This window comes from Lissotriton vulgaris, chromosome 8, assembly GCF_964263255.1.
Source record: "Lissotriton vulgaris chromosome 8, aLisVul1.2, whole genome shotgun sequence".
Lineage (NCBI taxonomy): Eukaryota > Metazoa > Chordata > Amphibia > Caudata > Salamandridae > Lissotriton > Lissotriton vulgaris.
The window spans coordinates 803,287,739-803,359,827 of record NC_141696.1 but is presented as its reverse complement, the minus strand read 5'-3'; positions in this window follow the sequence as shown (position 1 = coordinate 803,359,827).

Below are 72,089 nucleotides of genomic sequence, written 5' to 3'. Positions count from 1 at the left end.
GTCTTGATTTCACCATGGCAGGGGACATACCAGTGCACCCGGCATCATCGTAGGCTGCACACCTGCTCAGCCTTTGAGGTGCAATTAACTGTGTGATCCAGGAGGCGACAGCACGTGGCGGTAGACCTGCGCTGTCTGCTGGCTCTGGCCTACACTGCTGTCCAGCAGGGCACACAAATCCTGAGCAGTCCGGACCGCTGGGACGGGACATCATCACAGGCTGCACACCTGCTCAGCACTTAAGGTGCCCCTACCTCAGTGCACCGAAAGTCACTGTCCCATGGAGGTGTGCCTGTGCCAGCTGCAGTGTATCCGGTGCCACTAAGTCTGTGCCCGCAAGTCATGGACCCTGTATGATTGGGTATTATGGTGCAGAGGCCATCATGTCATCTCCGGACTGAGGGAATGTGATGTTCCAGGGCCCTGGGCCCTCATGCCTACATTAACCCCACATGGATACACTCAGAGAGAGGTTATAAATGGCGTATAACAAGTGCACCCAGCCTTTTTTATTGTGACTCGTGTGCTGGATGGGCGTGTTGTGGGTGTATATCAGCCATGAGGGAGTTGCTGTGGCATGCTGACAACTAGACCTGTGATCAGCAGAATACTACAGGGTAGACCTGGGACATAAAGCATTGCCGCCCTCCCCTGTGAGCATAAGCAGAGTGGGCTGGCCTGGCGTATGCCAGGTCAGCGTAAGGGTTTGAACAATGACTCCGGGTCTCTGAGTGTGGTTTTGTACGGGGCTGGACAAGGAAGTAACTAATGTGTGTGTCCCTGTTGTATCTGCACCACCCGGACCACGTTCAGCAATTTGTCACCCTGTGACCCAAGTCCAATGACATGAGCCACATGGACGTAAGAGGAATTCACTGACCCTACATTTATCCATACTTCCACACTTGAAAGACCATAGACATGACACATCTGTGTGATTAGGAATGTTTAATGCACATTCAGTGATGTGTTGCATCTGGTGCAGTACAGGGACGTGGAAACCCAACATGACAATGTTGGCCCGTAGAGCGCCAGCCAGAGTCCTTCAGATAATGACAAGTCCAAAGGAAGGAGAAGAGTTCAGTCCGCAGTCTGATTGCTGTGTCATTGGCAATCAAACAGAATATGGCAGTCCATGTCGAGGTCCAAGGTGAGTGTCGCAGAGTGCATCAGGGGACAATGGAAGGTGATGATGCAGAGGGCAGAACCAAGCGGAAACAGGCCATATGGCGTCAATGAATGCTACAGTTTTCTTCGTACCAGTAAGGCGGTTTCATCCGCATCTTCAGCCTCTGCTGTTTCATGTGCCTCTCATGTGGGTGGTGGTGTTCTGTCTCCTGCACTGTGTGGCACTGACACTTCAGGGGGTGGAGATGTGGATGTAGTGGTAGCATCAGCATGCATCAGCTCCAGGCCTTGTGGCAGCAATGCCATGAGGACGGTTTTGAGGTCATTGAGGAACCCAGCTACCACTCGCTGGTGTGCAGCTGTGGCAGCCGCTTTTTACGCATTCCCAAGCTTCATGGTCTCCATTTACCTCTGCATGTTTCCCAACTCCTGTGTGAGATTACTAGAGACACTCTGACTGGACAGTTTTTTGATCTTTTGAGTCAGGGCTCCAGCGATGTCAGCCATGGTCCATTGGACAGCATGGAGCAGACTGTGGAAATCAGTTAGGGACCGTGAGGGTTCACTGATGGGATTTAGACACCCACGTATGGCATCTAGTTTGGCTGACATGCAGTAGAAGCCCACCAGCACCTGTTCGCCCATCTGCTCCTTGCACCCCAACACACAACGTTGGAAGGCCATGTTTTCTTTGTGGGGGTCCTAAGAAGCAGCCGTACTGGTGGGTGCTGCCTGCTGTGTGGTCTGTGCAGGGGCTTAGGGTCTCCTCGTAGCTGCTGAGCTGCCCAGCTCCTGAAAGTGGGCTGCATAGGCTCTCCATGATCTGTTGGAGGGCGTCAGAGTCGAACCTGTGGTGGTCCTCATCTTCACCAGGAGGTGTTGATTCTCCCTCTGCAATGTGAAGGAGAGATGCAGTTTAACAATGTACCCACGTGTATGTTGTCACATTGTACGTTTTCATACAGACTGCATGACTGTGTACATTGTGGCTGTTCAGGAGGAGCTGCCTATTTGATGGGGACAGTGGACATTTCAACAACAGACGTGTGTGTGTTTGTACTTGTATATTATCAACTGGCCAGAGGCCAGTGTCTACACCCAAGCGGCACCACTTGTGTCCTGTGCTCTTTTGTAGGTGTTTTGCATTGTTGTCAGTGTTGGTGTGCTCTGCATGTTATGTGTGTGTGCTGCATTTTGGGGGAGTCGCCCCTGCAGTTCTGATTTTGCTACCCTTTATCCCTTTCATGCGGTGTGCCTTTGACTTCTGTGCCTGTACAGCGCTGAGATGTTGCGTACTTTGATACTTTGGCCTCTTGGTGGGAGTTAGTGGTCTGGGGCATGGTTTGTCAGCAGATGTGCTTTATTTAATTGTGCATGTGTGCCATTGTACCCTTCTCCCCCTGTCACCCCAGTCCTGGGTCATTACTCACCCTGGTGCTGTTATGTCCGGTCATGTTGAGCAGTGTCCGCTCCCCCAAATCCTGCCACCTTCTCCCCACTGATGACTGTGGACACCATTTCCTCCATATTGTCCAGCTCCTCCTGTGGCGCAGGACTCCCACCTCCAGTCTGCATTGCTGCATTCTGGTTGTTGGCGAGTTTCAGCTTGATTTTGTGCTTGACATCATTCCAGTGCCTCTGCACCTTTTCCATTGTCCTCTTCAGCACTCCGACTGCATTCACCTTCTCCACGATGGACTGCCATACTCCATTTTTGGTTGTCAATGACACAGTAGAAGTAACAAACAGTTGTTGATGGTGTTCTAACACCTCCGTTATCAGGATCCTGTTTTCCTGCAGACTGAAGTGCTTCTTCCTACTCTTCTTCTCCTTAGCCTTCCCTGACCCCGAGGTCCCAGGCTGGTCCTCCGGGGGTTTGTGGGGTTGTTTGGCATTTGTTTGTCTGTTTTTTTCTACTTTTATGGTGATTTATCCTGTTAGACGCGTGTGAATTGCAGACCTCGCTGCTTTCCGCTGATTTTTTGTATTGCGATTGGCCTCATCGCAGCTTTTTTTGCGTACGTGTTTTGCATTTTTGCTGTGTGGGGTTGATTTTAATGTGGTCATTTGATGCGTTATGTCGAGACTATCGCATGGTACCTCCATGTTGTGAATACTTGGTTAACATGGAGTAATTTTCCCGCGATAGACTGTGATGTTGAAGGTTGCGTTAAGTTACTTTTCCGATGGTTATCACATGTTCTTGAGAATATCCCAAAGAATAACACAAGAAAAATCCCAAGCTAATTTAAACATATTGGGCCTGATTCACAAAGGCAACCTGAGACAAAAGTCTGACTTTATGACTTTTGGTATTCACAGAGGTAATTTACAAGTCGTTTCTTTACATCCGGAGTCTGGCTGTAATCTTTGACTCGGGCCGTACTCTTCGGCTTGGGTCGTAATCTCCGCACCCTTGGCAGAATCTCTGTCCCGGGCCGAATGAAGTGTAATCAATGGCCCGGAATGCAATTTTTACAAGGAGGAGCATTAGGAACATGAAATAAATGGTAGAAGAGGGCATGATAATCAGTTTGGGTAAGGAAAAGTGTGTGGCCAGACACTACATTAATTCCCAGAGAAGTTTGCTCCTTTGCATCATGGTACATGCAGTTCACAATTTGCGCTCCCCTCATTGTTGACTGTAGTGTTAGACCATCTGCTGATTACACTTCATACAGCCGGAGATTCCGTCCGGGTGAAAAGATTATGGCCCAATCTGGAGATTCCACCCCGACTGCAGACTTAAAGATACAACTTGAACATGACCTCTTTGAATACCAAAATTCATACAAATTTGACTTTTGTCTCAGATTGCCTTTGTGAATCAGGTCCAAAGAGTACATTTTAATAAATCAAATGATACCAGAATGACAAAAATCAGTAGAACCAGAGATATAATATGTTAATGTTTTTAGTGAAATTAGGGCTTAAAAGCACAAAGCTCTACTTGCGGTCATCGGGCTGCACAAGACCTGGGAAAGCCTCAAGTTCAGGCCGTCTCAAGTTCAGACCAAGGGCGATGGAGTGTGGGTCGGATAAAGGGACCAGTTTAGTACCACTGAAATGTTACCTTCTAAATCTGACACAGAGAGTTATGTCCCATTGGAGGAAGCCACAAGGAGGAGACTGAGAATCGCAGACTCATTGTTTTAGTGCGAAGAGCCACTTAGCTGTTGTGGAAGTCATTGTTGTGTATTTGTGTTGGCGGCATTGCAGGCTGTCATTGCTGTAGTCGGAAGTAAGGGTCTTGCATTGCGTGTCTTTGCTGTAGTTTCTGTCAACGCAAACAGCAGGTCTCACCTGGCCCTTCCGTTGACGTCCATCGTGGGCATCAGAGTCTGGCACAAATGGGCCCGTTTGTGGTCGCAGTGAGCCAAAACCGGAAGGTTTTCTCCTTTTCTTCTGGTGGAGTACAGTCTGATGCCAGACAGCATCCAGGACCTGGGGAGCACATCTTGGGGATTAGAAACATACTCCAGAAGAGGCCAGCAGCAGGCCTCAGGCAGGTCTAGTTGCAAGTCCAGGCAGATCCAACTGCAGCAGGTCAGCTAGGCAGTTTCATAGAGGGCTCTGAAGCCTGATGTGTCCCAGTAGCTCATACAAGACATCAGCCAATTGACTCTTGAAGTCACTCAGTAGCCAGGGAGAAAGGCAAGCAGGTACAATGTTCCTTCTCGGATAGCAAGGCAGTCCTTCAAATAGCAGGACATCCCCATGGAAACAAGGCAGTCCTTATTCTGTAATTACACAGGTCAAGGAGTGTTCAAATGAGTGGCTGTGGAATTCCAATATTTATGACTGGTGCCAGCCTTTGTGTGGGGACACTCCCTGACTTACCCCACAACTGGTTCAGTAAAGAACTTCATGTTTCCCTGTCAAGGCTCCAAACTGGGGGTGACAAAATGCAAGGCAGGCCTGGTGTTAGGTTCCCTGGTGTTTGCAGGAGGCACAGCCTTTTGAAGTGCAAGAGGGCCTGGGTATAGCCCCTCTCCATTCATCCTGCCAGGATGGCCCATCCTGTCCACTACTAAGTACCCTTATTCTACTGGCTGGAAGTAATACACAAACCCCAGCAGAAGAGTCATTCACAGTCATGTGACCCAGGACACTAGCAGATGGTGCAAATGGTTGGGAGAAGAGAATGCCAACTTTATAAAAGTCGCATTTTCATAATTGTAAATTACAATCCAACTTCACCATCAATTATAAATATTTGAGTTGAAATAGCATATCTGCACCTGTTCCCAATCCATAGCACTTATTAAATGTATTAGGTATGTATAAGGTAACAAAATGTTAGCCCCGGGTAGTCTGCGCTTAACAAAACCCATTTAATAATAATAATAATAATAGGCCTTACAACAGTGAAAAACCACTTTGGGAGTTTTAGACTGCCGGTGCATATAAAACTTAGTACATATATCCTGCTTTTTTAAATACAGTGCACCCTTTCCTATGAGCTTTCAGGACCTACCTTAGGGGTCACTCTAAGTACTACAAATTGAGGTTTAGGCTTGTCAAATAGGTTTTCTTTGCTAGGTTGAAATTGCAGCCTAAACCTGCACTACAGGCTGCAGTGCAGGCCTGAAAGTTGTGGGTTGCACAACGAATGCTGCAGGCCCACTAGTAGCTTGTAATGTAATTATCATTTAATAGGGACTTATAAATAAGTGAAATGTTTAGGACAGTATTACCATGCTTAAAGGAGAGAATAAAATACCTTTAGCAGTGGGTAGCAGTGATAAAGGGCACAGAGCCCCAAAGCAAACAAAATGAGTTCAGAAAAACAGGAAAGGGTGAATGATAAGACAGAGAACATTTTCCCAGAGGCAACCCTACCTATTTTCACCTGTTGTTCTAGTGGTTTGGCTCTGCCAAAATCCAACATGGCAGAATTCTTAGCACACCCCTGAGGTGTGGTTAGGGAAATAAGGATCAGCCCCTGCACATCTAGTTTCAGGACAGGGTTTTCCCCCACCAGGATTAGTGCCACCCTGGCTACTTGGACAAATGCAGGGTAGGTCTATGTATGAGTTACATCTGTCATGCATCTCCCAGCGAATTCCCATTTTCCTTTCCTGAAAGCTATTCACACCTTCCAGCAGGATGCCTCGTGACAGTTGGGGATCATCTCAGAAAGGGCTACAAGTGGCTTTAGGGAGGAAATGCCAACTTTCAAACAATTACATTTCCAGAATAAAAAAATTCAAATCCAACTTCATCTACAGTTGGATTTTACATTCTTATTCATTTGGGTACTTAAATTATGGTTCTAGCTATGCCCATACTGTACCTAAGAATTATAAGGTGTTATAATGTAACCCAGCACTTTTCTATGCTTGTCTATGGGAAAGCCAGCCTTGCTGCAGTGAAAAATTACTTTAGAGATTTTAGACTGCCAGGACATGCAAACCTTAAAAAATGCGCATATACTACTGTTTAAATACTATGCACCCTGGCCTATGAACATTTAGGGTCTATCTTTGGGGTGAATTAAAACCCTTAAGAAGAAAGGTTTATGCGTGGCAAAGGTTTTATTTGCCAGTTTACATGTTGCAGTTTTAGAACTACATGCTCAGGTCGCAGGGGCAGGACTAAGAATATGTTTTGTGTTACTCTTTAGTAGTGGTACAATAAGTGCTGCAGTCCACTAATGGCATTTAACTTACAAGCCCTGGGTACACAGAGTTCCATATAATAGGGACTTACAGGTAAGGTATGTAAGCCAATCCAGGATTAGCCAGTTCTACATGTTTTTGGGGGTGAGAGCACTAGGTGCTGGACAACAGTTCCCTAGTGTTCAAAAAGTCCATACACCAACTCCATCAATCCAAAAACTGGGGGCTGTACATGCAAAACAATTACCTTTCCTTAAAAAATAATATATTTAATCAGTTGTGTGTTTTTTTGATGAATGCATGTTTCTGTATTTGTGTATTCTTTTCAAGTTCAAATCATCAAAGCTACTTATGCAGGGTCACCATCTTCCAGTAATGACTCAGTAGGGGGCCTCGGATTCCAAAAATCAGTGGGGATCCTCGGATTGCATTAGTGATTACGTGAGAGTTCACAAAAGTTAGAAACACTGAGTCTCTCTTCTAGATCATTAACCATAATATTGTCGATGAAACTAACCCCTTAATTTTGGTAATTTCTGAATGAAACACTTTCAGTTTTACAGCTTTGTTTCCATCAAGTTGGCCTTAAGGTTTACAACAACCTTGTCATAATAATGTATGGGGCTATTCATTAAGGTAATTAATACCTGTGAGGAATTTACATTAGTAAATTTACTCTTATACTTTTGAGTCACTTTAATACTTTTGAATATAAACAAAACACAAGTGTTATGTTACTCAAAAGTGTACACTTACAGATCTCTGTCCCCTGAATGAGGGGGTGGAGTCTAACTTACAAGTGTAAGTTAGTACTAAAACACAGTCGTAAATCCAACACCACAGTTGGACAACACCTGTTAATGCAAAACACTCCCATGGAAAATAATGGAGACAGAGATTGAAATGTAAACCCTGTAGGAAATAATGTTAATTTAAATAAATTTATTTCAAATAGAAAACATATTCATAAATGTATTTAATGGTAAAAGTATTTGTAAAATAGTACATAATGTAAATTTACTTATCTATCTACATGCTATTAATTTAAAATTGGTTGAATTTACATTAGGCAAAGGTAGGATTGAAAGATTGTTTTGTCGTTTTCTCACATTTTAAACTAGACCTATGAAGAATCAACAGAATCAACAGAAATATTTCCTTCAGTCCTGCATCTCATATTTGATCTATGCGCAGATATGCAGGCCCTTGGCATATGGTGCATGGTATCCAGAGCTTGATAGTGGCACTGACTTGTTAGTCAATGAGAGTTTTCGCCAATAGACAAGCTACATAAACTCAGAAGCCAAAAATCACTCCTCCGCTTTTTGGCTAGATTTGCACTATAGAAATGTCATATACATACATACATGTTCAAGGCCTCATGAAGAGCAATGCAATGCTCAAATGTGGCCCACATTCAGGCAGTTCTAATGCTGACTTTCTTTTATAGCAATAAACAAAACAAAGGCCAGACTTAGTCAGCGGGAAGCGTTGCTTATAATGAAATATGATACTGCATCAACCGGGTTGAATGAAGTATCTGAAATTCTAAGAATCAACTAATATGATGCAATGTTTCCGCATTCACGAAGGTTGTCCAGAACCTTGCATTGTCCATCTTCATTCGAATTTATCGATAAAGCACCGCGCACGGAATTGAAATACTATCGCTTTAAGCAACCCTCTGCCTGGCTGCCTCGCGCGGTCACGTGGTTCCTGGCTGATTCCGGGTAAATAATGAGGTAGGACTAATGCCCCGTATGCTTCCTGCATGCAGCAGTCTAAGAAACGATCGGCTTCCCGTCCCGTAGGTAAGACCCCTGATATCGACCGCCAGTCGCCCTCGCGCAGCGCTGCGTTTGCCCATCACCCCAACACGCTTACCGTTCGTTCCGTCTTTCAGATTTATCTACTGATTGAAGTATACGGAGTGAACTTCCAAAATTTCAGCGGACATGTAACATGAGCCACCGCTAACCGGTAAGCCTCCATTGTCCGAAGTGTTTTACAGCACTCCCGCCCACACTGTGACTTGAGTGATTACAGCCTATTCTTTCCCATTTCAGGGAGACCCTGCGCCACTGTAATAAGGTGAGTGCTTTTTGGCATACGACCAGTTAGGTGCTGCAAGTGCCTCTCTACCCTAAAAGCACTTTGTGATTCATTCATCTCTGTCTATTTGTTTAGTGTCATTGTGTACCTGTCGAATGTCCTGCAGAAGCACGCATGACCATTAAGTGACTTTATAAGGTATGGCATTGGTAGCAACTGGTGTTTTACAGGCTTTTAGTTTGATATTGAGCTGGTTGGCTAATTCTTGGTTTACAATTCTTCTTTTTTGTAGAAAAAGATTGGTCCTGATGAGAACCCCAGAATTGGGGGTTTGAAACGCGTCGACCTTTTGACCTTCAATAGGATTGACTGAACTCTTTTGTCATATGACTAAAATTCTTTACAATAAGGCTTTGTCTTTCTTAAAAAGAATTAATATTCCATATATTCAATTGAAAACATCTCCTAAACACAAATAGAGATTATCATTTATTGTACATTTCAATTGCTTTTTTTGACAAAAGGGGTTTTATTATTTGTGTGTATAGTTGGATGGATGCAGAATGAATGCTTGAGAGGATGTGTGTAAATTGTAAAACTGTAAATATGTAAAAGTATTTTTTGTGTTGTTATGTCTAATGTTTGAAAAGTTTATACATGCACAATTAATTTGTGAAATCATTTACTAAAGTAAAGTTTAACTAAAGAAAATAATAAAAACTCTGACTTATGACGTAATTTGGACCGTTATGTTTTGTTCATAAGGTGACCATAATCATCCCTTGTCAAGGGTATCCAGTATTGGCCTTTGTTTTGTTTATTGGTATCTTTGGCTTAGCCTTGCTGGAAGCAGCCAGAACCCTGTGTTGTTTCTTCCCGACTTTCTTTTATAGAACACAGTACCAAAATGGCCTGATGATAAGAAGTGATTGTATACGGGAAGAGCCTGTAAAGAATTCTGAAATTACAACAAACGATTGCCATGTGGTGATAGAATACAGACTTCTTTGCATATTTTGATCTGTCTCAAAAATATCAGCTTTATATATTTACTCTTGCATCCCACACTATGGCTTTTGAAGTGAAACGATTAAGTATCTGCTGCAACAGAAATTATACCACTGTTATATTTATATAACTGTTGATGTACGCTTACTTTAATTTGGCATTCATTCAACGGATTTTCCCTCTGCTTTCCTTCCTAAATTTAGATGTGTGAAGCAAAGTCTGAGAACAAGTGTCTTTTTCCAAGAAAATCATTTTGAGGCTTCAATTTCTTGCTATTCCAAAAGCAAGTTTGAGTTTCTTAACTATGCTAGATGAGCATACTTCACATATTAAAATCGCTCACAGTCGCAGACTCTTAGGACACCGGGACTCTATCGTAACTGGAGCTGTTTCCTGAATCTATCTTGCTGGACCTTTGGGGCATTACCTGGCAATAGTGAGGCAGAGAAGGAGCGGGACTGCGAGTCCCATCAGGCACAGCGGCGCTACATCAGCCGCACCTGGGGATTCTTCCCGCCCCCGCCCCCAGTCCTTATCGCGACTCGTGGCCCCCGCTCCGTGGGAGCCGCTCGCAGTCGCAGACTCTAAGGACACCGGGACTCTATCGTAACTGGAGCTGTTTCCTGAATCTATCTTGCTGGACCTTTGGGGCATTACCTGGCAGTAGTGAGGCGGAGAAGGAGCGGGACTGCGAGTCCCATCAGGCGCAGCAGCGCAACATCGGCCGCACCTGGGGATTCTTCCCGCCCCCACCCCCAGTCCTCATCACGACTCGCGCCCCCCGCTCCGCGGGAGCCGCTCGCAGTTGCAGACTCCAAGGACACCGGGACTCTATCTTAACTGGAGCTGTTTCCTGAATCTATCTTGCTGGACCTTTGGGGCATTACCTGGCAGTAGTGAGGCGGAGAAGGAGCGGGACTGCGAGTCCCATCAGGCGCAGCGGCTGAACCTGGGGATTCTTCCCGCCCCTCACCTGTTGCTATTTAACCACGCCCAACCCGCGGGACGCAGGACGCACGCGTACAGCGCCGGGCGAAGCCCGTTTGAGCCCGGGGGAGACCGGACCGGGCCACCCCTCTGGGCATGTGACTAGTTTCACTGGAATTATCATATCCTGTGCTGCATCGTCTTAGACTGGGTGAAACTTGGATATATTAAACTAAGCACCATGTCAACAAGGGAGACGAGGAGTAAAGCTACGACATCATCTACCATGGTGGCAGGTACTTTGGATAACTTTCTTATTAGAGCGAATACTGTGGTAAACAACGAACTGACAGCCTTAGAAAGACAGCTTGCGGATGGGACAGAAAGTAATAGGCGATCCTCTGTGGGATTAGTTGCTAGATCCCCGGAAACAATTGACGCTTCCCATCTATCTCTTTTGGATAGTATCTACCAAACTATCGAGTCAGTCTTACAACAGCTAAAGACTTTCTCAAATTCACATCAGGACTCCCTTCAGATTATACTAGAAGTCGATCCCCTCCCAACATCTGACCCAGTTTTGACACAGGGTGAGGGGGGTGATCCAAACTCATCCCACTCACTGGGCCTACGGGAGGGTGCTGTACCAAAAAGAATAAGAGCTAGACAGTCTAAGGGTACAAAAAGGGCCAAACTGGATCACGCCACTAGTATTACCAACAATATGCCGGATATAAAGGAATCTTCGTCTCCATCAACTGCAACTGCCAATGAAACTGTGAGTCCAACACTGACTTCCCAATCGCAGGTCCCAGTGCAGGCTGGCCCGGTTATTTTTGGTGAAGGGTTATTTGGAGAGAAGCAAGAGACTATTCATTTTATCACAAAAGTTTTGAAGAAACTTATAGACCCCATATTGGTTAGGCTTGACCGTATTGATACCAGGTTACAAGCAATAGAAATAGTGTCTGGGGGTAGAGATGATCGGTTAAGAACTTTGGGTGGTATTCAAGGTGCTACCTTGAAGAAGGCAGGGAGTTCCCTTCTCCTTAATTCATCGAATACCCCAAACACAAACCAGACCAATCCTCCCATTATAGCAAGTGTACCCATAGCTAACCCATCAAATCCCACCCCCCCCAGGGCAAACATCTCTTGTGCCCCTAGTACGGAAATCAAAGTCACCTGTAATAATGACCTCAAAGAGGCTAGAAAATACTTCCACCAACATTACAAGTTGCCCTGCTCAGAACGTTACCAGTCCAAAACATTTTAAATAAAGTTAACCTGCCTCCAGAGGCTACACCTCATACTGTAATTTTGACCGGTGTTCCTGAGCTTGCTAATTCTGTACCAGAATCTTTCGATTCCTTGAAAAACAAAGTCACCAGCTGGTTAAATATTCATAGGCCCTTACGACCAAACATGAGAGCAGAAATTTTTATGGTTAGGAGGGTACCCTGGGTGGGATATACCACAAAGAAAATGGAGAGTGACTGCGTCTTGGTAACTTTAAGGGACTCGCAGATTGTTTCCCATATTTGTAATTGGTTAGGAGACCCGGGAAACACAAGCATCCAATTGGTACCCCTGTCCTTTTTTTATCCGCCAAGAACACATAGTTTGTATCCCGGGGTGAATGATGGCTGGACAAGGGTGGGATATGCCTTTGATGGTACAAGGTACAGGCCTAAGCATCACGATATACCAATATCGGGCAACTATTTACATGCTAATAGGTACAGTTGCCTTGACCAAGTTAATTGACTCCAGCAGGATGAATGCACTGGGAGATTAGAAGGAGTGGTACCCTACACAACCCAGAGGACAGTAGCAGATATTTTTGATATTGGAAATTGTGCCGCCAACCATTTATGCTCTGGTCGGCCAAGTACTATCAGTATAGAATCCCCTATGCAATACCCCACTATTGCTCCCGGCCCACTTGTACTAAAAATTCTTTCCTGGAATATAGCGGGCCTATGTAATAAACTGGCATGCCCTGATTGGGGGTCATTCATAGATATGAATGACATCTGTTTATTCCAGGAAACATGGGCAAGGGAGCACCAGCATCGCTTAGGATTCGCCTCATTTACAGTAGTTGCTAAATGGGCGGGAAAAGGTCGCCCGTCAGGGGGCTTAACAATTTGGGTAGCAACCCATCTGGGTTGCAGTGTCAAAATCATTGATACAGCTTCAGACGATGTTCAATGTGTAAACCTAGAGTGGCAAAATGGCTTCAGACTGACAGTGGTTACTATTTACTCTAGACCTGTGACTGTCACCACTGAGTCTAAAACCATTGCAGAACTATCCTCTCTTTTAACCAATATTCCTGAGGGTGACACGTTTGTGGTTGGCAGAGATTTTAACTCACAATTTGAACCACTTGACGGTTTGCTAGATGCGGTAAACCAGGAAGAGGATGAAGTGTGGAAAACCCCCAAGTGGCAGGCCCTCCGGTAAGAGCATGGACCCCACTAGCAATACAAATTACTTCATTGACGCTGTCCCATTCGACCAGGGCATGTAATGGCCGCACAAAGTCTGATAACCCCCCTGCCCCCACCTTCTCTCAGTCAGGGAGGAAGGCTCGCCTTGATTATATATTTGTGGAGTGTAGGGCTTGGAATAGAATAGTAGACTTTGGGGTCACACACAGGGTAGAGAGTGATCATAATCCTCTAATCTTAGACTTTAAAATCCCGATCATTCTTAAGTGCAACCTATGACTGCAACCTGATATCCCCAATAGGGTTCCCCTAACTAATATTAGACGTAGGGTAAAATGGGATAAATTGGCCAAAAATCCCAATGCGCTAACTAAACTGTATACCCAGGTAATCCCAATACTGGAAGATGTTGCCGCTCTTACTGAACAGCATCCTGCGATTGATTGCTATGACGGGTTGGGAAAACTGCATAATGCACTAGTAACTACTCTGTCAGAAACCCTTAATCATCCGGGTGCATGCCGAAAAGGGCTGGTAAGGAAGCCATCATGGTATAACAAGGCATGCAGACGGGCGAAAAGCAACCTACTCCTGGTACTAAAACAAAATAATGATAGGGACCTTATAAAAAAGAGGAGGCAAGTGTACCGGAATCTCATTCGCCACGCTAAGATCGAATGGGAGAATGAGAATTGGGTAAAATTAACACTGGCACTTGCGGTTAAAGACGCACGAAAGTTCTGGCAAATCGTGAGCACTGGCTCAGCTGAGCCAGAGTTAGCAGTAGCACCAAATATTGCAGCTGAGGTCTGGGAAGATCACTTTGCTAAATTGTATGAGAGGGAGATCTCCACACCTGATGTAGCAAGTACAATTGTCTCTGTTCCTTCGGAGATAAGTTTTACCCTAGAAGAGGTACGTGCAGGTATAGCTAAGCTTCCAGCAGGAAAAGCCCCAGGACTGGATATGGTCCCGGGGGACCTCTATAAACAGGAACCTGAGATCTGGGCACCATCAGGTACATGCATCAATATTGCATTTTGCGAATCCTTAATTGCGAAAAATAAGGAATCGCAATTAAGGAATTGCAAAATGCAATGCATCACAAAATTGCTAAATAAATTCGAATTTCTTAATATTCCTTAATTGCGATTCACATTTTGCGAATCGCAATTAAGGAAAACCTTCCCATTGATTCCTATGGGCCAAAAGGCCCATAGGAATCAATGGGAAGGCATTAACATTTTGCGATTTTCATTTTGCGAATCGCAATTTGTTAATGCATTTCAAGGGTGCTGAGGGGGGTCCAAAGGACCCCCCCTGCACCCTTGAAATGTTTTTGTAAGTGCAAGTTTCACACACACACATGTCCAAAGGACATGTGTGTGTGTAACATGACACTTCCAAAATTGCATTTTTGAGCATTTTTGAAAGATTTCGCAAATTAACACGAGGTTCAACCTCGTGTTAATTTGCTCCCCCTATTTGCGAATTCGCAATTTTTTAAACATTCATGCATTGCATTTAAGGAATCGCAAAAATGTGATTCCTTAAATGCAATCGCATTTTCTGAAACCGCAAAAAATAGCGATTTCTTGTACTTTTGGATTGATGCATCCCAAATAGTGATTTTGGAATCGCAAACGGACGAATTTTGCAATTTGCACCGTTTGCGACTCCAAAATCGCTTGATGCATGTGGCTGCATATTTTTTAAAAAATGTTAATGCAATTCTTTGGGGAATGTCAATCCCAAATACTTGGCTGGGAGCTGAGCTGGTCCCTATCTTCAAGAAGGGGTCGCCTTTGCTACCAGCCAACTATAGGCCAATCAGCCTAATAGACGTTTCTCAGAAACTGTTTGCAAGGCTGATTTTGGATCGGCTCCTGGACTGGGTTGAGGAATCGGAAATTTTAAGTGATTACCAAGCAGGCTTTAGAAGGAACGTATCCACTATTGACCAAATTTTCAGACTAAACATGCTCTTCTGGAAAACGGTCAAAGTGGAGGGCGGTTCGCTTTATACGGTGTTTGTAGACCTCCGTGCGGCCTTCGACTTGGTCCCACGAGGGAAACTTTGGAGTGTATTAGGGGATTTAGGCATTCCAATCCCTCTTTTGAACATCCTAATACGTCTCCACTCGCAGAATTTCGCAAGGGTCAGGTGTGGGAGACAAGGCAATCGTCATCTAGTTTCTCCATTGGCAGGGGGGTAAGGCAGGGTTGCGTTTTGGCCCCGACCCTGTTCTGCCTCTACGTCAACGGAGTAATTGCCCACCTGAACATGGTCCCCAACAGAGACGCCCCAAAGCTCGCTGGTTCAGGGATCTCTGCGATTATGTTCGCGGACCATACCCTGTTGTTGGCAAAGACTCTGATGGGCATACAGCGAGTTTTGGATGGCTTTGTCTCATTTTGTCAAGACCAGGGACTAGAAATAAACACATCCAAAACGAAATTTATGATTTTTAATCCACCGAAAACATCCCACCCAAACCCTGCTATAGGTGGTGATCATTTGGAAAGAGTGCAAACCTTTGAATATTTGGGACTAACTCTCAATGAAAATATGACTTGGCTACAACATCAGATTAAAACCCAGTTAAAGCTCTCGCAAAAAGTAGGGGGGATTCTTAAACTCCTAAAACAATCTACGATAAAACCAATTTCAGCTCCACTAGAGATCTATAAAATGCAGGCACCGGGTGCAGTGATCTATGGAGGGGAATTGTGGGGTCACAGTTGTCCACCAGAAATCACCACTACGGAAAATAGATTTCTTAGGCAGTTGGCATTGTTGCCCATTAGTACGCCCTTACTTCCCCTTAGGTTGGATATGGGATTGAGATCACTTAAGGAGGAATTGGGACTTAAGCCTCTAACTTTCTGGAGGCGTCTTTGGGTTACCCCTGAACTTGCCAGTTATAGGCACGAGCTTGCAGAATTGTTAAAATCCCCAAATGTCTGGAACTTTTCCTGGCTAAAATACATCAGGCAGGAATTTGACAGGCTAGGTTGCACCTTGCTATGGACTAATCCCAAACAAGCGTGTGGGGGTATATCCCGGAGGCTGTATCATGATCATAATTTGTCTGCCAGTTTAACTAAAGCCCAAATTGGGACATTGACGAGTAAATTCCTGATAACAAAAGATTACTACAAATTAGAGCCTGTTTTAGATGATATCAGCCCTAATAGCCTTAGGAAGTTGTACCTTCAGTGGAGGTATGACTCGCTACCAATAAGAGACCTCACCAGCCATTGGCACGTCAATGCTCCCAGAAACTGCCCAGCGTGCACTGCGGATATAGAGAATGACTTACATATAGTTTTTTTCTGCCCTTCCTATCAGATCCCAAGGAAGAAGTGGATTATCCCCATTTGCAAAAACCTGGGGATTAGGTAGTGCTCTCATTCCCATAGAATATTAAAAACTGATCTATCCCCATTAATTGTTTTTGCTGTCTCGAAATTACTGGTTGCCATGTGGAATATTAGAAGAAAGTACATTGTAAAATGAGATCAAATGTATTCCTGTATCATGCCCAGGCGTTTTGGGGGTTTTGTGGACCAGAGGCTTATGGGCTGTTTACCTTTTTTTACATTAAGATACTTACAATGAATGAATTTTACGACACCCTGTATTTTAAACAATTGTAACGCTGTGTATTGAAATTTTATTGTGTATTCTTTTATGACATTTTTTTGTCGAAATAAAGACGAAATGAATGAATGAATGAATACATGTAAACAACACAACACTTATAATTAAGACAAAGTACAATACTCTAGAAGAAGGTTATTTGCAAACAAATGTACTTTCTTTCCGTAGTGAAGCACTTTTCAGATTTAATAAACAGCCTTACATCAGGACTGTTTATCCGCTGTGAGGTTTTCCAAATAAAGAAACAGTATGTCATAGACGTTACTATCGAATTTTTGTCACCAAACATTCAAAATTCTATTTAAGAGGAATTGCAAAATCATCAGAAACTTTTTGCAATGTAGTCAGTGTAAAAGAAGACAGCCCATCTTCCAATGAATCCAAGCGAGGGAATCACATTGGTCCAGAAACTAAACCCAACCCTGGAAGAATGAAGAATACTTAGTGTGATGTTTTAGGTGTGGCTATCTTGGAGAGATGCTGATACAATGGTGTGTGATTCAGAGACCGAGGAAAACCTGGGTCTATTAGAGGCACAGCTCATGGGCCGAAGGCCTTACGAAAATTAAGAGCATGTATCTTAGTCTTAATGCTGTATTAACAAAACACATTTATTATCAGCTTTTAAATCATCATCATAATCATATACCCAAAGATATATCATTGAACAATTAAACATTGCGAGTGCATATATGATTGAAAATATTCTTATTTCATATTTCCAAGTCAGGTCTTTGTAGCACCATATTGTAAATGAATTCAAAGCATTTCCATACATAAAATTGCTAAACAGAGTCCCAATGCATTTCGGGTTGCAATATCAACCCTTCGTCAGGGGGATAATAATGTGTAAATCATGATGCAAGTTGTCTTTGAAATGTCGGCGTCCTGTTGTGCAGATCCTGCGGGATCTAAAAGACAGCAAACAAGAGGAAACTGTATCCAGTACTAAGGTATGTATTACCATGTTCAAATCACGCAGAACTTAGGAGTGCCACTGAGAAAACATCCCATGGAGAGAAAATTTAACTAGTGACGTGTGCACCCTTCAAGACACAAACCAATCGTGCAACTTTAAAAAGAACCCGAGGTGCTCTCTAAGAGTACAGTGTGAGAAATTAAAAATTAAATGAACAGGAATTAGAGCTCCTAATTGTGGTACAGGGTAGTGATGGTAAAAAGAGTCCAATGTTGAAAAATAGCCTCAAGCATATAGCCCATGAAGTGCAAGTGTTTCTAAAAGCAACATACTTATGCTGTCACTTATTAGTAATCAGAGTCGTCTTAGGCCACATATGAAATCTGGACTCGAGTGTCGGTCAGAGCCTGTCGGGAGAGTAACTTAGAATGAGTAGCCCGGAGATTTGGAAAGAACAACAAACACCATACATGTGAGAGGAGTATCTCGCTTACCGCCTGAGTCGGCAGAAGACCAGACCGCTTTACGCAGCTTTCTGTTACAGAAAAAAGATAAGTATGACATGTAGGTCTCAGACAAAACATACATTTTTAAATATGGCATATGGTATCACGTGCTATTGTGTATGTATTTAATGCGTCTGTTCATCTATCACTTAAAAAAGACTGTTTTGTGACCAAGTAAAATAAAGAGCTGACAACCTTAGTAAGATGTGGTGAACAACATGGCTGGATCCTTCTGTTTTGATTGGAACATCTATAACAAACAAAATAAGTTTGTTCATGTTCACCAACTCGGCTGCAGGCTTCATTATTTCAACATATGTACACTGGATATAAAGGTGTAACAGCATAAAGGAAACATACCTTCAACAAGCTTTCAAATACCTTTTGTTTAGTAATTCCTGCTTAGATTATTTGTATATGACACTATCTAAACTGTGTGTGGTGTATATGTGGGTGTGTGTGTGTGTGTGTGTGGGGGGGGGGAATGGGTGTGCGCATGTGTGCGCATGTTCATCAGAAAGGCAAACTTCTTTGTCTCATTGTAATTAACTCGAGAGGGCTGCTATTATCCTCACTAATGGAAAGAAAGTGGACCCACGCGATGGGAGGAGGAAGACATTATCCAATATAGAATCAAGTTTCTTCTTCTGCATAATGAATTATTATATCACCAAGAGCTGAAACTTTTAGGGGATTTCCACAGAGGGATTTCTCCATCACTAGTGCTCCAATTTGTATTCAGAAGAACGTAAGATGAGAAATGATCCTTGTTCGAGGAAGGCACACTGTATTGCTTAATTTGGTGTCCTCTGTGAGCACCTTTCTTCTTGGCATAGTTTGGCAAACTCATTTCATGCTTGTACCAGGGGATGTACTTTTGCCACACCCCATACATAAATGTAATTTGGGAAAAATATCCATAGAATATGCTTTGGCTAGTTTACTAATATTAAATCCAGCTAATCGGTAATATACTAGTTTAGTACACTAAGAGACAGGTATGGGGCAATGTCATGAATAGGTACGCTTAGTGGCAGCTCCTCTGCTAAGGTGGAGGAGCATAGCCCCACTGCTCTGCAGCAGTAAAATAAGGAAAATGTAAAATGATAATAACGTAATGTTATTATCATTTTATTTTGTCCTGCTGCTGTAGCAGCTTGTGTGAGGGGGCGGGTGGTGCTGCAGAACAGGGATGGAGTGGTAGAACACTCTTAAGTGGACAATGACTGTTTAGCCTGCCTTCTCGGGCTGCTCAAAACAGTCATAAGCACTTTCCCTGTTCTTCATGCAGGCTGCATTACAGCCTTCGTGGGAACATGACCACACCTCCAGCCCCTGGCTGGCACCCCGTCACAGGGCTCGGACCAATCTGTAATATGCGGGAAATGGACCATTTAAATTAAGTGCCGGAAAAAAAAACAAATTTTGTCGTACGCGCTGCATCACATTTGGCGATGCAGCGCGTGCAACGAAATTCGTTTTACTTTTTTGGTACTTACCTTAAATCGTCTGTTTCCTGCATTTTACAGCCCCCCACCCTGCCCCTCCCCCACCCCACGTCACCACCCGGTGGCACGCCCGTCACGGGCCGTGCCTGTGTACCGCGTACAATTCTGTAAAAACCAGCCAGGCAATGTTGGGTTCATTGCATTTGGCAAGACTAATTAACATCTTCTTCTGCATAAACTTCCACCTTCAAGAAATGTGCTATATCCAGATACCTATAGGGAGAAGCTTGGAAATACCTGCAGATTTTATGTTTGCATGGTGAGATATGTTGAAATATTTTGTTTATTATGTTCTGGCTTGACAGCACAATATACACCATCAATTATGTGAGCATCACCAGAGATGGACTTGAAATAAGCCCACCTGTTGGGACACAAAAGCACACTCCACACAGCTGTGGTTGTTTTGTTTATTTATCCAGCTGCCTAAGGTTGAACTTTCTGGAGCCCACACATGGCATTTCAATACTTTTACAGTATCTTAGATAACTAGATATTGTATGGTGTTTTCTCTGGCAGCAGCACAGATGGTAGTGGAGCAGTCATTAATCTACATGGATGTTGAGGTCTGCTTTGACAATGCAACTGTCACGTAACCTTTTAACCTATACCAATATAGTTTTACAGTTCTTTGCTTCCACACAAATACATAACCATTCTGAAGGTATTTTCTAGTAATGATTCACATTACTGTACAACATTAGTTTAAAGCCAGAATTACTGGCATTAACAATGCTCGTAGTATCTAATGGTTCTGCTTAAAATTTTTATTTATTTAAAACTATGGGGCTGATTACGGGTCTGGCGGCCTTCCGAAGGCCAGAGTCATGGTGGGGCAGCATTGGCAGTCCACCATGTTGCCCATTACGATGTACACGGTTGCATCAGCAGTGAACCGCCGGCTGTGCCAGGGAACAGTCGTTCCCTGGCGGTGGCGTAGCTGTGCCACAACGCAATATGCTGAGCGGGGACTGGTGCAGTCCAGCTCAGCAAATTACCAGCTCCTGCACTGCAAGCCATTTCATGGGTTGGTCCGGTCATGAAAAGTCTGGCATTGCAGGAACATAGGGCCCACTGGTCTACCCTGCCTTGGGGATACATTCAGGCGGGCACAACATGTGCCCCCCTGTCTGTATTCCCACAAAGTTCCAGCACAGCATGGACATCCACGTCCATGCCATGATGGAACTTTTTTGCCATTCCCATTGGGGTGCCTGTTTTGCAGGCACTGCCATGGGAAGGGTAAAGGACGGCCTGCAGTATTACGAGTTGAATGGTCCTCGCGTGGGTTTTTGCGCAGCTGTCCCAGCAGAGAGCCGGCGCAACTGCATCAAACTAGTAAACGGGCCCTATGTTCTGTTTCATGGTTTTTCATTTCTGGTGAGCCAGAGACAGCCTTCCCTTTATATATCATAAGCTAGATGCAAAATTAGTTTAGATGCCACTGAAAAGATTTCCTATATGCGTAATTTGGACATTTTAGATCGTACATCTAGTTTCAGATATTAACCAAAGAAGCACGCTCTTTTTCAGTTACTGACATTTATATGTGGCATTATGCACGTCTATTGCCAACTTCTGGACAAAGTGCATTTCAGGATTATTTTGAACGCTTATAAAAGTATTCAGTTTTGACAAGTTTTTTTCTGAGGTACAAAAAAAATGAAATTTTGGGAATTTTCAACAATCCCAAAAGTCTAAAAACTATACAAGAAAACCCCCCACAAATTCCTATATTTTAATAAAATGAATATTAAAACGTGTAAGGAGAAACAGAAAATTAAAGTGACGAAACTAACACATTGAAACTTTAAAGTCTAGAAATAAGTCTTCAAACAGAAAAGCATGACCATAAACAACATTAAGATACATAAAATCGAGCAGTAGGTATTGTGTATTTTTGTATTTTTTGTTGCTCATTCTATGTAGTTTGGGAATTTCTCGTTTTGTATTTACCTTTACTACTGCTGTACCCAATTTCTACAGATTTTTTACGAACACGTTAAAGCTATTTTTGACTTCTATCTAATAGCGCAGCAGTGCAATAATTATTTTCGGTCCAAAAACATGCCAACTTCCTACATGACATGTACAGCTTCCTTGGCAAATACTGAGTTTTAAATTCATCATGTCATTTTCTTTTAAATTTGAACAGCCTGGTTTTATGCAGGAAAGTGTTTAGAAAAGAAAATCGGAGTAAAATCAAATGCCAAAGCAGGAAAATAAATCCAGAGTCAAGCTAACCAGTAAAGTTGAGCAAACTGCTCGGGTCATTAATATAATTTGTTTTGGCACAGCTACATATCCTAGTGCTAGTCAGAGTAGTTCGCCGGGCACATCAATTTGTTTTCAGCTATTGTAAAATTGAAGATCCTGGCTTGCTTCCAAAGCACCCTTTCAATTTGCATATCTGTGTTATCATTTCAGGTTCTCAGAACATACTGTGGACTATCACACCATCTGTACCAAGATCCTCACATCCAAACACAAATTAAAAATGAAACTGTAAAATTTGCAAGGAAACAATGCAGACCTTTTATCTCATTCTCCCTCTGTTCATTTTCAAAAGAGAAACTTGCTTGTAGCCAAGCATAGCAAAAAAGGCTTTTATTAATTGGGCTGGCATCACGCATGAATACACAAAATTGTTTATTTTTCCCTATAAAGGGGTTGCCTGACATAAAAGGGTCTTTGAAGATGACATTCAGATTTTGACATTTGCATGATTTTGTATGAATAGCACAGGTAGAAGGCTCCTCTGTCAAACCAGATGGGTCACACGCACAAATAATGCATTTTAGAGAATTATTAAACAGTAGTATTAAAATAAAAATATATTGATGTAAAATCGGATATTTTACACGTATTACATTTTTTTTCCTTTTCCATACATCACAGAACTTCGTTTATTTTGGTCTTTAACACATTTCAGGAGATGGCTTCTTAATATTTGAACTTCCACATATTTACTGAACTCGCTTTCACATTGTGCAAGTACTATTATGAAGTGTGGACAGCTTAGATTTTATGAAGTGTACCTTATGCTTCAAGTGACTTTGAAAATAAATGTTCCCAGTGTCCCAACTGCATACTTCATTGTGCTATCTTTATGAGAACAAGCACATAAACTAAAGGTGTTACTTCATCTTTCTTGTACATTTCCCTTTTAGAACTAAATATTATAATTACAGCACCCCTTATACAATGAAAGCAAACATGTAAATGCTACTTAATTTCTTCCACTGACAGAAGACTTCAGAAAAATATTAAAGGTGTTTTACATGAAATTTGAGTAAAGATTGAAACTATTATTTTATTTTACTTTGTTTTATTGTAGTATATTTAACTTTGTTTAATTATAATTTATAATTTGTTGTATTTTTGTCTAGCTCGCACATACATCAGACAGAACGAGTTAGACAGTGAAACCTTTGTTCACATTAATAAGGAAAAAATAAATAGTGAACTAAGGATAAAAGAAAGTAGCAAGTATTATGCAATCAAACATCATATAAAGCATATATGGCAATACGCTTAACTAGAGTAGGGTCCTGTGTCATGGCACAGTCATTTACAGAAAAGTTATTCACACTTGTAAAATGGGATTATGTATAATGCCTGATTCTAAGTAGTATCGTTTTCCAAAGAGAAATCTAGGTATCAGTTTCATTCCGTTTTCTTTCATTTATTTGATTTCTGGATTACAGAAGTCACATGCTGTACATCCCTCTGTAACACTAGCATAACACACTACAAAACTTTTTGTGACTTCAGAAAAGAAAGAAACCAAGACATCTGTAAGACAATTTAGGCCACATCACTTAAAGTGAGAATGGTAAGTGCTAATTTAGGCCTATGGGCTGGATCGTAAAACATTTTTACTAGTGCTAATTCACATCATTGTTGGTAAACAAGGCTGTAAATGATCAAAAGCATTTGATGACAGTATTAATTTGTGGAGGTGGTAATGTGTGGCAAAATAGTTGTGCAATTTTTTTGTGTTGCATTTTGTTTTGGTAGTAGAATGTTGTGTGATTTGTTGTGCTGTTGTTGTTCAGTGCTGCACAACTGTAGTGTTACTGCCGTGTTGTACTGTCGTTGTTGAGGTGTGTCCTGTTTTACCAGTTCCAGTTTGTTGTGCCTTGTTATGTTTCCATTGTGTTGCAATTTTACTTTGTATCATGGCATTGTGCTGTGTTTTGCTATGATCTTTAATTACTTTATGGATGTCAACAAATGTGCTTCATTTGCTGCCAAAAGCAACCCATTTCTCTAAAGTCCAGTGACAGCTTTTTACCACTATGTATTGTGTTAAAATATCACAACTCCAGCTCTTCATCTATTTAGGACACTGGTCAGCCTGGTCAGCCCAAAACAGTGGCACAACAATAGGCCGTATCACAGAAAGGTAGCACTGTGTGCTATATCATATATAGCCACTTTAGCCAGCACCGTGAGTGCTAATTTTAGACTTAGAGGCAGATTTATGAGGCTGTTGCGCCTCTTTGCGCCGCAATTGCGTCACTTTTTTTGACGCAACTGCGGCGCAAACAATGCGCCCTATTTACAACGTGACGCATCTAGGAGATGCATCACGTTGTAAAGCACTGCGCCATAAGGAGGCGTTCCTGCGCAGGGGGGGCGTTCCTGCGCAGGAACGCCTCCTGAAAGTGGCTGAATGAAATCTATGAGATTTCACTCAGTCACTTTCAGGGCAATGCTGCGTCAAAACCCTGCGCCTGCTTGAAGCAGGCGTAGGTCTTGACGCAGCATTGTGCAGATGGTGTACCCCCGAGCCTTGCTGGAGCTGCGTCGCGCTTGCGACGCAACTCCAGCAATGCGCCACATTTCCGGCACAGATGCGTCACGCATCTGTGCTGTTTTTGCACCATTGTGCGCCGCATTATAAATGCGGCGCACCATGGGTGGCGGAGCTGTGGCGCACTGTGGCGCACGTTAACTGGCGCATCCCTGGGGATGCGCCAGTTAACATAAATCTGCCCCTTAGTGTCTGTCACAGTTTTGGTTGACTGGTGTCTTAAGTAGCTGCTGAACCGCAGCGGTGCTATTTTACCCCATTTGACAATAGTAAATGGTTGCTTGCCATGAACACTTTGAAGTAATCTGCTGCTTTTAACATATCTAAAGCAATCAAAAGAACATAACAGAATCACATGATGCATAAAGCAAAAAATATATCATGGAAAAATAACAGCGCACATCACAAAAGTCAAAACAGAATGCAACACAACACACACTAAATAGAGCAAAATCACATTGCGATAATACTGCACAAAAACAGAGTAGCACAAAAAACAACGGAACACTTTATAACCACAACAAAATGCAGCACAGCAAACATGTAGAAACGTTTTTGTCACACATCATTCAACAATCATGCTTTCAAAATATGGTGGTAAAGGAGTTTGAACCAAGCCCGGCCCTAGCTTTCCACCAAGGACAGGAAATAGCAAAAGTTTGAATTATTTTGCTGTGTGGCCCCATATCTTAAATTACCTCTCTCAGTGCTCACATGTTGTGATATTGTAGGATGAGGACAAATGTTGTAATCATTTAAAGTCTGCGACTTCTGCAAGCATTTGAGCTTGTTGACAAAATTCTCTTTGACCATTTACCAACCTGGAAATGGCTGGAAATTCATTTTTGTACTAGACTAACTCTCATTCCAGGTTAAATATGTGTATGGACCAGCCACAAACTTAAGAAGGGCGTTTCTCAAAGTCAAAGTTTCTCATGTTCTCCCCATGGAAAAAAAAAAGAATGCACGTTTGCATAGGGGCTGCATTTCCCCTAGGTGAAGTTGTGCCCGTTGAATAATTTAACAAACCAGAAATTGCGGATATTTCCAGCTTTATGGCAGCGAAGTGTTAAAAGAAATCCCATACACAGTGATAAAACTTTACTTAAGTGTAACTTCGTGGGTCCTCAAGGACAGTTCTAAATCCAAGTCACAGACTTTGTAACACACCTAAGTCACATCTAAAAGATCCCTTTTCAACTTCTACAAAAAGTGTGTAATGCAACCCCAGTTGCCTCCATTTTCGGCGGCAAGAGGGCCAAAAAAAAAAACACGATAGGGAAAATATTTTAAGTGAGAGAAATACGATTAGCCTAAGTAAAGTAATTAGAACTCTTATTATAAGTGACCCAGCTGGGGATTCGTAATCTGGCTGTATGCTGGTAGCCTGGAAATGGGTATTTATTGGGACTAATAAATGACATATCATAAATACGTACGATTTCGGATTGGTAGCACCAAAATGTACATTTCCTGGAGTTTACAAGCCCTTTTTTCCTCAATAAATTTCTGTTGAAATGTAACAATGACCATGGGAAAAGTCGAATAAAGTGTTTGTGCAGGAGTTGCAGTTACATGGACACTCGCAATGAGTGCTACATTTTTTAACCCTAACTTGTATATTTTAGACAATGAGGTAGGTAAAATCTGTCTGTTAGCCAGAATGTATGCCTGTTATGAGAACACTCAAAAATAGTCTAAATTACAACTATACATAATCATAGTGTGGTCCAGTAATGTAACTGTCTTCCTAAATTGGAACCTTCGAGCCTGAAATCATTCATAAATATGATGTTGTAACCCCTGATAAATGGACAATAAGGGGCCGATTATGATCGCGGACGGACTTGCGTCCGTCCGCGATCATTGAGGAGGAGGGGACGTCCGCATGGGCTGCGGAGTCCCCTCCTGTGCGATTAGGATGTGACCGCCACCCTGGCGGTCACATCCTCTATTTTTAACATTGCCGCGGGTGCAGCTTCAAGCTGCACCCGCGGCAATGTTAAAAATGCACGCATTGCATTTGCATGCAGAAAGAGGCAGGCACCGCGCGGTGCCTGCCGCTTTCTGCATGCAAATGCAGGGGGGTACCATAGGTACCCCCCATGTGCACCCCCCACCCCCCCTTCACCTAGGGGGCCCGCAACGGGCCCCCTAGGTGAAGATCCGTATGCTTTTCCACGGCGGAAAACACGCCGCGGAAAAGCACTTTTAAAATCCCATCCTGATATGGCGGACGGTGTCTGAGAGACACCGTCACCATATCAGAGTTTTTCCGCCGCGGTTGTAAGCCAGCCGCGGCGGAAAAGCTGCGGACGGAAACCAGGACCCACCAGCCATCCTAATGTGGCGGTGGGTCCTTGGTCAGTCCGCTGCGGTTTTTCCGCATCCTCGGGGCCGGCGGTGGCTTCCGCCGGCCCCGAGGATGCGGAAAAACCGCAATCCTAATGACCCCCTTAGTCCTGACTAACACATTTCAATTTATATTTGTTTTAGTACAAAATGTATTATATGCTTTAAGACATTATGAAATAATTAAACTTCACTAGAGAACAGAAAAGATAATACAATTAATTACATGTACCTATCTAGTTTATACAGTTAGCTCAAAGGTGGAAAAAGCAAATGGCTATTTTAAAGTATAAGTATAAGAAGCACTCTGGACTGTATGATAAGACCTGGAACAACATGGATTACAAGTCAAAGTGTAGGGTAATACCATCTAGGAGATGTTGATCACAAACTAAAAAAGTGAGCTTCTCTCATTTGTATGAGGATGCAAATTGGGCAGGATGTTTATGCCAAGTGTGTACTTTCCGCCTCACTTGTCAACATAGAAGTAGTTTGTGCCAGTGGGTAGTGGGAGTAACAGGTTGATTCTGATCCACAGTGTGGGAGAACTGTTGCAACAGAGCCTGCTCATCCTGGTGCTTAATAAGCTGCTGCCTCCATGTTCTTTGTTGCTAATGTGATCACAAATACTAGGGTGAAAGATCCATAGACCCACATTCAATATTAACTTGCCAAATTGATGACAAGTGTAAGCTGAAGAAGGAAGCAACATAGATATGCTTGTTTCTGGCATGCACATCGCACAGCTGCCAAAGATGAGAATATTTATTAAATGAAAATAGCTTTGTAAAATGTATAAAAGGTAAAATGACTGAAGGGTGGTCAGAGATAAGTAGTAGAAAAGGCTTCATCGACTTAAGATGTATGGAGGGAGAGCCAGATAGCTAGGTAGCTATCTAGAAAGATAGATAGATAGATAGATAGATAGATAGATAGATAGATAGATAGATAGATAGATAGATAGATAGATAGATAGATAGATAGATAGATAGATAGATAGATAGATAGATAGATAGATAGATAGATAGATTGATTTAGAAAGGTAAATCTATGACAGAGGTCTTCAAACTTTTGGGTGCCGAGACCCCCCTGTCAACATTTTCAGTCGTAAGGACCCCCTTCTGACAAACATTTCTAAACCTGTAGGCAGGGCTTCTGGAATTACGAGGCAGGTGAGGACCAAATTACACGAAAAGCTTGACTAAATTGTGTGGGAGGAAAATGTAAATAATGTTATGTGATGCCACGTTATTTTGATATAGAATTGCTTAATTATTTTGACATTTTTTGCACACAATAACACAAAGGAAAGATTTCACCCCATCAGTGCAAGTTTATAACCACAATACAGCAATTAACATCAGAAAGATGTCTAGTCAACCTTCCACTCCGCAGGATTACGTGCTGCCACATTAGAAGCTCAACTTGCCCTGGCCGGGAGCAGCAGGGGTCCCTTAAAACCCTGGCGGTCTTGTGCAGAGTTAAGCAATTTACCCCTGCTGCTTTCATCTCACCCCCTCCCTTCCATCCCTCTCTCCTCTCCCAACCCTGTAATCCTCTCTCACATTGCCGGCATTTTCTTTCACCCCTTTTTACAACTTCTGAACTCTCCCCATTCAATTTCTCACTTCACCCTTAATCACCTCTTGCCATTCTGTCTTTTCACTGCCCTCATCTCTAACAGTTTTTCGCATTTATCTCATGGCCTCTCTGGCCCCGTCACCTCCCGTGCCCAACTGCACTTCTCATTCACCTCAAGTCTCTCTATTCAAATTGTTGTCTATTTGTATCTTGCACCTCTCCAGTCCCCCTATTCATCTTTCACATGTCTACTTTGTTCTTTCACACCTTCTTGAACAAATGTCCCTCTCCCCTGTTACCTCAACACCAGTGCTTAATTAGAGCAGGTGGTTTCCGGTGCTTCGCACTGGCACCTAATTGTGCACACTGGCACTATGACTGTCTGCCACATGGTGGCTCTGTCTGAGTAATTTAGAGATGAGCAGAACAGCTGTTTATTAATTCAGTATACATTAAAAACGATAAACTCCTGACATCCATGCCATTCTTATAGCTTTGGGGGCTTGAAATAGTCACACTTGTACAGTGTTATGGTTGGTAGTTGCATAGGCTTTGTCATTGGCCGCACAGGCAAGGCAATGGGTGGGTGGTTAAAGTTGGAGTGGCACCAACAATGCACCTCATCTCTCTGTAGCACCTTTCTGACAAACATTTTTTTATAGTGCTACGCATAGTTTACTCACACTCAGTTCTGTGATCTGCATAGTACATATTCTTTGTAGCAGGCACATTAACCTTCTGCACTCTGTGGATGAGAAGAGTGCCCATGTGAGTGCACGGTGAGCGATGCAACAGTATGAGAGTAGGGAAAGAGGAGTGACTGCAGGGTGAGTGAGGTGGCCATATGAATTTGGGTGTGGATATAAGTGCAGAGTGGGATGAATGAATGCATGGTTAATGATGGGCTTGTTTGAGCGAGTTGCTAATTGAGCAGTGAGGGGGCAGGTGAATGAGGTGTCACATGAGTGCAGGATGAGTGCAGATGAGTAGTGTGACTGCAGGTTGAGGTACAGGGTGAACAACGCAAGTGCATTGGGATTGCAGAGTGATCACTGTGAGCGCAGGGTGAGAGGGTGAATGATGTGAGTGCATGGTGATCAGTGCGAGTGCATTGTGATCGCTGTGAGTGCAGGGTGAGCATGAAAGTGAAGTGCGAGAATGAGAAGTGAGTTCTCTGATTGCAGGGTGCATTTCCAGACACTTGAAGTAACTCAACATATTATTGACGGCGGCGTAGGGTTTAAGATATAAGTTAAACTATTGCTATTATGATATTAATCAGGGATCGAGGGTGGAAGAAATAAATAATATGCTGATCTTGCAACACACTTCCAGTCCTATGGTTAGGGTTGCCTGCTCATTATTTTGATGTCCCAGACGGTACAAAAATAAGCAGTCACCTAAAGCTGTATATTTCAGCACTCATATGTGCATACTGGGAACAGCAAATGTAAGTTGAAAGCACTTTTAATTGTGTTCTAGGGCTGCCTCAATGATCCATGACTGATAATTAAAGGGAACAAAGACAGAAAAGTCACATTACGAATGTATTTATTTATGCGTTTTTATATAGCGCGGACTTTACCCGAAGGTGTCAGAGCGCTTCATAATAGGAACAGTAATGATACATGAGGAGAAAATTACAAGTGAACAAATTACAAAAGCAAACGTTAAGTTACATGAGGCAAAAGTGATAATAGTGAGCAACCAAAATACAAGAGGTAGCAAACGGTACATTACAGGAGGAAAACGTGATATGTGTGCAGGTTTCAAAAGCGTATAAAGTACAAGTAGAGGTATAATACTGCAATAATTGGCAGACACTACAGCACAAGAACAGACATTATGTAGGCAATGGTGGCACTTGTGCAAGTATTTAAAGCAAACAAAATGTGAGAGGTAGCAAACAGTGTGTTACAAGAGAAATGTCTGGTATTTGTTTCTTCTGGCAACCTTACTTTATATTTCTTTTCATGAAATGCATTCTCACACTATTGCAGTAAATGTAAAATACAAATGTGAGGAAAAGGCTGAGTTGGAGCCCAGGGGGTACTGGAACTATAAAAAAAACTAAGCCTCAGTAACCAGTTTTCAAAAGGTATTTAAATATGCAAATGGTCTTTAACGACCTGTGAAAAACTCAGGGGTGCCGGGCTGTGCTGGAGATTCGACGGCAGACACAGCCCAGCGCAGCTCACAGCAGCTCGAGCTGAGACACACTACGGGGGAGAAGGGGGGCTGAATCACTGTTGCCAGATGGGCCCGGGCAGAAGTGTGATCGGGAATGCGCGATCCCCTCTCCATCACTCCACGGCCCCCCTGGGGATCGCGCCCCACACTTTGAAGACCCCTGATCTATGAGTTTAACTGTCAACACATGTAAATTTATGTCTATACTTAGGGGTATACATTTTCCTAAATGCAATTCCGGAAATCTCTTGGGGATTTACTCCCAGAATTTGTCTCTACCCTCTTCACAAGGAGCTGGAGACACAGCACATTCAAAAAGCAACCTTAAAGTACTACTGGTGACCTTATGGGAGGGTTTTAGTTGTACACTTGTCAAAAGCAGTTGTACATGGTGTTGGTGAAGATCTCAGCTAGTGCCATGTAGATCTAGAAATTAAAAAAATATAAGAAACAGGCCTCACCTGAAACTCACACAAATCTGACAATACTCATTAGTGTAAGCACATAAATATAGGCACAGCCAGCACTCTTTCTTCTTCCCTGAATACTGTGATTTTGTGTGGACCCTGAGAACAGCTGCTTCCATCATGGTGCAGACCATACCACTCAATAGAAAGAACTTCAATATGGAGGATCCAGAAAATGTGGTCAACTATTTAGATCACCACATTACTCAGCTACACAGACTGCCTGCACACACCATTACAGGAGCAGAGAGGCAATTATGTGGCATGAGTGCAATTACAGGATATATGCTTTGAGGGTAGAGGTGGGAGTAAATTTAAATGGAAGGCCAAGTGGAGAGAATGTGGGTTAAGTATCGATTTGCACAATTTTAGGCGACAATGGCCGAACATTTCGGGATCTTCTTCTAATCTATTTTTTAAATTATTTTGACATTTAGTTTGCAATTTCTGAACATTGTACATAAATATTTTTGTACTGATTTTATACTGTCGCTGAGCACTCTGCAAATTTAATACATTATTGTTTCTACGAAGACATAATTTTAGTTTTGGGTGCCTGCCGTTACTATGCTATTTCTGATTTATGTTACACCATAACTTTATTTTTTTAATCCTTGAGAACCCTTTTTTTCCCACTTTCTTCATCTTCCTTTAGTCTATCCCTCATCTAACTTTTCAGGAGAAAGCCACAAGTTCTGGGACTCACTGACACAACCAGTAAGATGCTGTTTTAAATTCACCCATTAATTAAATTACTCAAAATCTGATTCTTCCACGATTCATCTAGTTAGTATCAAACATACATAGACATGGTTTTTCAAGATGCAAAATTACCAAATGATATTGGATTCAAAGCACATTCTCTGTAAAAACCCTAAGCAAGTTAATACAATTAACAACATACAATTAAACATGTTGATATAACTTAATTACAAGTCACCATACAGATATATACGTACCTAATAAGCAACATAATCAATGTTATTGGGGCCGATTCACAGAACTAATTTGATAAAAAACCCTAAACTTACTACTTCTGGTATTCACAGAAGGCACTTACGATTTTTGGTATTCACAAAAAACACTTGTGACTCCTAACATTATGTCCGCGGTTGGGCCGGAATCTCCACACCAGGACCATACTCTTCGCATCCGTACAATACTCTCCGCACCTGGACTGTACTCTACGGCTAGGGCCTTACTCTCCGGCTTGGGCCAGATAGAGTCTAATCAATGGGCTGGAATGCAATTTTTACAAAAGGGTTCATTAGAAATGTGTGATAAATGGTAGAGGGGTCATGAAAAATAGTTTGGGCACGGTAAAGGCTATGGCCAGACACTACATTATAACCCGGAAAGGTTTGCTCCTTTTCATCATGATACAGGCAGTGTACAATTTGCGCTCCGCTCAGTGTTGACGGCTGTGTGAACTCTACATTCAACAATAAGGGGTGCGCCCTGAGTGTTGACTGTGGTGTTGACACTACAGTCAACACTGAGGAAAGAGCAAATTGTACCATGATACAAAGGAGCAAACTTTTCTGTGTTATGATTTAGTGTCTGGCCATACCCTTTTCCCTGCCCAGACTATTTTTTATGACCTACTCTACCATTTATCACACAGTCCTAATGTTCCTTTTTGTAAAAATTGCATTCCAGCCCATTGATTACACTTTATCTGGCCCGAGCTGGAGATTCCAGCTCGAGCTGGAGAGTACAGCCCTAGCCGGAGAGTACGGTCCAGGTGCCGAGAGTATGGTCCGGGTGCGGAGCTGCCGGCCCGACTGCAGACGTAGAGTTAGGAGTCACAAGTGATTTCTTTTAATACCAAAAATCATAAGTGCCTTCGGTGAATACCAGAAGTAGAACGTTTTGGATTTTGTCTCAGATTAGTTCTGCGAATCGTCCCCCTTATTTTTATCATCATCATAATAATAATTATTATTTTTATTATTAACCTTTTAAATGTGACCATCGCCCAGTGAGGGTGCTGGCCATTGGATGAAACTGGCGAGACACTTTAAAGGCCCCTCCGGTGTTCTGCACCAGAGGGAGTCCTTTGTTATTTTTCTACTTCAGGCTGCTCAGGAAAAGACACCCCAAACCACTTTGTACACCACTACCATTGTGCATTCTTTGGTCATCATTCAGTTCCTGAAAGAGGAAACACACCTCAATATTCAAATTATAATTATTGCCCTTTTTTAGGTGCATCTTGAAAAGAACAGCTTAAAAAATCTTCTTCCATCCTTCCACAGAAGCCACACTCCACCTATGGCCTTTATCCATAAACAATGGGGATTGGTCACAGAGCCTGACATATGGCCTTATGCTGCTCTTACGGCATCCTAGTTCTGAGTTTGCATCCAAAAAGCGTAATAGATGATGCATAATTCAGGAACGCTTACCCTGAGTTAGTGGTACCCACCCATGAAGCTTGCCCTAGATTCACAGTAAAAGTTTTGGATTAGTGGATCCCCAACACATAAAATGTCTCAGCTGCAGACTAGTGCCCAATCATCAAAGGTAACTGAGCAAAGTAGACTACAGGAGCCACAGCCAGCAATCAGGGCCGGACTGGGAACCAAAATCGGCCCTGGCAAAGTGCTTGACCGGCCCCCCACCTCCCAGGGGGGGTTGGGGGTTCGATCGCGCTCTTTGCCAGGGCCGGTTTTCGGCCGATTTTGTTACAGGGCCGTTTTTGCAGCAATGCTGCAAACACGGGCCTGTAACAAAAAACGGCCCCAAGTGGCCCAAAACCGGCCCCCACCCTTGCGGCGCACCGGGGGATTGCCCGGTGCCCGCAATGGCCAGTCCGGGCCTGCCAGCAATAGAGCTTCCTGAAGTAGGAGCAGATCAGGAGGTTGAGCTTCCTGCTGAGTGAGATGGAATTTTTCTTGAACAACTGGCATCCCAATCTTCAGCAAGAAAAGAAAGTGTACTCCATCAACTTCTCCAAGCCCTCTTCTTATAAGCTGGCCATGCATTGGACCCTGGCTGAGTCTAAGACCCACCAAGATAGACAAGGGAAAAGGAAAGTTTCTGAAAGCCTTAGAACTATGGAAGGGGATGAGGAGGACAAGCCAGTCATAGTCATGGAAGTTGCCCGGGAAGACAACATTACCCCTCCTTTTCAACCTGCTCCGAGGGATGTGACACTGGTTGCGCCACCACTGCCTACTTCCGTATTTGTAAGCCTCCTACTGAGACATACATCCACCACTACCTCAGTCAAAGTATGTACTCCAGAGAAGCAATGGTTGACACACCCACCTACCTCCAGTTGCTCGGGCATTGGTAGTGATACAGGTGGCACACTAAAAAAAAAGTTCTCCTCCTCAGTTTGGGTCTTCTTTATGATTAGAAAGCAGGAGGATAACATTGCAAAATGCTCCATTTGCCACACGAGTGATTGTCGAGGTAAATAAAAAAGGATAAAACGAATAAAGCGAACTGGGTGAGATAAGGATATTCGAATGACAAAGACTGGACTAAAGAGATGTAGCAGCTCGTATTGTCCAGTCTCTGATAATACAGTATTTACTTTCTGTCTGGAAGGTGTAAATTAGAGATAGAAGCTTGGTAAAAATCCTCATTTTCTAAGTTGTGAGACTAAAATGAGAAAAGGGGCAGCCATATTTTAGCGTTTTTTTGTATTTAAAGAATAAATGATAGAAAAAATAATTCACATATCACTGTAGTGTAGTTCCTATATTCCCAATAGGCTCTGCGCATTGGAATAACATAAACGATAGTTTAGACGTAGGACTGAAGTCGACTAGGTCTCTGTTGAGTATGTTAGACTTAATTGTGAATGCCAGCTAGCTCAGAGGTCACTAGAAACTTTCTCGAATACACAAAAGGGATAAGTTTCTGACAACCATATAACATGACAACTTTGTTCCCCAAGAATAAGAAATATATCTTCAGAGTCGCGGAAACAATAGATGGTTATTTCACTCAGTCAATCGTGCATGCTTCGTTTCACCTGAAGTGCAGAGAAATAGAGAGACGGGCGTTTTCCATAAAAAGGTTATTTATTGAGCAGTCTTATTTCTCATGCAAGAGAAGTTAATTGCAACAATCGTAATACTTGCTATGAAGTAAAGTGCGTACAGTAAAAGGAGTATTATGAAATAATACTGTAAAAGCATTTGTATGGTTTCTAAGCCATAAGATACTTAAAGTAGATAAAATACATACAATGATAAATAATGACTAAAAGTACTCAACTGGAGCATCTAAAATACGCCTACCCCGGTGTACCTAACCTAAGTCTAGTACAAGGGAAGAAGTGAGTGAGGTGTAGCTTGAGTTAAATAGTTTCTGCCAAGAATCTATCCAAGAATTCTGTAAGGGTCTAATCAGCTCTGTACCTTGGTTATAGGATGAAGGAGGTCTTGTATCTCTCTCTCAGGACTCGATCTCCCAGTAACCCGCTAGGGTAGCAGGGAAACACTGGAGCTGGATTTCACGGCAGGAGAAAAGACAGCGTCTCTCTCAGTGCGTCAGCTGGAGGGTTGGCTTCCTTCGGCACTCGCTACAGCAGGGTGTCGGGCAAGTAGTTAGTCGATCTGCTTCAAACCACTGTGTGTTTGCTAGGGCAGATGTGGGTATATTTATACCTGGAAGGTGCCGAGTTTGACGTAAGGGTGGACATAATAACGTCACTGAGAACTCGAAGTTCTTTACACGCTCCTGGAGTTCTGAGACAAATCAATACTGAAGCAGGGGGAAGTCCCGTACTGCTGAAGGCTGGTTGTCTTCAAGAACTCGTTGTACTCTAGGAGCTTAATGGAAGTAGCCATGCAGTATTTGGACTGGATTGGCTGTGCCTAAATATGGTTATGATTCTTATGCCTATATAAGGATATGATAAGTGAAACCTATATAAGGGCATGAATTGGGAACATTACACTAGAGCCCTAGATACGTTTACAACACCCACTCCACGTAGAATGTACATCTTTACTAAATACTAAGCAGTTATAACATTTCTAAGCATGTGTTTACAATCACCCACCAAAAATACAGAAAATGCATTTGAAATGGTTTGTACACGAAAAATGAGTATTGTACTGTACGGTTTCTAAGCAGTGGTATCATTCAAATAATGCATGTAGTTTTACATTTGAAATGCTGGCTGAAGGATTCACGAAATTACATTTATGAAATGGCTCTTAATACAGAAGAGAAGGTCGAGACCATTTCATCACGGATTTATATAATACTGTATATGTGCTAGAGGCTAAGTTTAAATATTGTCTCTGGGTATCAATAAATAGAAATCTTGTTCTCGAAGAATAGTTCTACATTAAGCAGATTACTCTGTGCCAAAAAAAGTTAAATATTTTGGTATTGAGAAAAAATAATTTTGTTGTAGTACAAAATAGTTCCAAATTTTAGAAGTTCTGTTTATCAAAACAGAAGGCCGAAATCAAAGTTCAGGGAACGCTGTGTGCTTGTTTCTCAAGAGTTATTCTCCTTGTTAGGAGAAAACATTAACTCAGATAGGCTGGCAAAGAATTTGACAACCACAGTAGGTGAAAGGTGGGCCATTTCCGAAAAAGTAGAAATAGTGCATATGTGAGATGCCTTACCGTCAGCGTGATTTGGATCAGTAATGTTCACAGAACGTTGCCGCTTTCCTCTCGTACCTCACTGCCACCTAGTCGTAATGGTGAGGTCTCAACGAATGCCATCATCAGAATTGGTAGCCGCTGGGGACAACACATTGCATGAGCCATTATCGAACCAAGCAAAGTATCGACATCCATAGGTACTGCTGATGGAAGTGAGAGATAGATGTCTAACACGCATTCTTCTCCACAGAGCAGGCATCGTAGAACAGGTAAGATGCAATCTTTCCAGATTGGTCTGGATGATAGAAACCCTGTGGTATTCAGATCTCTTAGACGAGCCAAGCCGAGGACCTGTGTTATCCTATTTCGGTACTGCATTGCCTGGATCATTTGTTCCATGGTAATCTGGGTATTGTTGGTGACTGGACTTGCCATATCGGAGCAGAAGGAACAAAAATAGAATTCCTGCTACGAGTCCCAAAATGAGAGGCAGACCACCGAACACAGAGTGCACGAAATTTGGAAAAATGCTCAGGACTGCTTCAAAGGGTGCTAACAGTCCCGAAAAAAGTGTCTTAAATACATGTGCGATGCCACTGGTTGTAACACTGACGAGATAGGCCGTTCCTGGCAACATGCCACAACAGCTGTGGTCACTTAACATAAGGTAGCTGCCGTTGGAAAGCAGCCTGAAAACAGGTTCTATTTGTGTGGCTGGGGTGCTGTGCAAGTGGAAAGAAAGGCCATTAGATGAACCCTCACAGGCTCCATGTAAATTAATTTCTTGACACAGAAGTGTACCACTTAGCGAGTTTTCAAAATGTTTCCTACTAAGAAATACTTCTTTGTTACGTCCACTCCAACATCTATGTGTGTAAGGTAAATTCCAGGTCGACTTAATGTATCCTTTACCCAACCTTTCATACAGGCCCGCTGGTATATGCTGTAGGCAGTATTGAAACTGGAATCTCGTTATTGGTATCGTTATGGTACCATGTATTATCCATTCAACGACAGGCCTCTCGGAAACTATTAGCGGTAATCTTTCTAGTTTTTCAATTCTCAGCACCGTAGAGTCTGCTCCTTTTTGTGCCAAAGAGATTTGTTTATCTGTAAGGTTAAAGATAGAAAGTAATGACGTTGTGTTGATTAGACGCCAAGGCACGAAACCTGAACGCAGATGTACAATAGAACGTAATTCGGACTGGCCATGTTGTAACATTAGCATATCCTGTTCTATTATATCAAAAGCAGATGATACAATGCTGTCCAAAGAATAAATTCTGGAGGACAGAGTCGTTAACCCATTGTCCACTACAGACAGTGATTTTTCACAATGAATACGATCAATTTCTCATATTTTTTTCAGCAGTTTCAATTTTATATTACTTTCCAAGCTTCGTTGTAAGCAGCATATATACACCGGTGTATATGAAACGCTTTTGACGCTGTTTGCTAGGTCCAAATATGAAATCCCGCAAGTCAGCACCTTCTTTAAGTAAGGTCAAGTTTTGCTTAATTTCAGGTAGTGTGGATTTCTGTAGCCATTCGAGGCATAGTTTTCCTACACTAAGGGCTCGATTCCGATCCGGTAAAATGCACTCCGAATCGTCGTACGGAGCAATTTTCCCCGTACGAATCGTACCCGTACACGTCCCCGTACGTACGACGAAGTACGATCCATACCAGGAGCCAAAGACCGTACGAGTCGTACAGGACTCCGTACGACTAATATATCCGTACGAGTCTCACTCGGAACGCGCTGTACGTAACATCGCTACGGGTCGCGGCTGGTTTTTACGACCCAGCAAGTACGATTTGTGTCGGGTACGCAACGTACGAGCCTTTTTTTACGGGAGCTGGAAACAGCCGTAAACGCATAGTTCGCGCCGAAACAAGTACAGATCGCCCCCCCCGGGGACGCCGCGTACCCCACATGATCGCCGGGGTACGCGCCGTACCCCTGCGATCATGTGGGTTACGCGCCGTACACCCAGCGTACATGGGGTACGCACCGTACCCCATGTACGGTGGGTGTACGGTGCGCACCCCATGTACGCTGGGTGTACGGCGCGTACCCCACATGATCGCAGGGGTACGGCGCGTACCCCGGCGATCATGTGGGGTACGCGGCGTACGGTGTGTATGTGATTGAGCGCTTTTCCGTACGGATCGCCCTTACCTGACGCGGACCGTATGAATAGCGTCCTGATCACCCGGTCCGGATCGTACTCGCCGGGTCGTACGGTGTGTTTACGATTCGTACGGAAACGGCTCCGGATACGAATCGTACGGGGGATTTTTTTACCGGATCGGAATCGAGCCCTGTATGTTGTTATTATCCCTGGATGTTGTCTCTGGGAATATCTTGGGTCTGGTGTGTTCTGTTTGAACCCCTGTGTTTTGTCCAGAAATCTATCTTGACAGTTTTGGTGTAAAATATGAGACACATCTAACCCCTCATCTGTAGTGCTATTTCTATCAGGCATAGGATTTGGTATTGACGGGTTGTTTAAATCTTTTATCTTGGCTAGGCCAAGACAGGTTGTTTCTTGAATGTTGTCATTCAGAAACATTATTTGTTCTGGGATCATGCAGGCTCTGAATAATGATTCTAATCCCTGTACTTGCCAATCTTTTGAACCCCAGATTTTTTTTGTTTCAATGTTATCTTTCCAGAATTTAAAACCAAATGTAGACAATTGTCCATAAAATTTTGCAGAATATATCTGTTTTGTATTGGTCAACATATTTTTAATTCCTGTCTTATTCACATTTTTGAAATAAAACGTTTCTGGATCTGTGACATTAAACCCTGGGAAGTATGGAACTTTCTCATAAAATGTTTTCGAGCTGCCTTTTGGCGGTGTTGGACAATGTTCCCATTGATTATAAGTAAAACCATTTCTAGGTTTTGCAGATTTATGCAAATAGTGGTGCACATAATGATTAAAGCAATACATTTCTTCATAATCAGATGAACCTTCTAAATAATCATGATCTGTAAATTTTGCTGACATTTCTAAATCAGACATCATATTATTAATAGTCTCAAAGTCCCAATCATCAGAGAAAGTGCGCAGTGAGAAAAAGTTGCTTAAAGAAACCTTGAACTGGTGTGGATACTTCAAGAGTTCAACCGGGCCATAGATGCCGTAATAAGTAGCATCCCATGCTACTCCAGCAGGTATAGGAATGGCTGTGATGTTTACTGATGACAGGTCTCTTTTTTCAACATGAGATGACTTGGAGGTTTTAGGACCAAGTTGATGTTCTGACTTGCTATGTCCATTGTACTGTATTTTCCATCAATCATTTTTCCCAACTTTAAAACTAAAATGAGCCAGAGCAGGAGGAAAAGTACACCTAACACAATCCACAATTCAATCCATGGTGAAATCAGATATATTTCTCCAAGTTGATGAAAGAGTTCTGTTATTTTTTCTTTGAATGTCTTGTTTGCTGGCTTTTCTTCATGTTCACTGGGATCTTCAGAAAAGTCATCAAAATTGTTGAAATAGCCAGAGGCAGTTCTGTCAATTGTTGAAATCGCATCAGGATTGTTATTAATCTTTGTAGTTGCTTCTTACTTTGTCATGTTAGTATAGTCAGAGGCTACATTATTGTAGACAGGTGTTTCTTGACGAACTGTTGCAATTTGGGTTTCAAGAGGCACAAGTTCCATGGCTTTGTTGCATAGTCCCTCTTGAATTGTAGCAAGGTTTGGTCTTCTGCTACATCTTGGGAGTCCACTGGGCCTACTACTTATTATTGGCCACATGATTGTGGTTTTACCAGGTCGATTGATACAACTCTGTTCTCCTTTTTACCAGCAAGGGGCGGTAGTACTACTGATATTGTTTCGTTGATTGCTAAGACAGGTACTTCTTTTCTGTAAGAAGGCCCAAATTCCTTCTTCACCGCGATCTTTTCTCTGACCAGATCCCCAATCTTTGGAATCCAGACAGGTCTTGCTGGGACAGATGGTTTTTCTTCAGTGGCTGTTGGCTTTAGCTTTGTGTTACTCAGACTTCTTCTTCTTTCATTTAAGTCCTGTAAAACAGCCAAACGATCTTTGATATCAAAGGTTTTTTGTTCTACCACTGAAGTCTGACTATCGAGGTCTTCGATTATCATTCTAGTACCAAACAAAAGTTCATACGGAGTGATTCCACCCAGAGAATTTGTTGGCAGATTATTAAGACTACGTTGGACACTTATTAGATGTTTGACCCACCCATCACCCGAACCTATTACCCTCGCTGTTATAGATTGCTTTATGTCACTTTTTTTCTTTCCACTACCGAATTACCCTCAGAATGGAATAGACTAGAGTACCGCAATGCAACGCCCAAGCTAGCCATGGCCTCCTTGTAAGCTCGAGAGCTAAACGCAGGACCGTGGTCAGAATTTAGAGTGCCGATTGCGTATGTGCCGATAAAGACTCGCAAATCTTTTATAACAGTTTTGGCGTCAGCCGAGCGCTGGGGCCACATCCAAATGAATCTTGTCTTAGTAGTTGTGGGGCCGCATCCGTCCATAGGGACACCTGCGTGTAGACAGTTTAATGCTATCTAACAGAGGTGCCTGGGCTGGACTGACTGTGCTATTGTCAGTTACCTGGTCCGGTTCATAACTGCGATCTCTGTTGCAGTTCTGACAATCTATTGCAAAGTTAAAAATGTGCATGCTCATTCGCGGCCACCAGTACTTAATTTGTAATTCTATTGGAGAAGTTAAGATCCCTTGGTGCCTTAGACCCTCTTCCATATGTGCTTCTTGAATCAAGAAATCTCTCCGCTTCCTGTTTGGAATTACTCTGTCCCCCACTCCAGGGATTTGAGCAAAAGGAACGGAGTTTCCATCAATTATGTATGTATTTCCGAGTGGATAGTTTAGAGGTAACGCCGCATAATTGCCTTCCATTGAGGCTTTTACTGCTAGTAGCGTTTCACTGCCTATTTTTTTTTAGAACGCTTAATTTTAGCTACGGAAGCCGTGTGGACGGCTGCCTTTGCGGCTTCATCAGCCAATGAATTCCCTGCAACGTGAAAGCCATCACATTGATGACCCAGTGTATGGATCACGTGAGCCTTTTGTAGTTCTTTCTGTAAAAGAACTACTTGTTCCCAAAGCATTTTATGCTTTATTGTGCCACCTTTCGCATCTTTGAAACCATATTGAACCCAGTTCTGCAAGTATTCATTGTAAGACTGGACGCAGTAATACGAATCGCAAACTATTAGTGTGGGGAATTTGCAATCGGTATTCTCAAGCGCCATCTTGAAAGCCTGTAGTTCATCTCGCTGAGCTGTACAGTCTCCGAGTGATTGAGTTTTTGTGACCATAGGTCTGAATTTATCTTCACGCCAGCGACCTTTTACAATGGCGCACGCAGCACTATAGGCTTGTTTACCCCCATTTGCGGGCTGTGCTGGTCCGTCTGTATATATTATACAGCCGTAATGTTCAAGAGGCAGAATTTCGGTCGGCAGAGGACATTCGTACTCGTATTGGAGAAATTCTTGTGTTTTCAAGCTAGGGTCAAAAACGTATTTAACGTCTGTTGCAGCAAGAGAATTAACCCATTGTATCCATCTTGTATGTAAAGCTTTAGCATTTGGAATGCTCGCTCTTGTGACTGCCTCTAAGGCAGGTACAGGGATAACGACCGATATGCGTTTTCCCTGTGCGAGGGCTCTTTCTTTTGCTATAGCAGTTTGAACCGTTGTCAGAATTTTTTCAGTTGAAGTGAATTTTATTTCAGCTTGTGTGTACAAGTGTGATTTGTAAGCTATGGGTACCGCTTCACCTTCATTATAGGTCAGGTACGTGAATCCGCATCTTCCTGGGATGACTCGGAATACAAGGTTGCATACTTTTACGCGTGTTTGCAGCTTTGTTTTATCTAACATGTCTGTTTGTATTGAACATAAAATTTCTGTGTGTTTCTGAGTCCAATTAGTTTGTTTGAAATCAGGTTTTATTAATTTGTAGAGAGGTTTAACCCTCTCTGTGTGATTCAGAAGGTAAGTTATTCCAAAATTCAGGAAACCTAGAATTGATTGTAAGTTTTTCAGCGTTTTTGGTGCTTGCTCTAAGAAATTGGCTGCTTGGCTTTTCCCTTCACTTGATAACTCATATCCTAGAAATAGGACAGTGAGGTGGGCAATCCGTGATTTTTTAAAGTTGAATTTGTACCCTTCAGATGCGAACCCAAGTATAATGGTGTTCACTCTTTTCAAGTGCCTCTCCAAATCGTCGTCTGTCAGATAGATATCATCGACATAAGATAATGCCTCATCATCATACATTTATAGTAACACTGTTACTCTGGCTGAAAATAATCCTGGGCTTTTCTTGAATCCCTGGGGGAGACGGCAAAATTGCCCCTGGGCCCCCATACTTGAGAACGCTTTCTGGTGCAATGTTTTGACAGAAGAAACCATTTGAAATATCTAATATCGTTTTATATTTTTTGCGCACAATGTTATTCATCAGTGCTGCACTGTGTGTATTTTGTACTGCAAATGTTTTGTAACAAGAGTTTAAGTGTCTGTAGTCCAATACTAGACGATATGAATTGTCTGGTTTGGAGACAGGAAACAAAGGATTGTTCATTTGTGAGGTGCATGTTTCAATCACCCCCTGGTACTAAAGTTGATCTAATATCTCCCTGACTTGTTTTTTAGCTTTTTGCTTAACAGGATACTGCCTTTGTGCAGTAGGTTGATTTTTTAACTGGATTTTATGGTGAGGGGATTCCTCATCCCATCCTACATGAATTTTATATAATGCAGGGGTTTGGGCCACTGCCCATTTTCTTGCAGATGTGTATTTTTTATGAATTGGAATATGATTTGAGAAGGCAGGCATAATCATTTCTTCGCCATGTGGGCACTCCCTAACAAATTCTGGTGGCCAGTCTTTCTCAGCTAGAAGAATATCATAGCCTTTAGATAGCTTCTCCCAAAAGAGAAGTTCTTATTTTCATAGTTATGTCCCCTTCTATATGCAATGTTATTTCATATAATTTATGGGGTACACTAACTCTGGTGTCTGCAGTTTCCACTTGAATGTACTCATTCGTGTCCACTGTCTCCAGAAGATTCATCAGGATCTTGCGAGCTATGGTCACTTCTTCTGCGCTGTCTAGCATTGTTTGGGCCAACTCTCCGTTCTTGAGTTGTGTCCTCAGGATCCTCGGCATGTTTTATCTTTATGCTTGCTACCTTCTTTTTGGAAAATTGAGATTTTTTACTTTGGTGAGCGGGTCAGAACAGTTGTCTTTGGACTTGACATGCTCTTCTTTATGTTCTGACCGTCCTCTTCTTTCCGATTTCTGTGACGAAGTCTGAAAATATCGAGAGGGACATGTATCATTATCTTGATATCTGTCAGGTTTTTTCAAATTATCCCTATTTCTGAGGTTATATCTTTTCTCAGAGGGCTCCCGTTGTGGAGACCTATCCCCCCCCGTTCTGGAGATCTATCTCTCCGTTGGGGAGACCTTCCTCTGGACTGAAACTGTTTCTCTTTAGGAAGAGTCTGTCTGATAGTTTCCCATTTCTTTTTAGGAGTAATTAAACTATTTTTATTGAAAGTTTTTTCAGGATTTTCTGTTAGTTTTGGTTTTAGTGGTTTCCCACCCAAACTATCTCTACCTAATTCTTCATTGGATTTTTCAATTATTCTGGCAAGTTCAAAAGATTGTTCTGCTATTTCTGTTTCTTTAAATTTTTGGCGGCAGGTTGTACCGTCAATTGTCAATTGAATTAATTGTCTATATGCTTTTGTTGATTGTTTTAGTTGAACTAACAGTTCTCTGTCTGACATCTCTTCAATGTCAGGATGTGGTGTATAGCTGGTTAGAACCGGCCATGTGGCTCCTGGTCTACCTAGTGGACCGAGCCTGGTAATGTGATTTTGATGTTTTAGGGCGCCATTAAACCAGAGCTGATGCTCCTGGTAAGTTAGTGGAATTTCGACGTCCTTGAAAGGATTGTATTCCGCTGGAGGTTCCTCTGCTTTGTAGTAGTGGAACTTGCGTGTCACAGCATTTTCTGCTGGAAAAGTTATCCATGAATAGAATACCTCTGTCTGCCGATACTCATGTGCCTCTACCACAAATATGACTGTACCACCTCTCGATGATACTCCATTATTTATTAGTTTGTAAGTTACACTCTTTCTTACATTTACCGGGATGATTACTGCATTCGGGTTGTTTTGCTGGAGAATTGTGTCTTCTGCTCATAGTTGAGTTGCTATTCTAGCTCTCTCCCTTTCGTCGTCACTCTCCGCCATTTCGCTGACAGAAAGTTTGCATGGTATGTTTTCAAGGAAACAAAGATTAGCTGCACAATGTTTTGGAACACTGTATCCTTCAACTTTGAATAAACTAAAAAACTAATACATAGGATTCTCATCCTACTTAGTTTTGGCGGATACTAACCTTTTACCCACTCCAGATGTCTATTGGAGTTTTTACAGCAAAAGGGGTCTGTGAGAAAAGCACGACTGAGTTACTCTAGTATCTAGTGTTAAATTATCGCCTTACCAAACGTTGGGTGCCATGTAGTGTAGTTCCTTGATTCCCAATAGGCTCTGCGCATTGGAATAACATAAACTATAGTTTAGATGTAGGACTGAAGTTGACTAGGTCTCTATTGAGTATGTTAGACTTAATTGTGAATGCCAGCTAGCTCAGAGGTCACTAGAAACTTTCTCGAATACACAAGAAGGGATTAGTTTCTGACAACCATATAACATGACAACTTTGTTCCCCAAGAATAAGAAATATATCTTCAGAGTCGCGGAAACAATAGATGGCTATTTCACTCAGTCAATCGTGCATGCTTCATTTCACCAGAAGTGCAGAGAAATAGAGAGACGGGCGTTTTCAATAAAAAGGTTATTTATTGAGCATTCTTCTTTCTCATGCAAGAGAAGTTAATTGCAACAATCGTAATACTTGCTATGAAGTAAAGTGCGTACAGTAAAAGGAGTATTATGAAATAATACTGTAAAAGCATTTGTATGGTTTTTAAGCCATAAGATACTTAAAATAGATAAAATACATACAATGATATATAATGACTAAAAGTACTCAACTGGTGCATCTAAACTACGCCTACCCCGGTGTACCTAACCCAAGTCTAGTACAAGGGAAGAAGTAAGTGAGGTGTAGCTTGAGTTAAATAGTTTCTGCCAAGAATCTATCCAAGAAGTCTCTAAGGGTCTAATCAGCTCCGTACCTTGGTTATAGAATGAAGGAGGTCTTGTATATCTCTCTCTCAGGACTCAATCTCCCAGTAACCCGCAAGGGTAGCAGGGAAACACTGGAGCTGGATTTCTCGGCAGGAGAAAAGACAGCATCTCTCTCAGTGTGTCAGCTGGAGGGTCGGCTTCCTTCGGCACTCGCTACAGCAGGGCGTCGGGCAAGTAGTTAGTCGATCTGCTCCAAACCACTGTGTGTTTGCCAGGGCAGATGTGGGTATATTTATACCTGGAAGGTGCCGAGTTTGACGTAAGGGTGGACATAATAACGTCACTCGAAGTTCTTTACACGCTCCAGGAGTTCTGGGACAAATCAATACTGAAGCAGGTGGAAATCCCGTACTGCTGAAGGCTGGTAGTCTTCAAGAACTCGTTGTACTCTGGGAGCTTAGGGGAACTAGCCATGCCGTATTTGGATTGCATTGGCTGTGCCTAAATATGGTTATGATTCTTATGCCTATATAAGGATATGATAAGTTGTACCTATATAAGGGCATGATTATTGAAAATTACACTAGATCCCTAGATACATTTACAACATTACAAAAGAAGCATTCTGTAATATATTGTTATATTGGAACTGCATGTGATTTAAAGAAGGAAGATTCTTAGGTTCAGGATATGTAAAGGCGAAACAAAGTGCGGTACAAGGCAATCATATTTCTAGTCTAAAAGGAAAGGATAGGGTACTAGCCATGTGCATAATAGATCAGAAGAAAAGCAATTCAGAAGATATGTGATAACATGAAGTATACTGTGTGTGTTTACATCTCATGCCATAAGGGACCTTGGATGTATTCATACTACTAGATATTGCTAGAAATTGGGTCTTCAGCAGGCAAAGGTATGCACTCTGTACAAGCAGGGACCACAGTCCTAGTCAGGGTAAGTGACAAAACAATATTAACTTATCCTGTGCTCATCCCCCAGTAGCTTGGCACAGAGCAGGCACACTTAGCTTAGCAAGCAATGTGTAAAGTAATTTGCAATATCTCATCCAACACAGTAAATACACCACAAAACGAGACTCCACAGCAGGTTAGAAAACAAAAGAAACGTTATTGGTAAAAAATAAAATCAAGATTAAATATATCTAATCAGGATATCACGAGTAATGCTTCTGCAATGGTAAGGGTCAAAAGGCAGTACTTGGCACCAATGAGCCTCTCTTAAAGCTGTTACGGAAATCCTTTAAACATGCAGTAAAATATAACAAATATTCTTCCGGACTTAGCGCATCTCTTCATTTCAGTCACTTTGGGCTGGCCAAAAAGCTGACCAGGCCCACTCTGTCAGTGTATGGAGGAGACAAGCCCCACACTCACAGCTCTGACTTTCCAGCAGCAACAGGCAAATTCAGAATGGTGTGGGATGAATTAGACTATCGTGCTCACTTCTCCAACTTGCCACTGGCAACAGGCACTCTTAGAACACTGTCAGATGAGGTGGAGTACTGCGCTTAATTCTACGACTTGCCAGTGCCAACCAGCTTGCTCAGAATGATGCGGGGATAAGGTGGAGCACTGCGTTCACTTCTCCAAATTGCGCTGCAACAATAGGCACATTCAGAATGGTGCTGGGATGAGGTGAAGCACTGCGCTCACTTGTCTGTTTTGCCAGCAGCAGAGACACACTCGAAGCGGTGCAGGGGTTGAGCCGAAGCACAATGTCTTTGATGTCCCTGAGACCTCAGAGAGAAGAGAGGGCAAACCGACAAGCTTTTGGACATCACTCTTGTGGAGAAGACAGAGTTGAGCTCTCCTTCCACAGAGTCAGCAGGCAGCAATGCAACAACCAGGAAAGCATCCAGTTGAATCCTATGGGCCACCCAAGAAGCAGCAGGGCTACACACAGAAAAGCAGTCCAGCTGAATCTTTTGGGCAGCACTGTAGTCCTTCTGACAGAGTTACCATCCAAGATCCAAAAGTGTCTGATTTTGGGGGTGAGGAGGAGGGTCAGGGATCCAGTGCTTATACCCAAATATGCCTTTTAAACCAGTCCTGTCTGCCAGGCTATCTGTGAGGGGGTTCATCAGTAATTTGTGTGTGATCAGGACATTACCCTTTGATGTGCCAGTGTAAGCCTCTTCCTTCCATGTGCCCAGTCTAGGCCATCAGAAGGCAGATGTATGCAGAAGGGTGCTCAGCCATACATGGCCTTTCAGTGTTTGTGGCTGTCTGGGGCGAATGCAAAAAGGGGAACTGTCACCCACTCTACATGTATATCGGAGACAGGCTGCAAGACCACAGAGTAAAGCTAAGAGCAGCAAAGTTTCCATACTCTAAAAGAGTCATTTCTACCATAGTAGTGTTAAATCCAATTTGACTAGCAAGGAGGATTCATCTTTACTATTTGAACCAGACCAAACATGATTAAGGTACTCCTCTGGCATAAATTACCATTTAAATGTATATAAGGGAATGTCCAATGCTAGTCTAAGAGTGAAGTAGGCCTCACTGTAGCGAAAAAATCAAATAGGCAGTTTGTCACTGCCAGGACATGTAAAACATGGAAGTAAATGTCCTACCTTTTACTATCATAGCACCATGTGCATTGGGTTACCAAGGGCCTTCCTTAAGGGTGACTGATATGTAATAAAAGAGGAGTTTAAAGCTTGGCAACTAGTTTGCAATGCTAAGTCACAGTGGCTGCAAGCTGCACATATGGGCTCTGGAATGGCAGGTGGTTAAGGGGCTACTTATGTGGATGGCACAATCAGTGCTTCAGGCCCACTAGTAGCATTTAATTAACTAGCCCTGAGCATATGTAGTGAACTTTGCTAGGGACTTATATGTAAATTAAATGTGCCAATTGGGTATGGGCGAATGTTACCATGCTTACGGAGAGAGAGCACAAGCACTTTAGCACTAATTGGCAGTGGTGAAGGGTGCAGAGTCCTAAAGACAGCACAAACTGGCACAGAAAAATGTAGGGAGGCAGGCAAAACATTTGAAGAACACCTTAAAGCTGTCAGGTCTAACAGATATGAAGTGCAAATATCTGTGAATCAATACTCGTAGTACAGTTTGTCTATCATGATACATGGTATTATTGTACAGTTGCACAGAAGACCAGATCATTGCAATAACATATGGTATGTAGTAAGTAAAATTACAGTTCAATTTCTCTGTGAATCTTGGCACGAGTTTTAGTCTGCTGGAGAAAGCACATAATCTATGTTTGTGTCTTACAATAACCAGTTCTGTAGTTCTGCGTTCTTGTTCAAGCCTTGCTTGACGATGTTGAATTTCAGTATCAGTCCACTCTCCCTTTACAAAGGGTCAATTCTTGGTTCCCACCAGCGGGTTTTTCTTTTGCCTTTCTATCCTGTGGAGTGTAAATATGCACTGATGTTTATGGTGTTCCACATAATGTTAGACCAGTGACAGTTTAATGTCAGATTTCTGAATATTTCTGGATCCTCTCTTTGAGTGGTTGGATGATGCTCCCTATATAGCTTTTATTGCAGGGGCAAGTAATCATGGATATGACTAAACTACTCTCACAATTCATACACTCATTAATATGACATCAATGGTCATATATAGTGGGGAACACAGTTTTTGTGTTTCCCCAATTAACAGATAGAGCAGTTTTGATATATGTAAAAAAACATTTGGCTTATCCAAGAAAGTACCACCTTTTACTTGTCTCATCTGAGAAAAAGGACCAACATAGCTTTTTGCACAGATTAGGTGCCCTGTTGAAGCTCATTTGTGGGTATGGCTACAGTTTGTTTGCAATTTGTGGATTATCTCTAAGTAGAAGTCAGTGATTGTGTCTAATTTTTCTGATGTGCTGTTGCCCATTAGAAAATTCAGTGTTAAACCTGATATGTCGATAATTTGCCACCGATTTACATGATTCCATCAGGAGTCCTCAACCCATCTCTAAATTAGTTTGACTTCCTGTTTGAACTGGGCCAAAGTGGTAGGATCATAACCTCTTTTACATCATCTGGGAATTGTTTAATTTGATTGTTGTAAGTAGTATTCCTTTTCGCTACAATTTATTTTTGCTCTTTGAAATTTCCTACTAGGGATGTTAGAAATGTCATTTCTGGGATGACAACCGGTGACATGTTATATTGAAGTGGATGCTTTAGTTTTGCTGTGTATTTTACTGTGTAGTTTGTTGTATTCCAGATAAATGGTCATATCTAAGTATAGAAGTTACCATTTGGAGAAATAGGATGTGGTGTGTTTTGGGGTTGCCAGCTATTTAATAGCCGCCATTTGGTGCAGGGACAGGTTGAGGATTGCATAAAAGGGTTTATGTTTTAAATATATTTATTTATGACCTTCTGTTAGAATTCTAGTATTATTATTGTATTTATTAACTTAGGACTTAGTGTGTTGGACAGGACTACGTCGTACTTGATGGGTTTTAAAAATTGTGTAATACTACGAAATAGGAATTATAAAAAATGTATTTATGAATTGATTGTATGCACTTTGATGGTTTTAATTTAACCGAATAAAGTTATACTTGACTTGACTTGACTTGACTATTATTCCCTGTTTTTTTTTTTAGAAAGAGCCTTGATGTAGTCTGTCAGTGAGGATTGTGAGCCTTGCCATATCAGTAAGACATCATCAATATAACACCAAAAGAAAGATGAGGTTGTTAAAGTCTTCAAATCTCTAATTCCAAGCCTGTACTTTTCCATTTCTTCCTTTGTGATTCAGGCATATGTTGTTGTAAACGTTGCTCCCATCACAGTCCTTTGTTGTTGTAGGTATATGTTATTATTGAAAATGAAGAAGTTGTTAGGTAGAATTCCACCATTTCCAGAATCATTGGATTTCTTTATAGCAGGTGAGCTGCACTTGTCGCTAGAGCTTTTCTGATTGCTTCCAGACCATATTTGTGTTTTATGGAGATACATAGGCTCACACCATCTATGGTTTCCAGGATATAGTTGGGTTGCCGAACAATGTTATCAAAGTTTTTAAGTACATTTTTAGTATCCTGGACATATTAGGGCAAGTTCCCCATAAAAGCTGTAATTCACTACTGGGAAAGGGAGCATAGCATTTTGTCTCACTTGCAGGCTGGTTTTCGAACTTGCGTTAGCACGGTCGACCAAGTTATGCATTTCACTATGCTATACTGGAAGATTGTCCTAATTGGCAAAGGCAGCCTCTATGCCGCCTTTATAGATTTAAGGGCAGCGTTTGATTTGGTCCCCCGCCATACACTATGGAAAGTGCTTAGTGAAATGGGAATGCCAGGGGAACTTTTGTCTTTAATAATTAAGCTCCATCAGGAGAACTTTGCCCAGATTAGGTGGGGTGGTCCTGGTAATGTTACACCACAGTTCCCGGTAGAAACAGGTGTCCGCCAAGGTTGTGTCCTGGCACCAACATTATTTTCTTTATATATAAATGATGTTGCAAAAATTTTAATTGATTCTAATGTTGATGCTCCTATTCTCGCTGGAGGAAAAATCCCTATATTAATGTTTGCAGACGATTGTCTTATAGTTTCTAAAACCCCGAGCGGGTTACAGAAGGCTCTGATAATTTTCGAGGATTTCTGTGTCGCCCGTGGTTTAGAAGTTAATGTTCTCAAATCTAAGTAAATGTCTTTTAATGCTCCTAAAGCCAACAGGGGTACTGTCCACATGAGTAGCGGCCCACTTGAGAAGGTACAGGCATTTAGTTACTTGGGTATCTGTATTCAACAGGACTTGTCCTGGAGGCAACAAATTGATTTGGCTACCCTTAAGTACCGCCAACTTTCAGGAGCTTTGACTATAGAGCATTCTAGGTCCTTGACCAAACCAATAAGTCCGGTGTTAGCGGTTTACAATGGCAAGGTAGTTAGTTCTACTCTCTATGGTGTGGAAATGTGGGGAAATGAAAGGATAAAGGGGATGACTGTTTCCGAAAACTCATTTCTCAGAAAACTAATAAGGTTACCACAAAGTACCCCATTGAATCCCCTGTTTTATGATATGGGTATATCACCAATAGCCCTAATCGCATCTTTGCGCCCTATATTATATTGGCGGCGTATCTGGACTACACCTGAACTGGAAACCTACACCAGTGGGCTGCTGGACGTGATAAATAGCGACGGTTCCCGGAAAGTTAAATGGCTGGGACACATTCAAAATCTTTTGATTGAGCTAGGACTAGGCGAACTGTGGAAGGACCCATTGCACGCCAGGTTCCCACCGAAGAAGACGCTAAAGACTTTGTACTGGAACTTGGTGGCTACAAAGATTTTTAGTACTACTCCTTCACAATCTCTTACAGGTCTATTCTTAGAAATCAAAGATTGTCCCAAGCACGAGGACTTCTGGGATGTCATTACGAAACCTCTTGACCGCAAGCTCTACTTTCAGTTAAGAGTGGGAAGTCTCCCTATAAGGGCATTCTCAAATAGATGGTCCTTTGGGGGCAAGGTGGCTTGTCAAGCTTGCACAGACGTTACTGAAACTGTTGGCCATCTTCTGTTTGAGTGCCCATTGTATGCAGCGCCGAGACGGAAGTGGCTAAAACCGATGTGTAGGTCATTGGGAACAAGGAAAGGAATGTTTGCAGTTAGACTTATCCGGACCAGTCCTAATATGTCTGTGTATATAGCCGTGGCGAAATTCTTAGGATGGGCATGGTCGATCAGAGCCCGACTTTTGAATGAATAACACATTACATAAAGTTGCAGGCTAAGTACCCCTGTTGAGAGTAATATTTTGCACATTTGTACAGTTTTTGTAATGATTTTACCTATTTATTCATGAAATATATAGTTTGATTTTATAATGGTTTTATATTGGTTTTAATACTAAAGGTTTACACATGTACTTTTATGTATTGAACTTGCTTTTATGACAATTGTCGAATAAAGCTGACTTGACTTGACTTGACACTACTAATAAATTCTCCTAGTCGTAAGCAGATCAAATCAATCCCTGAAATAATTGGTATTCCTTTGGGAAGGAAATCAGGTGTATGTATCTTTGAAAGTATGTGCATGGTTGCCATTATTGGGTCCTTTATGAAGAGATATTGCTTTTCCTTGAATGTTATTAGACCTTTATTATGCCATTTCTCCAGAAGTTCTGATAGCCTTTTTTGTGTATCTAATGTCGGGGTACTTAACAATTTAGTATAACAGATGGTGTCTTCCAATTGTCAATTCAGCTCTTTCAGGTAGTCATCAATGTGAAGAAAGACTACATTGCTGCCTTTATTTGCCTCTTTTATTATTATTTCTTGGGTTTGTCATAAGTCCTTGATTTACTTTTGTTCTTCCTTAGTTTAATTCTTGGAAATACATTTGTTCTTAGAGATGCACTTTAAAAAAATATTGAGTGGATTACAACAAAACAAAAATCAAAAAGCAGCTCAATTGCATAATACAGCTTATATCAATATAACAATCAATTCCTGCATACATAAGTAAAAGCAGCATTGCAAAGACAATAAAGTGCTAATAGCGTGTCAGAAGATTTAAAAAAAATTAAAAAAAATTACAACTTAGCAGCTTATGTCCAAACTAGTAATTAGTTCATAATTGTAATGATAAAGTGCTAGGGCCATTGGACTAAGGTGCTTTCCTTGCCGGATCAAAAGAACCATCAGAAAAATACTGATACACTACATCAATACAGTGCTAAAAATTGAAACACCCGAAATATCTAGGGCATAAGAAGCATCACAGCATATGGTCAATAAAATTGCCTGTTCATGAATACATCAATAAGGTGCTAATGCTATAGAAATAAAAATTCTAGCAGCATAAAGTCAGGCAATACATCAATAGCGATAAACTATTTATACCCAGAAAATAAAGTGCAAATAATTCAACATCCCATAGATAATAATCTACTTTCATAACACATTGAGGATATAAATAACTATGAACATTTTAAAACGCATTATTGAAAAATCCTGACCAAATTGCTACAAATTTTCAAAGTGACCCTACCCACTTGGCATATGCTTCCTCCCATATCTGTGTCTTAACCATCTTTTCTTGCCATTGCTAAATCAAGGGTATCCTATTCGGCTTCTAATTTTGTAAAATTAAAGGCTTGGTCACTACAATAGCTATTGAACAGAAATATTGTTGGTATTTAGACAAATGTTGGACCTATATTGAACACCTGAAGAGAGCTAATTTAATAGTAGGAATAATGTGGACTAATAAAGCTGGACATTGATTAATCCTCGAAAAAGCATCGGACCAGAATTGATATAGATCGGGACATTAGAAAAAAAATATGGTTCAGGGACCCTATCTCTGTTTCCCACATCTAAAACAAAACTTAGAAGAGGCAGGAAAAATGCTATTCAATCTTTTAGTTGTATAATATGATAACCATCTTGACAAGTAGGCCATTCTTTTATAGTTAGCAGCTCTAAGCGCTTTGTGGCTAAATTCACATAGAGACTGCCATTCCTTTTTGCTGACACTGCAACCGGTGTCTTTCAGTAGTTTTGGAAAAAAGTTATCAAGCACTTTCTGCTGGTCCAGCTGAATTAGGCAAGAATACCAATTGCCAACTCCACATAGGTCCTGACCGAATCACTGACAGATTATCGATTTCTAAAAAATCGACCTACTATAACATCGAGTCTCTAATATCGATAGCACTAATATCGACACCCTATACTTAACATGAAAACTACAATAATATCGAGCAAACTATATCGATGCACAAAAATATCGTCTACAGAAATATCGTTAGCATTATTTTCGAATACCATAATATCGACACTCAATACTACATATACCACACTACAATAATATCGAATACAAAAATTTCGATAGCACTATTTTCGTCAATATCAAAATATCGATAGCTAAATTATACTCCATTTTTTATATATAACACCAATAAATCTATTCTCTAAGTAATACACACATTTCTAATGACTTCACTAATGTTTTTTCAAATTATTAAGTAACATTTAGTGTACAATATTGTGTTTTCGCAAACTGACGAAATTTGTATATAAACTCTTTGTAAACATACTTATTTAATACTTAGTACTCATTTTACATAATCTTTATTTATTACAAGACTTTTATTTTACATAAATATATCATTTCAATTCCTCAACATAAACTATATAAGAAGATATATCTTAAATGTTTTACTTAAAAAAATTCAAACTAACCAATAGTAACTCGTCTTTACATATCTGACCAATCAGATGGCAAACTTAATTACACATAGACTATATAAACCAATAACAAACAGCCATACAAGTTGCAGGAAATATTCTTCGTGACCACATACTGCCAATTTTGGGAGCACCATCTATATTCTTCTCTTCAAGAAAATTCGTCCTGAAACTACAAGTAAGTAATCATATAGCTCTGTTAATAAATTCTAATTTTTTTGTCTATTAATTATAGACCAAGATTTGTAACCTAATTTGTTATTTCTTTATGTACTTTACCTTTAAACAGACTCTACAAACAAATCAAGTTATACTTCAACTTCAAGATACAGGACACTTTAAATTTAAAAAAGGTATCTACATATGTTTAACATTTACTTAACGTTCTTTGCCAATTATTGGCCTAATTTAAAACTCTATACTTTGTTTCTTAGCCTGTAAATCTTAATACATAGTGTGAAGCCAGATTTTTCTGTTCTTAAATATGTTTTAATGTGCTTTTACTCATAATACATGTGTCATCCTCGGTTCTTTTTAGCAATTAAGTAACAATGCTTTATAACAAATGTGTATTATTTATATAACATATAAATGCATTAGTAATTTTCATCAACTTTCTCTCTACGCAGAACTCAAAGGTACAGAAAATAGATAATTCACATCAAAGAACAAACATTCTGCTACTACTATAATTCTCTTGATAAGTTCATAAATAAAACATAACTAGTCTTTATAAACTCTATAGAATGTACTAGAAATAAAAATGACTCTCTTTATGCATCTGTTAGTATAATATTGGAAATGTCTCTTTTTAAATTCAAATAAACAAAACTATTTTTAGAGACGTTATAACGTAAAACAAAAGTTACCAAGAAAAAAATTGTACCTTTTCCTATAACATACTTAATTATTTCTCAACAGACCGTGGCAATAGAAGAACAACATCTAACTGAACAAGCATCTACTTTCGATAAATAGAACATTACTGGTGGTAAGTAAATTACTAGAAGAATACTAGCTTTATTTAAAATCTTTTATACATTTCAGATTGTATTAATATTTGTATATTAACTTTTCTAGATACCAGAAGTCAAGAATGACTGATGATGCAAGATTTATTACATCTCAGAAAGGCAAATTTTTGTTATGCTATATGGGCTACATTTATACTCAGGAGAAACAAAAAGACCTTAAAGTGAATTGGAAGTGTACAAAATATTACTCCAATAAATGCTATGGCCGTGCTACAACAAGGGAAACTAGTGTTATAAATACCACTGAACATAATCACCCACCAAACATCTCGGAAATAGAAGTGAGATCCACTCTTGAAAATATCAAGGAATTAAGTACCAGATCAGAACTACCTACCAACGTAATTCTGAAAGAATTACTACCTAAAGTTCCCAAAGAAGCAAGAGGTCAGCTACCATCTATTGCTACCATTAAAAGAACAATAGCAAGAACAAAAAAAGCAAGTAGACCCAATATACCAACTCCTAAAACTTTTGAAGAAGTCATAATTCCGCCAGAGCTTGTAATTACTCATAATGACGAGCCATTTATATTTTATGATAATCATAGCAAGGACAAAAGAATAATCATGTTTGCAACTAATAACAATATAAAAAAATTAACTGAAAGTACTACTTGGATGATGGATGGTACTTTTTCTATATGCCCAAAACCTTTCTACCAGTTATACACAATTCATGGGCAATATCATAATACCTGTATCCCCTTCATATATTGTTTATTACCAAACAAACAAGCCACTACTTACTCAGAAATCTTACAAAAAATAAAGGAACAAAGTTCTGACTACTTCCCAATGAAAATCATCATAGACTTCGAGCAAGCTATGATTAATTCTATTTTGAAAAGTTACCCACACACATCCATTCAAGGATGTTATTTTCATTTCAATCAATGTCTCTGGAGACATTTACAAAAATCTGCCCTTAGTGTTGAGTATGCAACAAATATAAATTTTGCATACCAGATCAAACATCTCATTGCTCTGGCATATGTACCAGTAACTGATGTGGCCGAACATTACAATTTGTTAATTGAAAGTCCTTTCTACACCCAAAATCAGCAAAGACTCGCCCCACTTTTAGATTACTTTGAGGACAACTGGGTAGGAAGACTACATAGGTCAGGCCACAGACGCCAGCCAAAATTTGCAATTCCCTGGTGGAATGTCTATCTACCAACACTCAACCAAGAAGCAAAAACGAACAATGCTGTTGAAGGTTGGCACAATGCCTTCCTCTCTTCTACTGGACGTACAACACCCACATTACACAAGCTAGTCTCAGCTATACAAAAAGAGCAAAGCTTTCAGGAACTACGTATGCAGCAATCAGTCATACAACTGAAACCAAAACTCTCTAGACAAACTGCTCAAATGTATTTATATCTTCAACAGCAAGTCCAACTATATCCTACAACAAGAGGACTGGAATATTTAAAAATGATAGCCAAAACATTGAACTAATTGCTATAATTAAATTAATTGCTAGAGATCAAACAATATCCTTAATGTAAAAAAACACATATTTTAATATAATAAAAAAATATTTATTTAGTCTAATTTATGTTTTAACACTATTCTAAAAAGACTAAATAAATATATTATTATATCACAATATTTGTTTTTAAAAACTGCTTCCATCCAAATAAAATAACATAAATTTCTAACTTACCTTTAAATAGAACATCATAAAGATAATCCTTTACCGACAATACAATGTGTAAATATCAAAGACTTAATCCAACAAATCATTAATTATGTTTTCTTTAACTCTGCAAAAACTATCCATCATCCAAATTAAACGACTATTTAAATGCCATTTAAAATAACGACTGTTATCTTAAAGTGTGATAAATATGTCACAGAACTCAAAATATAAAGGAAGAATGTAAATCATCTCCGTTCTAACAACTGAAACACACTTCCTTTCCCTTAAAAAAAAATTATCGGAAACGGAAATAGCTGTTTCAAAATACGAGAAAAAAAAACAGCTAAACAATCCCACCGACATAACACTAACGAGTATCCCAGAATATATAAACATAACATTCCTATTTATTTATAATTTAATTAAATTATACCACATACTCATTAACTCCAACTATTTTAAATGGCTCAAAAATTCGTGACCGAAAATACGTATTGATTCCACTCCATTATATGTAAATAGTCATACTTTAATTACCAACCCCAAAATAACAAAATATAACCTTTAATTATAATTTACAATACTTTAACAATATAAAAGTAGATTCGTACCTACTCAAAAGTGAATCTGCTTCCAACCGCGACTTTCCCTTTACCAAAATAACGCAAAAAGACAAAGAGTGGTTACAAAATAAACGATCCAAATTATATGTAACTGTGAAAAGTACTACTATAAAAGTCGAATATTGTTATATATATGGCTCGAAATTATGTGTAATGTAAAAAAAATTGTATATTATATTGTGAATAGAAAATGTTTTTGCCTGTATATTAATTATATATTACATACTTTTAATATTTATTACATTAAGTATGAAAATATAAAAATATTTAATGTAATATTTATTAAAATTATTATATAACAAAATGTGTAATATTGTATTTGTTTATCAGATTTAATTGTTTACAATATGACTAATATGTGAAAATTGTTATTATTAAAACGTATTTATTAATAATAATAATCATACATAAGAATATTGTAATGTTAAAAGAATCATTGATGATGATGTACATGTTCTAATTAGGATATTTATATTATATTATAAATTTAAAAGTGTTCATATGTTAATATCATCATCAGTATATCACTATATGTATTAAAAATTTGTGAATTATGTTTTTCATTACACATGTTGATGTTTTATTAAGAAACAATAATAGTATTATGTATGTATAATATCATACATTGCATTATGTGAACTAACCAGTTTTTTATCTACAAATTAAAAGTACTTGTCAAGAAAATTACTGTAAAATGTGATTATTAAAAGGACATTATCCTCCATTTTTGTTTATATGTATACCAAAGATAGCTTAATAAAATGTATATATGTTCGTATATTTCAAGTGTTGAATAAAAAAATTTACAGGAAAGAAAACTGGTGTCATTATTTTGTATTACCTATGACAAAATCATTTTTATGTATTTTTGCAAATGTATTATAACTGTAATGTTCTATCTATTTCTATATACCACATGTAAATAAATAACATACTATACACTGAAGTTATAAAAATTATTATTCATACACCCATATACATATAATATCAATATTTGAAAGACACATAATTAAATTTTTAAATATTCCGACTCCAATAACCATTTACTTTAGGTAATTGCTTCTCAAAAACCGTGATTAATTTACAATTCGAAATGCAATCACCATTTAATTAGAGTAAGTGCAGGACACAGAACATATTAAATTTACTCTTCCAACTCCAATTAACAATTAATTTAAGTAACTGCAGGACATTAAATAATAATTAATTACTATAAAAAATCAAATGTAAAAAAATGAATAATATAATATCATTAAATTTAATTTAATATAATAATTTTAATGTAAATAGAATCTTAATTTATGTTTTCCCTGTACCCCTATAATAAAAAACTGACCCTGAAACCTCACAAAACCCCTTTACCCACAAACTAAAAACTGACCCTGAAACCTTACAAAACACCTTTACCCACAAACTAAAAACTGACCCTGAAACTTAAAAATACCCCTTTACCCACAAACTAAAAACTGACCCTGAAACCTTACAAAACACCTTTACCCACAAACTAAAAACTGACCCTGAAACCTAAAAATACCCCTTTACCCACAAACTAAAAACTGACCCTGAAACCTGACAAAACCCCTTCACCAACAAACTAAAAACTGACCCTGAAACCTAAAAATACCCCTTTACCCACAAACTAAAAACTGACCCTGAAACCAGACAAAACCCCTTCACCAACAAACTAAAAACTGACCCAGAAACCAAAAAATACCCCTTTAACCACAAACTGAAAACTGACTCTGAAACCTCACAAAATTCCTTTACCCACAAACTAAAAACTGACCCAGAAACCTAAAAATACCCCTTAACCCACAAACTGAAAACTGACTCTGAAACCTCACAAAACCCCTTTACCCACAAACTAAAAACTGACCCTGAAACCTTACAAAACACCTTTACCCACAAACTAAAAACTGACCCTGAAACCTAAAAATACCCCTTTACCCACAAACTAAAAACTGACCCTGAAACCTGACAAAACCCCTTCACCAACAAACTAAAAACTGACCCTGAAACCTAAAAATACCCCTTTACCCACAAACAAAAAACTGACCCTGAAACCTGATAAAACCCCTTCACCAACAAACTAAAAACTGACCCAGAAACCTAAAAATACCCCTTTACCCACAAACTGAAAACTGACTCTGAAACCTCACAAAACTCCTTTACCCACAAACTAAAAACTGACCCAGAAACCTAAAAATACCCCTTTACCCACAAACTGAAAACTGACTCTGAAACCTCACAAAACCCCTTTACCCACAAACGAAAAACTGACCCTGAAACCTGACAAAACACCTTTACCCACAAACTAAAAACTGACCCAAAAACATAAAAATACCCCTTTACCCACAAACCAAAAACAGACCCTGAACACTTAAAATACCCCTTTGCACATACACAAAAAACAGACCCTAAACGCACAAAATGTACCTTTGATAAAATTACCCACCCTGATCTACTATAAACTCTACATCCCACTCCTAAAAATATGATACATTTATTTATTTAATATCTACTACATTATATATTTATGATTCGTTTTACTACATACACAAAATACCTCAATTTAGAACAACAACCTAATATTGTTCATAATTTCGTATTAAAATAATATTTATATAAAATTTCGAATCGAAACTAAAATGAAATACAAGGCGAAATTTTTACTTCTATGATTCGAGTATACTTTGTTTATACACTACCCACACTTATCCCCTTGAAAATATACATCCCACTCATATCATAATTAGTCAAATATTTTTTGAAAATATATGAAAATAGTATAATTACAAATATATTTTAGTACATAGACAACAGCAAACTTAAAAAATAAGTACTATATTCGAATAAAATCGATATCATTTCGCAAAAATCGAAATATTAATTTCAATTTTAGAAATTTCGCAAATTTATATGAAATTGCGAAAATTTAATTTATATAATTACCCTATATATTTTTAAAACACTACCCACCCTTATCCCCTATAAACTCTACATCCCGCCTCTAAATTTATAGTACAAATATTATAAAAATTTAATGTAATATTTTAATATTTATAATTCTTTTTTGTACATACAAAAAAATTATTCATAATGTTTAATGTACTCCCTAAATTTCAATCAAATTTCGACTACTCCCAAAAAATTTATTTAAATATCGAAATTTTGAAATCTAAAGAAAATGCGAAATTTACAATTTTACAATTTCACTATACTTTTTTAAAACACTACCCACCCTTATCCCCTATAAACTCTACATCCCGCTCCTAACATTAATATACAATAATTTAGTTAAAAAATAAATATTTAGATATATTTAAACAATTTAATAATATATATCCAAAATCAAAGAACAAATAATTTAACAATACTCAATAATTTTATATAAAATTTCGCATTTATAAATATTTTGATTAAAATTTCGCAAATTTATAAATTTACTTCAAATGCGAAATTTATTATTCCATATTTACACTATACTTTTTTAATACACTACCCACCCTTATCCCCTATAAAGTCTACATCCCGCTCCTAGACTTCTAACTAAAAATAAAAAAATTACATGTAAAAATTATCTTATATATAAACAACATTTAAATAAATCATTACTTAACATACTTTAAAACATCACTTTTACATATCGATATTTTTGACAATCGATATTTTCAGCATCGATATTACTGATTTCGAAATTCATGTCTTCGATATTTTTGACACACACATAAATCGATATTTTCTACGACGATATTTTTGTTTTCGAAATTTCTTACCATCGATATTTTGGACTCGATATTATGGTACATCGACATTAACAACTCGATATTTTGACTGTCTACCGTCCTGACCATATGGTTGGTTTAATATATTTAAAGCTTCATTCAAAACCCACCTCTTGCCATAATTGCAAAGTCCCCCGAGAAAGCTGCAGTTCAAAGTGCTGACCTCACTAATTTTTTAATATAGATGGTATCTAGGAATTTTATGTAGATTAAAAAATACTTGTATGCAACAAGCAAGGTCAGCTAATGCCTTATATCTCGATTTTTTGGGGAGTTTCAGGGAGCGTAGAAAAGCTGGTAACAGGATCATACACTCCCACACCATACTTTTTAATAAAAAATTCTCAAATTTTGATGCTACCAATGGTAGTTGAACCAATAAATTCAATAAAGCAGCCTGATAATAAAGTTCAAGATTGGGGAGGGCGAGCTCCCCCCTTACACATATCTTATTGTAAAATTGCTAAGGAAGTTGTAGGCTGTGTCTGAGCCCATATGAACTTCCGAATTAATGCATATGATTCAGAAATTTTAATCGGAAGGTGAATGAATAAAAATACAAATAATGGCAAAATAGACATTTTGACCAACGATACACAGCTTATTAAAGTTAAAGGAGGACCATAGGTACAGGGTGTTTCCATAATTTATCCTAAAAAGATGATCATAGTTACAATTTATATACAAACCTAAATATCTAATAAAATTAAATGAATTCTGCTGAGCAAGGGAAGGCAGCGACACCTATGGGGTATTAAACCAAAGTACCTCTGTCTTTGTTCGATTTAGTCTATACCCACCTATTTGTTTCAACCCTACTTCCTTAAATACATTTAGGATATTAGATGGTTCTGCTGATAGATATAAAATAAAATCATATGCAAATGATTTCATTTTTGGCATGCCCGCTATTGGGGGCATTATCTGGAGATTATCGCAAAATGTAATTGCCCGGGACTCTATAAAACGTGCAAATAAAATGGGGGACAGCGGGCATCCCTGTCTAGTCCCACGTCGAACCTTGAGTATTTCCGTTGATTCTCTGTTAATCAAGATTCTCACCTCTGAACCTGAATACACATCTTGTATCATATTGACCAAACGTTCAGACAAGCCGAACTTAGATAATATAAAGAACAAAGCCTGCCAGTCAACAAGGTCAAATGCTTTTTCTGCATCAAGCATTAAAATTTCTGTCTCAACCTTGTTGACTGACAGGTATTCAATGGCTTGTGTCAATAAACTTGGATGAGAAGCCATAGATCTATCCCAAATAAAACCTGACTGGTCTATATGAAACAACTGTTGTGCAATCGGAGTCAACCTTACTGCCCAAATTTTCATAAAAATGTTATAGTCAATATTTAAAAGACTTATAGATCTATGTGAACCAGCAGCGGTGGGATCCTTATCCTTCTTAAGAAAAAAGACCAGGACCGATTCCTTAAACTTTTTAGATATTGGTTCACCATTTTTTATTGATTTGTACAATTTGAAAATAAAAGGTAAAAGCAAAGGTTCAGAAATCTTAAAAACTTCAACAGGGATACCATTGTTACCTGGGGCTTTCTCCTGGGCTATAGATTTAAATACATTACTGACTTCAACTTGTGAAATAGATGTATCAAGAGAATTGTGTACAGTCTTAGAGATAGAGGGCATTTCTAAAGATGAAAAATAGCTTATTAGTGATGTTTGGGTAATTTCCTGCGTTCCTTCATATATCATATTGAAATGTCGTTAAAAAAAAACTGCAATTTCCTTTTTGGAATCTGCAATTGCATCCAGGACCAGATCTCTAATCTGAGTAATTGTATTTGGACTATTCTGAGTTTTTGTTAACTAGGCCAGATAGCGTCCTATATGTTGACTCTCTTCGTAAAGTTTTTGTTTATATGCCTTGATCCCCTTCATTGCCTGTAGATAAAAAAATTGCCTGAGGTTATCTTTAGCCTCAGCTAGATCTAGACATCCCCAGTCTTTTGAGATTCAGACCTACCCGTCTTTAAAATAGCTGTGACTTTTTCAACCTCCTCCTGTAGGGAAACCATTTCCTGAGAGCGTTGCTTCCGTTGCGCCGATGTACATTCTATTACCTGCCCTCTAAAGGCTGCTTTAAAAGCTTCCCACACTGAAAAGATAGAAACTGTGTTCTCGTTGATTTAAAAAAAAATGCTTGATGAAAAACTGCATTTTAGTAATCCACACCACATCTTCAAGAAGAGATTTATCAAGGACCAGCACCTAGTTATTCGAAACTGTGTTCTCTTCATATGAACTTTAATAGAAATGGCTGAATGATCAGAACAGGCATTGGAGATAATCTCTGTCTCATTTCTAAATAACAGATTATCAGTAAAAAAAAATCTAATCGAGATGCTGTTTTATATCTGAAAATATAGCATGTATAATCTGAGGGCCCATTATGACTTTGTCTCCATGGACCCTGCATAGCAAAAATCTTTTTCATCATATTAATGAGCTTGTTTGATTTGGGTTTTAATTGTTTCTTAGATGTATTAGAAGTGTCTAGGTAAATGTCTTGACTGAAGTTAAACTCAATTTAGCTGTATCAGATATAAAATGAGACGCCTGAATAAACAGCACTTGTGGGGAGAAAGAAAACAACCAAGTTAATATTGTACTTGCTTTTCTTGAATTCAACCAGCCATTCACATTGCAGGATATTATTTTATTATTGTTAATGTTAATGTTAGTGGGTATTCAAAAAGCGCGCTTACACCGGGTGGCTTCATGGCGCTGACCAGAAAACAGAGTATGCTAAAGCAGACCAAACAGACAGCAGGCTATACACTATCCCATGTTATATGCTTGCCGGAACAGCCAGGTCTTAAGAAGCTTCCTATTTTGATACTATCAATTCAAAATAGAGAAGGAAGCTTTCATCGTACCGAAAATACATAGCATTAGAAATTGAAAAGAATAAAACCACCTATGTATACAATCCAGAAACGATCCACTGATTTAGAGATGTAATTCTGATATTATTTATCCATGGTGTTTAAAACTGCTGTATAGAATAGATTAATAGAGTTTGACTCTCTCTGGTAGTCAAGGATATTGTGCCTTTATATTACGAGCCTATTTTGGCTAAATCTGGGTGCTTATTTGAGCAATGGACTAGGTCACCAATAGGCCTTATTGGACATTGAAATCTGATCAAAATGGTGCTCCTCCCTAAATTCATTAGTTTATTTAGAGCCATTTCTCTATATTTAACTGTTGCTTTCTTCTCTCACGTTGAGAGGTCTTGGGCCCAGTTCATTTGGCAAAATGAATGCCCTCGCTGTACAATGCTTATCTTACAACTACCGAATGGTAAAGGTGGTCGTTCGTTTCCGAGTTTAAAGAATTATTTGTTTGTCTGTTATTATTCAGTGCATATCTCAAGTAATGATATGTCATGAGTTTTTGGACTTGCAGCCTCTTTATTTTGAAGTTGGCCCAAGGGTAAAGTTTCACGACCCATCTTATTTCAAGTCCACTAATTTCAAGACTCTCCTGATGTTTTACCATGTGTGACGAGGATCAAGGCTACATTTAGAATTGCTCTCTCCTTCGTCATATGTATTTATGGTTTAAAACCTATTTTTCCTCTTTTTCTAGGGATCTGCATGTAGAAGACTGGTCAAAGCTGTGCCTGCAATCAGCCATGAGTGGGCATACATATAATATACTGTAAATGCGATTGTGTATGTTCTACTCCAGGCGACACTGTCACTACTCTCTAACTTGCTTACAGTGCCCTGTTTTGCTCCTTTTTCTTGCCTGAAAACACCCTTTTCACTCTGTTCTATTTTTCTTTCTCCTTTGGTACGGCACAGGCTTGTGTCACACTACCTTTGTAGTAATATAATGTATATCTGACATTGTTGTGTAAATAATGTCCTTGTCCGGCTGGGCAAGGAGACTATAACGTATAGTATCCTATTGTGTTCTATATTGTATTGTGATGATTCTGAATGAGCTAGGAACCTTTGTTTCCATAATGCAATCAGCAGGTCAGCTGTTCACAGGATATCATGTCTTATCTTTTTGGACTTAGTTACTCAATTTGCAGTTTCAATCACAGGGTTTTTTAAGTGTGTGCAGATAAAAATTGTCTTTAATAAACAAGTTAAAAAATCAGGGCTGCTGAATCATGTATGGTGTATTGAACTGTTGCCCAGAACCTATGGGAGAGGGAGAATTAGTTAATTTTATCAGTTACTGCATTTGGACCTACCAGATAATATATTCACCTAAGCCTCCAAATGGACTAGTATATTATCCCTACACATGGCTGCTGATGATGTTATGGAGTCAAGCCAGTTGAGTAATCTATGCGTGAACTTATCCAGACTGAAAATTCATAATTTTAAGATTTTTCAAGATGCATATTACACTCCAAACCAATTATTTAACTGTGGGTGTTGAACTATTATATAATCCTTTCAGTGTGGCAAGGTGGGAGCAGATACTGTGCATACTTTCTACCCGTGTAGCGCATTGCATCAATATGGACAGGAGATCTCGGACGGAATTTCTAAGGTTACTCTAAGCTGCATTTATCGTCTGCTCAGTTGATTATTCTTGGTACATAGGGTGAAGTCCTCTTAACGCTGAAAGATATTGTTTTATTTTTGATTCTTATGGCTAGGATTCTGGTTGTGCATATTTGGCTACACCGGTACCCTCCTATGGCTATTACATGGTTTAAGCAGTTCTTGGATATTTACAGGCTAGAGCTGTCCATTGTCAAGCTGGATCTGGCAAGGTAATATTTAAGACAAATGTAGGCTGGGTTGGATTTTGATGCAATGGCCAGTAGGGTTAGGAGTCCTTAGAGTATCCTTATTTCCGTACTCTCTCAATCGTCCCTTAATCATTGAGGTTGCTCGCCTCTCTTCTGTTATACTGACATTTTTGACATTGTTGTTTTTGTTTTATGTTTGTCTGATATGGTGCCACCACTCTGTTGCAACAATATTGTAAAAGTGTATGATAAATCAAAAAAATTCTAAATAAAAAAAAATAGAATAGGTCAATAGAGTTTCTCGAGAGTAAAGTTAGTATAAAGGTGGATTTAGGGGTGAATTGCTTTTCCCCTGTGTGGGAAATATCTATTCCTAATTCTGTCATACATATGTTTGTTGATGTAATATTATCAGAAGCAGCCTCTATTTTAGATAGATTGGTCAGTAAATGTATATCCTCCAAATCCTGAACTGTCAAGTCAATTCAATTCAATATCTTTATTCGGAAGGTTTACCGTTCCATAAAAGTATATGCATATAAAACAATCACCATTATATCAGCACAAGTACATTGACGTATTATTATAAATCAGATAAAACATGTCTGTACATAGCACCATAAATAAAAACAAGGATTAAAAGCACAAGATAGCAGCAGGTTGTTATACTAATAAAGTGCCACGTGCCCTCACTGCATGTCTCAAAAATGAGGCTACATGTAAACATGTCAAGTTACTAGCCAGTCTGTTGTTGTACAACAGTTCTGCTCTTGTTCAGTTTGTCAGAAAATAAACCTTGTAATGTCAGTCCACATATAAACTTGAAAAGAACAATCTTTGTTTTCACTATATCACAACTGGCTGTGGGGTAAAAGCATTGGCCGTTCTTTAATATCTCCATTTAATTGTCTGTTGTGGGGGTTGAAGATAGATGAACAACACATTTGTCTGTATTGTCTTTTACTTGAATTGTTCTTTCATTCATACTTGTGTTCTGAACTCCTGAGGTTGGAGAGTTGTCCATTTTGGCACTTCGTGGCCTTGTTCCAGTATCTTGAGAGGTTACATTTCTTAGTCGGTGTCTGTGAACTTCCTTGTAAACATTGACCCTAATTCTTCTTGTAGGTTCTAATAATTCTTCCTCTCAAAATTCTAAATCTGATGATAGAGAGGTTTCTGATATGTTTGCGGTTTCAGATGGGGTATTCCCAAGTTTTATTTTGTCATATTTTTTAGCAAAAGTATAAGCTTTTCCACATTGGCAGCCTACTTGATCCTGTCTCAATTTTCAGTTTTTCTCTTAATTATATCCTCTTCATATTCATCTATGATTTGATTTAATATCTTGTAGTTGCTTTCTGTTATTTAACCCCAATTGGCTTCCTCACTTCTTTTTGTAAGAGTATCTACCTCTTCCCTGTATTTTTCATACTCTTCCCATGTGATGTCTATAAGTTGTCTAATCATATTACTAGATGCAGTGTGTACGTTCTCCTCCTATTTCTTGATCTCATCAGGGGATATTGTTTCCACCAGTGGAAATATCAGAATCCTAAAATATCTAGGAATACATTCTGCCCCTAGGTACTTTTGTAGAGCAGCACCCTCCCACCATTTAAAGTTTTCTTTTTTGATGGCTTTCTCGAGGGCCTCAAAGGTTCTTTTTGGTGAAGATGGATTTGGTCGATTTGGTTAATTAGTGCCAGTGCTCATTGTATTAAAAACTTTTAAGGATAAGGCTATCAAAATGATCCGTAAAGCTGTGGCAGTTCTTTTCTAAACATAAATATGTATACCATTCTTCTTTGTGATAACTACTAGTATTTATCCTATCAATAATTAATTATTACTTATTTTTCGACTGTTCATTTCCTCAAAAACTATGCATTACTGTCCTTTTTGCTTGCACTGGCACCATATTGGCAGCCTAGCACCAATGCAAACACCCTTGTTCCATGGTGCAAGGTTGCCTGTGTTGTAGGCAGGATTTGTTTTGCGCAGGAAGGGGCACCTTCCTGCACAAACACAATCTTGAGAGGCATTTTCCTCTTTCTATGTGTGCAGCAGAATGCAGCACACAACCATAGAGGAAAAATAAGGAGAAATAAAGATATTTCTCCTTGTTACACCTCCCCTACAGAGGCTTATCTTTTTTGTGCATTCACAGGTTTACAATGCATTATAAATCTGGCAATGGGTCAAAAACCATGGGAGTTGCATGGGAACACCCACACATCGTCCATTGAATACCTACCCAGGGGAAAGTAATGCAACGCAGTGATGTGCGCTGCATTGCGTTACTCCATATTTTTAGGACCACTCATAACTTATGTCTTAAGGTTTGCGTTGCTCTTGCACTTTGTTGCATGGCGCAAGAGCTACACTAACTGGGTCATAAATATGGCCCCAAATGACTGATTAATTTGGTACAAATCTATCTATGTGGTCAAAAACTATAAGCACATCTAAAAATCCCATTCAATGGAAAAAGTGGCTATGCAATAACTACATAGTGACGACAGTCCTGAAGCCATTGTGTATTTCAGTGTTCATTCACTTTTATGGCAGATGAAAAGATTTCTAAACAGACCTCACAAAAACCTTTTAATGAGGAATAATTTTTCTGGCTTAAAAAAATATTAACTGTACCCTATTTAACATCACCCTATTTACCAACCGAAAGAAACAGTTGTGTTTTAACTTGCCCTATCCTATCTTTCCATCATCCGTTCGAATTTCTGAATTAAAAGAACATGTGCAAACCAAAAGTGTCCTAAGAAAAACGGAATCCTTTGCATTTAATTCTGCATTTGGATTTTATCGGGAATAACAAGATTTACATTGAACTGGTAGTAGTAGGCGCTTGTCAGTTTTAATTTACGGTTCTTGAGTTCTGTAAAAGCAAACACATACAAACCTTCGAGTTCCATCTATAATTGTTAAAGCATGGATAAAAATAATTTGACATTGAAATTTACACTTACGAGGCAACACACTTCATTGCAATCAATTTTTCATTACGCTGTTCAGATCAATAGCTACAAACAAGATATAAAAAGTGTTCTATTGATGTGGTGCGTGCCACTATAAATGTGCAATTTTATATACAATTGCCATGGTGGAAAATTATATTATACAATTTTGAGCATTAGACACATACGTCTATAGAGGATGCATATTAAAATCAATATACAACAATCCACGCAAGGGCGGTTTACAAAGCCGAAAAAAGGTCCATCCATTTATAACAAGTGAGAAAGGAACCAGTGTCGGTTAAGTTTAATTTTAACCGCACTCTTGTAAAATTAGATTCCTCATTGAAATGAGATTAAAAAGCAGTTTCTTACTGACCAAGTTGCTATAATATGAAGATCCTTTCATTTCGTCAAAGGTATGTTTTTTTATCCTTTGTTATCAATATGAGATGTCAACGTTGACAATATTTATGGCTGTCTTTGCAGATGTATATCAATTGTAGTTTCTAGATGCAAGGATATTTTAATGTAAAATAATTTTTTAATGTGTCTGGTTAATAGAGGCCACCTTTTAGACAGAGATGTTGATGACTATAATAATGAGGAACTCACCAGTATCTGCATGAACATATAGATCCGAGAGCAGCTTAAAGGGCATTCCCGAGAAATGTTGCAGACAAGTATTTCTGAGCCAACTGTACAATACTTGATGCACGTCTATAAAATAATTGCAGTAATCAGTTAGAAGGAGTTAGTGCCTCTAACAATCTATCCTGTTTCTTCTCAAGTTCAACAACAAATAACGTAAAAAATAAATGCATCCCTGGATAACATTGAGGGGCAGATTTACAATCCCTGTACTCCACTTTTGCACCGCCGTTGCGTCACTTCAGTGATGCAGCGGCAGCGTAAAGCCAGCGCCATGCTGGGGGGTATTTACAACGTGACACATCTGGGGAGATGCGTCACTTTGTAAAGCCCTGCACCACATGAAACATGCGTCAGGTTTCATGTGGGGGTTCTGGCGCAGGGTGGGTTCCTGCGCAGGAACGCCTCGGAAAAGTGACTGAGTGACCCTGCTGCGTCAAAACCTTGCACCTGCTTGAAGCAGGTGTAAGGTGTGACGCACCATGTTCCAGATAAGCCCGGTTGGCACATTGCTTTAGTTGCGTCCAGCCCGCGTCACAACTCCAGCACTGCGCCAACGTTATGCAGCAGATGCGACAGCCATCTGCATTTCTTTGTGCCATGATGCGCCGCATTTACAATGTGGCGCATCCGTGGTGGCGCAAGGAATAAGATGTGTGCCGCAAGTTTCCTGGCGCATCCCTGTTGATTTGCAGGGATGCATCAGGAAACGTAATCTGCCCGAGAGTTTAACAAAAAATAAATAAATGTAAAGGGTCAATATAAACATAACATTCTTACCACCTGCTACTTCACCATTCCAGTCTCCACCACCACTGTAGCTCCTAGAGTGCAATCCAACATCTATCACAGGTAGGGGAAGCTATGTAAGCTGCAGGGCTCTTCACTATCAGGAACATCTGCTAGCTCCACAGTGGCCACACATGCAGTCTCAGATGCAACCTATGCCAAAACCGTGGCCACATTTTCGCCCAAATTTGACTTGCAGATTTACTTTGTGACTGGACAGTAGACATGTTGCACTTGCCAATCTATTCACAGATCGCTTAATCTCTCTATGCTTTGGAGCTGGTGGTTTTGTTTATATTCTTGGATTAGCATGATGTCATGGATACATCCATAAAGCAATCTTCCTGCCTCTGCCATCACCCCTACTTGTTTCCTCGGTTTTTTGGGACCATCATGCATAGCCTCAAATCCAGCATTTGAATGTTTCACTCAGGCCCACTATTCTCTAAATATTCACATGGTCAGTAGCTGTTGTTTCTGGACAACGGTTGCACCACCACAGGTTGGCTCTAGTCACTGAAAAGCCCTTGAGGATGAATCATCTCCTCTCCTCAAAATGTGGGTCCTTGCCATGAGAGAGGCTTTCTAAATTGTCTCTAATGAAGGAGATGTACAAACACTGTTGTCAGT